This window comes from Panthera leo, chromosome Y (assembly GCF_018350215.1).
Source record: "Panthera leo isolate Ple1 chromosome Y, P.leo_Ple1_pat1.1, whole genome shotgun sequence".
Lineage (NCBI taxonomy): Eukaryota > Metazoa > Chordata > Mammalia > Carnivora > Felidae > Panthera > Panthera leo.
The window spans coordinates 376,683-448,329 of record NC_056697.1 but is presented as its reverse complement, the minus strand read 5'-3'; positions in this window follow the sequence as shown (position 1 = coordinate 448,329).

The window sequence follows — 71,647 nt, the reverse complement described above, 5'->3', positions numbered from 1 at the left end:
ACCTCTGGGAGAAAGGGGTATCGGAATGCAATCCGTTGAGCTGAACTCAAAGGGCTTTGGCTGGAAACTATGCGCCACCACGAACTAGGGCAGGAATGTTCCTCGCGGTTGCCCGAGAAAAGCATCATGGACTCTGGGTGTAAGACCCGCCCTCCGCCAGGCTGGTTTGCAAAACACACAGGGCAACAGTATGTGTCCTCAGGAAGCCCGGCCCTTCCGGAGGGTTCCCAGCCCAGACAGGAGGGCGCTGAGGCCAGAGAGGGGCCGGAAGGACTCCCTCCCGCCCTGGGAGGTGGACACGACCGCCAGTTTGCCACGCGGCGGCTGGGAGCGCCTCATTCTCCTCTGCGAGCTGTGTCCCACCAGTGTGGCGGGAGGGTCTCGTTTCGTGTTTTCCTTTCATATGCTTTTCACGCACACAACCTTGAGGGGAGACGGTTGCCACAAATCAGCAGAGTAATTAGTGCCTCCCTTCCTGGCCACCCGGATTCGTTTTCTTGGCTCTAAGTGTATTAGTCTTAAGGAATTTCCTTTGCCAGGAGATAAATTCAAGAAAAGGGCGGCAGAACCCTAAAGCGAGCTGAGTGTTAGTGGCCCTGGACCTGAGACACACTGTCTTCTCCAGCACCCACGCGTCATAAATACGGAGCCGGCCACACATTGGACCCAGGGACGCTCGCCTCCCGCCCACAAATCCAGAGGGTTCCCCCTCCCATCGCCAGCCCGCCTCCACGTCAGGAGAAGATTTATAATAGCAGCACGCCAAGGTGGGGTCTTGTTACAAAAACGTTCTTCTTTGGGAAACACAGGATGAAATATAATTATAATTTAGCCGTACCATTTAGAAGAAACAAACCTGTGTTCTGCACCGCCGGGGTTTGCTAAATCGAAGACCTTTAAATTGATTCCCTTCTCTCCAGTTTGCCGAGAGGCGGGGCCGGGTGGGCGGGGTGGGTCGGCGGGTCTCCGTGTGGTTCTTTGCCACCCGCTGTGGATTAGAAACTCTCCACTGGCATCTAGGGAGACCCTCACCTTGTCCTCAACTCAGAGACACATCCAGATAGCCGTGTTGGCCTCGACCTACAGACGTGTCCAGGCAGCCATCTTGGCCTCGACTTAGACACGTGTCCAGACAGCCATGTTGGCCTCGACCTACAGACGCGTCCAGATAGCTGTCCTGGCCTCAACCTACAGACGTGTCCAGACAGCTGTCTTGGCCTCGACTTAGACACGTGTCCAGACAGCCATGTTGGCCTCGACCTACAGACGCGTCCAGACGGCCATCTTGGCCTCGACTTAGACACGTGTCCAGACAGCCATGTTGGCCTCGACCTACAGACACGTCCAGACAGCCATCTTGGCCTCGACTTAGACACGTGTCCAGCCATGTGGGCCTCGACCTACAGACGCGTCCAGACAGCCATCTTGGCCTCGACTTAGACACGTGTCCAGACAGCCATGTTGGCCTCGACCTACAGACGCGTCCAGACGGCCATCTTGGCCTCGACTTAGACACGTGTCCAGACAGCCATGTTGGCCTCGACCTACAGACGCGTCCAGACAGCCATCTTGGCCTCGACTTAGACACGTGTCCAGCCATGTGGGCCTCGACCTACAGACGTGTCCAGACAGCCATCTTGGCCTCGACTTAGACACGTGTCCAGACAGCCATGTTGGCCTCGACCTACAGACGCGTCCAGACAGCCATCTTGGCCTCGACTTAGACACGTGTCCAGCCATGTCGGCCTCGACCTACAGACGCATCCAGACGGCCATCTTGGCCTCGACTTAGACACGTGTCCAGACAGCCATGTTGGCCTCGACCTACAGACGCGTCCAGACAGCCATCTTGGCCTCAACTTAGACACGTGTCCAGACAGCCATGTTGGCCTCGACCTACAGATGTGTCCAGACAGCTGTCTTGGCCTCAACCTACAGACGCGTCCAGATAGCCGTCTTGGCCTCAACTTAGACACGTGTCCAGATAGCCTTCCGTGCAGGCATGGATCGCCAGAACAAGCTAGGTCCCAGCGTGCTGTGTGACCTGGGAAACAAGTTGTGGAAAGTTGGTCCTGAATCTGCATACATGCTCTTGCATTTTTGCCAGGAAGCAGTAGACCAGCACCCTCAACAACATTCATGCCCAGAGAATGGGGACCCTGATCGTGGTCCTCCAAGCCCGTGGCTGGGAATGAAGACCCCCAAGACCCAAGAGTCCCACTCAAAGTGTCCTTCTGTTTCATCTTGGCACAGACAATGAATGGTCATGTCTGCTTGGCAAATCAGGTCTTTTCCATGACCCCGGACCGCCAAAAAAAACCCATGGTTTTGCCAAGCTGCCTGAACTTTCCTTTTTTAAAGCATAAAATAGCCCTTTCTTTGAAAAGTTGCTACAAACATAAATTAAACTTAAAAATAAGGAAGGTGCTACATTAAGTGTATGAAGACGTAAGATAAATCGGATTCAACCTCACCGGTGTTCTTGAAAACCACGTCAGTTTTGACTGCGTCCTACACTGTAGCCGAGAAGCCCGTGCCCGTAAGAATTTCCGCCATCAGACGGAACGAGGAAAGCAAATTGCAACCAAAGCACCAGCTTAGATGTTCCTGTGTTGCACTTATCCCCGGCCAGACTCTGAAAACATGAAATTAGGGAATCAAAAAGGGAATCCCCAGAACCTTCGAAAACTCCCCAAAGACTCGAGAAAGATGTTGCTATATGTTGAAACATCTGGTCAAACCGTGTAGGACGGGTTTTAGCACACTGGTCAATAATTCCTTGCTCCCGCTCCATCTTTCTGTGTGTGGGTGCTCACAGCTACCACAGGACCATCCAGGACCGACTCAGCCATATCTACGCGTCCTTTCATCTCTGGTGCTAATCAGTGACCCCTCTCCTTAACGACCTCAGTTGTTTTTCTCCAGGATCTGCCCAGACAGAAAACCATGTGTGCCCGGGGCAGTCCCCGGGGGTCCCGAATCTCTCCAGGATCTCTGCCATGTGGGCTCCCCTTGCAGAACTCTGGGGCACATGTGAGCCCCCCTCCCAAACCAGCCCCCTAAATCTTCCTCAGAGGAACAGCCTCTCCTCTGCCCCATGCACTGTGCCTGTCACGTCACCTCTGTGTAACGAATGCTTGCACCAATATAGGATCCAACACATCCATACATCACCCCGTGCTCATCACGACAGGTGCACTCCCTTAATCCCCATCATGCATTTCCCCCAGCCCCCACCCATCTCCCCTCTGGTGGCCATCAGTCTGTTCTCTGTAGTTGAGTGTTTTTCTCGGTTTGACTCTTTTTTCATTGTTGCTTTGTTTTGTTCCTGAAATGTCACCTAGGAGTGAAATCAGACGGTATTTACCTTTCTCTGACGGATTTATTTCACTTTGCGTAACACCTCCCAGACCCACCCGTCTCAGTGCAAGTGACAAGATCTCATTCGTCTTCTTTTTCCATCCATCTGTCCGTGGTCACTTCTTTTTCTTCTTTCAAAAAATTGTTAATGTCTATTTATTTTTGAGAGAGAGAGAGAGAGCAGGGGAGGGGCAGAGAGAGAGGGAGACACAGAATCCAAAGCCGTTTCCAGGCTCTGAGCTGTCAGCACAGAGCCCTACACGGGGCTCAAACTCACACCCGTGAGATCATGACCTGAGCCAAAATCAAGAGTCGGGAAGGTTACCTGACTGAGCCCCCCAGGTGCACCCCCCCCCCCAACAGAAGCGTTTCAAAGCAAGCAATTCAGGGCTGACGAATATCCCATCACAAGGCTGGGCCATTTTTTGTTTATCCGTTCCCATGTCCATGGACACTTGGGTTCCCCGGCCCTCTGGGCTTTGACGGGTGGCACCACTATGAACTTGTGCGTGGGGTTATTTCTTCCCACGCTCGACTTTGCTTGCCCATCGGTGATGCTCACACGTTCCTGCTTGTGTCCCACAGACAAGCTTCATGAAAGACCTGCTCGTTCCGGATATTTGGGGAGGTGAGGGAGGGCTGTGCAGAATCTTCACGGCATCAGTGGCCGTCAGGAGCTCGGTCCCTCGCGCCCTGTACACGTCTGGGCAACAGCGTCCACACGTCAAGCATTTTCCCACGAAAAGGAACCAGAGCTTCTGGGGAGAAATGAATCATCCCTCCAGGGCCGGATGGAGGGAAAACGGGAAGAGATCGCTGTGGCTGGAAGCAAGGCAGCTGAGATTAACGGAGTCTGGGAACCGGCCTGAAAAGTCGCCCGTGGCCAACCGGGGACACGCGGAGCCTCCAACGGGAGAGGAGCAATGTTTGTAACTGATCACAGCACACGGAAACAATTTGGAGAGACGCTTATCCTCAAATCCGTGGGGGACCCTCGAAGAGAGAGAGGACGTGTGTCACCCCCTCAGACACCTACGGGGCCATCTTCTTCCTCACAAGAACAGCGTGAGGGAAGGACACGTTCATTCTGCCCTCGGAGGACTTCATGCAGCCCCCGTGGACTTGTAGGCCACGGTTTTCCAATCCCAGGTGACGCCACGGGCTCAGGCAGGGACCGTCCGTGGACACCAACCAGCTCTTCTTGCTGGCAGGCATCCCCCAGGACCAAAGCATCCCCATAAGGCTCCTCAGTGGCTGCAAATGGGAAAGACACACACCTGTTCAGCGGGGGGACCCAGCTGTCATTGCCCCGCCACCCAGTGACCCGTGTTCCCACGGCCAGCAACAGGACCGAGCGGGACACGGCCCCCGGCACCCCCTGGACGGAAGTTCCTACCACGTCCTCAGGCTGACGTCCATTGCGAGGAAACCGACAGGTGGACTCGTGGGTCCGACCGCCTCGCCTGGGACCACAGGGCGCTCCAGCATCCCGACTTTTGGTGCCATTTGGAGCAGTCGGTGTGTCTGCACCAAGAAAAGCAAGAAAAGTATTTTAAATAGACACCACGCAGGGGCGCCTGGGGGGCTCGGTCGGTTGAGCATCTGACTTTGGCTCAGGTCATGACCTCACAGTTAGTGGGTTCAACCCCTGCATCAGGCTCTGTGCTGACAGCTCGGAGCCCGGAGCCTGCTTCGGATTCTGTGTCTCCCTCTCTCTCTGCCCCTGCCCCACCCACGCTCTGTCTCTCTGTCTCTCAAAAATAAATAAACATTAAGAAAATTTTTAAAATAACAACACTTCACAAGGGAAACAGGGAAAAGCTAACAGCCAGATTGGCAGAACCTATAAACGTTAAAAAATTTTTAATGAGTAAATACACAGAAATATATGTAAAAAGTAATAAATATAATAAACAGCATGTAATAAATATATAATATATAATACATAATAATATAAACAATAAGATAAATATAATGATCAATACAGAATAAATATAAGTAAATATATAATAAAATATAAATATTGTGTAATTTATTATGTATCTATTATTATATATCTATTATATATCTATTATATATCTAAATAAGCACATTTAACACAATTCAAATAAAGCTACTACTTACATAGTTAACTCATATTTATGCAGCACATGTACAAATATAAAGGTATAAATGTATTTCATAACTTATTATATATTTATTGTTTATGTAAATCAGTATATTTAATATGATTCAAATAAAGTTACTGTGTATATAGTTAACTCATACATAACATATAAAATATAAAAATGTGCATATATGAAAATATATAAATATTATATTGTATAATTTATTATATATTTATTGTTTATATACATATATTAAATGATTAAAACAAAGTTACTATTTATATAGTTAACTCATATCATATATAACTTATATAACTATTATATTGTAAAACTCATATATTTATTAATATATAAATACAGTATATAAATTAGTATATAAATACATGTATTGAATGATCAAAATAAATAAAGTTACTATTTATATAGTTAATTCATATCATATATAACATGAAATATAAGTATATATAGAATATATAAATATATTTTATAATTTATTGTGTATAACTTATATAAATAAGTGTATTTAATATGATTTCAATAAATAAAGTTATACAATTAACTCATGATATATAACTTCTATAAGCTATATAACATATAATATTAAATTTTATAATTCATTGTATAGGCAACTTTATATAAAAAACCTCTGTAGCATAATTTAAATAAATAAAATTACCATTCATGTGTTTAACTCATACGATACCTAACTTCTATATAAAATATAAATATACATAAAACGTATAAATGTTACATTTTATAACTTATTGTGTATTATTTATCGTTTTGGACACGTAAATAGATGTAACATGACTTCAGTAAGTCCGGCTGGGATTTGTACACATAGCAGTCCCGTGTCTCACTCGCGTCACACACACACGTGTGACACACGCACGCACACAGGGCAGAAAGTTGTTATCGGAGGCCCCTGGCAGAGCTCTCAGCCCGTGCGTGCACCTGTGGGTGCCTGTGCTTCTCCCCATAAGAAAGGTTTCCGGCTACAGGGACCACAGGCAGTTGTGATGCCCACACGGGCTGAGGTCACAGGTGCCCCCGGGGCCTTGTCCCCGCCCCCCCCCCCCCCCGCCCGCCCACACACCCCGTTCATCCACACACGCCGTGGGTAGAGGCCGTGGTGGGTGCCCTGGGGGGGGGGGGGCGGTCTCACCTGTGCGGGCCCCGACCTGGGCGCCTGGACCGCTCCCGTCCAGGACCCCGCCTCCTGTGTAGCGACCTGCCCCCCGCTCCACGGTGCGTCCTACTCTTCTCTTAATTTAATTTAATTTTCCTTTCTGCCCCCAGAGGAGCTGCAAACAGCTGGGCCCCCTGAGCTGTGTGTCCCCCAGCCCCGAGGACTCTTATTAACTTTCCCTTCTGCTGGCGCTCTGGGACTTGGGCCACATGCAAATACTCCAATTGGTATGCAAACGCCCTGCGTCCCCCTCCTGGAGGCCTCGCACACCTGGACAGGGGCCTGGGGGCAGAGCCCCAGCCTCCCCCGCCCCCTCCACGCCCGCCGCGTGCAGCCCAGAGACTCAGGGGCGGAAACGAGGGCACTGAGGTCAGTTCCAGTTGAGAAGCAGCCCACGGTGCTGGGGGGGCGGGGGGTGGGGGGCGAGGCTGCACCATCAAACCTGCTGGACAAAAAATCAAAACACGGCCACACAGTCCCAGCTCAGCGGGGGGCTTTCACGGAAACACACTCCCACCAGGGAACCCCTCCCACCTCACAAGGAAAACCTGCCCCGGGAGGGAAAATAAGGCTCCAAGCACGGCTTCAGAAAGAGAGGAAACGGCTTAAAAGGGGGGGGGGGTGGTCTCGGCCAGAAGGCAGAGAGCTTCCGGAAGAGCCCGGGGTGCCAGGGAAACGAAGCAGCACGCGGCCTTCTTCCATCCCGTGTTCTGCCGCGGGTCTGTGGGGAGACCCGACTCGAGTGGACAGGCAGAAGGGCCTGCAGGCTGAAGTCAGGCCGGGAAACCCACACGCAGGCATCCGGGGCCGGCCCAACCGTGGCACTGGGGACGGGAGGGGGCGGACGTGGCCCATCCGTGGGGCAGGCCCAGACCTGACACGCGTCTGTGAAATTCAGTTTCACGGATGGCGCCCCAGCGAGGCCACAGACGGGGACCCCAGCTGCTGGAAAGCGTCATCAAGGGCTTTGAAAAGTCTCCAAACTTCCTAGTGGGGCTTCCTTGGTACAAGTTCCCCCAAAATGGCGGCTTGGCCTTACACCCCAGCATCGGATGCCCTGGGTCGGCCTTGTCAGGACGCGCCCCCCCCCCCCCCCGCTCGCCCCTGGGTCTACGGGCGCCTCGAGTCCCACACCGCTCACCCCAGTGCCCCAGACGTGCCCCCAGGACAAGCCTCCCGGACGAACAGACCCCTCCCCTCGCCTCTCCTCTCCGAGCCCAGCAGCCACAGGCTCTGGGGCCACCTCCTCAGGAGAAACACTATCCCAGCGTCTGCACTTTTCTCTCGGAAAACCAGCTGCACACCCGCCCTGTGGGAGCCCTGCCGGGACGCGTCCTCCCTTCTGAGACTCCACGAGCGCACGGGATGCGTCCGACGCTTAGAAATAAACCACTCTGGGGGGGTGGGGTCATGGGAACCTGTTCACCCCCAACACCGGGGCAAAGAACACAGAAGCACAAAACACCAGCCGTCTTTTTCCTTTCCTTTTTTTTTTTTTTGAGGAATGCTGCCTTTTGACTACTCCTCTGGGCGGATTCAGGCTGTGCGTAAAGCTGTTACCCATCACGGTAATTCGCAGACTCTGGCCCGCGCCAGACGGACAATACCCCATTGTTCCCAGCGAGCTGGTCCCACTGCCCCGTAGATGCTGCCCAAACCTCTGGGCTAGGAGAGCCCGCGTGGACCGAGCCCGGCCGGCTCCGAGGGCCCGGGGTGCACACACGTGCTCCAGGACAGAAGGATGCAGACGGGAGGTCAGGGAGGTGACCCCAGAGCTGGCAGGGGTCTAACACCGAGCGCCCCGCCCCCCCAGAGCCCCGCCGGGCACACAGCCCGCAGCCCAGAGCCAGTGGCAGGGAGCTGTCACCTCCCGGAAAAGACGCCAGGGGCCTCGCCTACCTCGCGAGCCTCGGGCAGCGTGGACCTTGATCTCACGGAATTTGCTACTTGGTGATGAACGGACCCGCCCCTTGAAGAGGTGTTCAAACATGCCCCTCCCGACCTGTCGCGGCCTCCTGAGGCACGAAGGAGAAAGCAAACGGTCCCACCCGGCCACAGACACGTGTCTCTCTCTGCCCTGCAGATGTCGGGGGTCCCTGGGGGGCTTTCCTCCTGCAGAGGCCATGTTTTCCGGAAGCCGGTTGGCCTCTCCCCGCGCGCAGGCCGCAGTCCTGGCCCCCCCGGTGAGGGCGGGACCCCACAGCAAACGGACTCCAGAGGTGACCAGGGACCCCGGCGGGGAGGCCTGGGGGGGGGGGGCGCCCCCCCCCCCCCCCCCCGCCAAACACAACACTCTTATATCAGGGTATCATTCGCACCCCAGACCTGCCTCCCCTCTGTGTGCACGTGACGGGTCCCGAGCACACTCACGGTGCTGTAACCCCCACCAGCATCTGCTTCCAGAACATTCTCACATCCCAATGGAGAGCCCGTCCCCATGGGCAGTCCGTCCCGGCCGCTGCCGAGCCCCTCACCCACCTTCTGTCTCCTTCTTGAACTGCCTGTTCTCAGTCCTCTGGGGTCCACGCCGTGGAGGGAAACCCTGGGGCACACGGTGACCCCCCCAGTCCCATTTCTGGGTTTATTCAATGCCGTCCCCACGTGTCTTTACTGGAGGATGACCTCTGTGGACGTCTGTGGACTTGTCAATGGGTCTCAGTGGTCCTGCCCCTCCTGGGTCTCAGAAGCCCTGGCCTTCCTGGGTCTCAGTGGTTCTGCCCTGCCTGGATCTCAGGGGCCCTGCCTGGGTCTCAGTCATCCTGTGCCTCCTGATTCTCAGTAGCCCTGCCTCTCCTGGATCTCAGTGGCCCTGCCCTGCTTGGATCTCAGCAACCCTGCCCCCCCCCTAGATCTCAGTGGTCCTGCCCCTCCTGGATCCTAACAGCCCTGCCCTGCCTCGATCTCAGTGGCCCGGCCCTGCCTGGATCTCAGTGGCCCTGCCCTGCCTGGACCTCAGGGTCCTGCCCCTCCTGGATCTCAGTGGCCCTCCCCTGCCTGGATCTCAGTGGTCCTGCCCTGCCTGGATCTCACTGGCCCTGCCCTGCCTGGATCTCACTGGCCCTGCCCTGCCTGGATCTCAGTGGCCCTGACCCTCCTGGATCTCAGAAGTCCTTCCCTGCCTGGATCTGACTTCTGGTCTCCAGAGGTGGGAGCAGCTTATCGCCCAGCCTGGAGGGCAGAGCCCAGAACGACAGCAGTTGGAAAGCCAAAGAGCAGAGGAAACTGCAGGTCGCAGACTTGTGTGAACCGTCGTTGCCCTGTGTTCCTGGAAACTGCACGGTTAAGAATTTCCCCACAGACTTCGTGTTCCGGGAACGGGCTTCCCGAAAACATACCCCGTGCCCCCTACCCCCATGTACGACTCAGTCACGACTTACAGGCACCCCCCCGTGTGTCTCTGACAAGCCAGACAGGGACCCTCCAAATCCCGTCCTTTGCCTGCCTGCACCTCTGTCCCCGCGCATGGGTGGGGACAGACGCATGTTGACAGAGCTGAATCGGTTCCTGTCCCCCAGCTGGTGGGGGGTCACCCCACAAGCTCATCCCGCGTGCACCCCCAGTTTCTTTCTGGACTGGGTTTTGCATTTGACGTCCTCAAAGAAGCCAAGAGACAAACAAACAAACAAAAAAACACCGGAAAACCCTGCTTTCTGAGGAAGCCTCTGCCGAATGTGTTCCAGGAAAATAAGACCAGGGAGGACACAGGCGGGGGGTGGGGGTGGGGGAGGCAGCGTGCACACAGGCCGGCGGCCAAGGGAGCCCCCAGACGGGTGCACCCGGGATGCTGTGTGGCTCGACTGTGGAGTGACGGACGGATGTGCACGGGGGATAAAAGCACACACAAGCGTGCAAGCACACGCACACACGTGTGCAAGCAATGCCAGGAGCACCGGACAAGGTCAGGGGCCGCATTCATGCTGGCGCACTGACTGTGACGTGCGTTAAGGATTTCTAAGCACACGGATTCAGGAATTGCCAGTGTTTTATGGGGGTGGGAGGTGTTAGCACCGTCCTTGAAATAACGCCCCGAGGGGAAGACCTGGGACTCCCTACTGGGACACTGGCCTGGGTGCTATCACTCATTCGTTGATTCATTCATTCACGCCACAAGCATTCCTTGAGCACATCCAGGAGCCTGGCTGTGTCGTTCGCATCGGAAAGGCCGCCCTAAGTAACACAGACACAACCCTACCCTCCTAGGGCGTCCGTCTAACGGGACGAGGACACAGCGAGCAGAGTAGGGACACGTATCTCGTGCCACGTGGTCAGGATGCGTGTGGATGTCCTAAAACAGGGTGGGATGGGGTGGGGGGTACGTGGCGCCCCGGTGGGGTGGTCTCCATGTTAAAGAACAGGGACATGTGGGGGTCGTTGAGAAGCTGAGTCTTTGCAACAACCAGACCAAGGGGAAGGAAGCACTATGTGGACATCTGAGAAGCGTTTGAGGCGCACATAAGAGCCCGTGCAAAGGTCCTGGGGCAGAGGGACCACGTCAGCAGCTCTGAAGGAAGGGACCGAGCTGACGTGGTACACGGAGGGAAGGCTGGTCTCCCACATCAGACCCTGTCCCAGGGACTATGGGTGAAAACACGAACGGGGGTTTTCATGCCCCAGACTTGGCATATTTCTGCAACCCCATCCAGTAATATCCCCTAAAATTTATTCACACCTGCACCGGATTCCTGAGGCTGAACAGACCCACGAAACTGAAGTGAAACCCTGCTGCTGCTGGGTCTCAGGAGGGCAGTTACCTCCCTCTGGACACGACCCCTCAGCCATGGATTTCCTGTGTACAGCACCCAGCCATCCACTGGCTTTCAAGCACACACAGGCATTCAGTTATTTCTTTCACTGCTGTTGTCAGTTAACAGATTTAATTTTCTAGGGCTGTCTTAGGGTCAGAGAAAGCAGGGACGTGCCCATATAAGCCCCGCACGCGCACTCCCCGTGCCCCGCAGTTACTAACTTTGCGCTTTGGGTGGAGCGTTCGATCCAGATAAACCCATCCTGCAGCACGGCTGACGGAAGCCCGGGTCACCCCTAGTGCTGCAAATTCCATGGGTTTGGACACACGTTTGATGACAGGGACCCCCGCCCCCACTGCGGTGCCACACTCAGACACCACGGCCCTAACAACCCTGTGCGCCCTGCCGACGCATCGCGGCCCCTCACGCACCTGACTCAATTACACGTCCTGTTCTGGGCCTGATTCCCACGAAGCCTTACGCTCCTGTTCCTTCCTTTAGGGTCTTTTCAAATAAGTACCGTAATCACAGCAACTCAGCAGAGAAGCTGGCACCTTTGTGCGCGGCCGGGGCTCCCACGTGCTGGCCACAAACATCGGGGGCCAAGCCCTGAGCCGGGGGCATTGTGTCTCATCCAGGACCGTGCATGGGGCAGACATCCGTGGGCCCCCAGAGCTGCCGCTGCAAAACCAGGTTGCGCAGGAAGGCGGCCTCCGGTGCTGGATGCTCGCCCCCGAGACGCGCCCCCGGACCATGCGCAGCAACCACACACGCAGTCTGCGCATTCGGTGCACCAACAAGGCCAAGGCTCTGTGCATTGATCCAGCCTGAGGCGCTACACTCTGTCCCGCGCGGTGCCAGACGCACTTTAACTCGTGCGCGTGCGCGGCCACTAGGACGCACCTGCCCAAACCCGTCTGTCGCCAAATAAGACCCCACCGTGGTGCGCGCTGAGTGCACTTTCCGTTAGTTTCGTTTTTTATTCCATTTCTTCACCTCTGGCCACACGTGCCTGGCCTGGCCACGCCGGTGGGAAGGGTCCCTCGGATGCGCTGGGGCAGGGAACTTACTGGTGGCACATTCGTGGCAGAGGACTCTAAAACGTAACCAGAACGAGGCTCCTGGCGGCTGCAGGTCGGAAAACACTGGAGGCTTTTTATAATGAATGCAAGAAAAGAGAAGAGGAAGTGGGGGCTGAAGCTGCGATGTGAGCAAGGTTCATTCACCTCAGGTTAAAGAAAACACGTGGCCGGACCGAAGCGCGAACACCCACCAGGAGTCACGGCCCGTTGTGAGAAGCTCGTTTGCCGGAAAGCCCAGGTCGCTCGACGCGTTTCCCGAGGCGTCGGTTCCCCTCGCCAAGTGCGCGAGGAGCCCCGGACTCATGTCCCCAACGTCACCAAAGCAAGACGCCCATGGGGCGGTGCTGCGTGCATGCGTCTGAGCTCGCTTGTGCATGCGCGCATGTGTACGTGTACGTGCGCGCGTGTGGGTGCGTGCGAGTCCCTGCATGTGTGCGTGTGCGCACATGTGCGTGTATGCATGGGCGCACACGTATCTGCGTGTGCGTGCATGTGTGCACGTGTGCATGTGTATGCGTTCGTGCATATGTGCGTGCGCATATGCGTGCGTGCGTGTGCGATTATGCGTGCGCATATGTGTGCGCGCGCACGCGTGTGTGCGTATATGGTGACGGGGATGAACGTTTGGGCACGTTTTCTGTGATGAAGGGCGTGCGTGCACATGTGTGCATGTATGTGCGTGCGCCCATGCACGTACGCGTGGTGACAGGGATGCACGTTAGGCGTGTTCCCTGTGTCCGTGAGGGACATGAGTGGTTGCGAAACATCAGGTCGGAAGCAGCTGGAGTCATCGCGTGGGGGGGGGGGGGGGGGGGGCGGGGGGAGCAACGGGACAAACGCACGTGACCGGCACCCCTGCCCTGATCGTGTGCAGACAGCACAGGCCATTCTGGGGGCCCCAGGAGCCCTTCCCCCCAGCTTCCTTCCAAGACCCGCCCGCGGTCTCCGCCCCGATTGGCAACCGCCGTCCTCGCGTCTGGGCTCTCCCCGTTTTAAGAAATACTTTAGGGGCACCTACGTGGCTCAGTCCGTGAAGCATCTCACTCTTGATTTTGGCTCAGGTCGTGACCCCAGGGTCGTGGGATCGAGCCCTGAGTCAGGCTCGGTGCTGAGTGTGGAACTTGCTTGAGATGCTTTCGCTCTCCCTCGCCCTCTGCCCCTCCCCTGTGCGCGCTCGCTCTGTCTCTCTCGACATGAACATAAAAAAGAGATACTTTCAGCATCTACACACGCATCCCTAAAACACCAGGCGCCCACGCAGAGTCCCCTCCTTCGGACGAAAGACGTGCCAGGGGCCTTAGGAACCCCGTGTGCTGAAACACACAGCCCGGATGTTAGCAGGAACAAGGGCTGCGTTACGTATACGTATTTCTTACGTCACACCGTGTGCATTTTCACGGCTGCACGCGGTGGCGCTACGAGGACGTGGCAGAGGCCCTTTACACGGGGCGTGTGCAGCCACGTCTCCAGGCATCGCAGACAATACCTAGACACGTCCCTGAACGCGGGTCCTGGTGCACCTGCCACGGGGCCTTCTCCGGGCACGTCTCTGGGCACGTCTCTGGGCCCGTGGCATGTGTGAACAGACACGGACGAACGTCCCAGCGCCCATCGTATTGTGGTGTCTACGCGCCCGTGCGTCTGTCTTGTCTCTGGGCCAGCAGCCCGTTGTCTCGTTATTACCCAGCCCTCTGTCTCCATCAGAGACGTCATTTCTGTCCTTGTTCCTGGTGGGCTGGGTTTTCCCACCGTGAGCCCAGCTTGTGTTGCTGAGAGCAGCCCCACTCGAGCCAGACACACTCTCCTCACGTAATTCTGCCTTTGGTCTGGACGCACCTTGTAAGGACCTTTGCACATGTGCTCCGACGTGAGATCAGCCCCCAATTTCCACCCGTTACGTGGTTCGTTGCAACCAATCCCACGCTGGCCTCACAAAATGAATTCGCAGTTTTGTGGAGGCATTTGCCTCGGATCGGAACTAGTGGGGGGTTTTCTCACGTGTTGGGTACAATCCACTGGGGACCCCGATGGGGCCAGAAGTTTGCTTCCAGAAAACAGTCGTGTCTGAGCCCTGTTCCCACGCTTCCCATGATCAAGACTGATGTGGGCTTTCTGGCTCTTTGTACATCAATTTGGGTAAGATGTATTTTTCTCAGAACATCTGTCTGTCGCCTTTCAGTCTTCAAATGTGTCAGTAGAAACTTGTCCGTAAGAATAACCTTTTACTGGCACCTGGGTGACTCAGTCGGTTCAGCGTCCGACTTTGGTTCTAGTCACCATCTCACGGTTCGTGACTCCAACCCCTGCATCAGGCTCTGCGCTGACAGCTCAGAGCCCAGAGTCTGCTTCGGATTCTGTGTCTCTCTCTCTGTAAAAAAATAAACATTAAAGAAATTCTGCGGCGGGGGGCACCTCGGTGGCTCAGTTAACCTTCCGGCTTTAGCTCAGGAAGGGGTTCAAGCCCCGCGTCGGGCTCTGTGCTGACAGCTCAGAGCCTGGAGCCTGCTTTGGATTCTGTGTCTCCCTCTCTGCCCCTCCCCTGCTCGTGCTTTGTCTCTGTCTCTCTCAAAAACAAATAAACATTAAAAAAGCACTCACTGATCCACACAGCACACACAGCTTAGCGAGGGAGAAAAAGCCTACCATCCACGATGACGCAGGTGCGTCTGGAGGCTGCGTGCACCGGGTGAAGCGAGCCTCCCACAGGCTCCCGGGTTCTTCGTGTACATGTGACTCCGTTTTACCAGAATTCCTGGGCGTTCCTGGGCATCCGATGCCCCAGTGCTGGGTCTCGCTGACCGAGTCCGCTGTCCGTCTTTTGTGTTTTATGCCTCATCTTTCCTGTGTGGTCTTTTCTTCTGTAATTTTTTAATGTTTATTTATTTTTGAGACAGAGTGTGAGCAGGGGAGGGGAAGAGAGAGAGGGAGACACAGAATCGGAAGCAGGCTCCAGGCTCTGAGCTGTCAGCGCAGAGCCTGATGCAGGGGTTCAAGTCACGAACCGTGAGATCGTGACTGGAGCCAAAGCCGGACGCTGAACCTACTGAGCCACCCAGGCGCCCCCTCTGTGTGGTCTTGGTGGCCCTGCTTCTGTGTCCCCGACACGAATGTTCAGACCGTGAGTTCGTGTTGGTTCCTCACAGGCAGTGAACACAGACAGACCTGTAGCTCATACGGGCTCACAGAGAGAAAAGAGACTCCCAGAAGGCAGACACCCCTGGGCTGGTGGCGGTGCTGCTAGGTCAGGGCAATGAGGGTTCGCCCCCCCCTGCCGAAAATCGGGGCCACGTATGGGCCTGAGCAAGAGGCAGCCCCAGCGGGAGCCCTGTGGTGTTTCCTTGGGAAGACTGAGCCCAACCTAAGCTGCTGAGTACGGGGACACCCTTCTCCAGGGACCCGAATCCGTCCTTGGCCCCACTGGACACAGTCAGGGCTCAACAGGGTGGGGTGGGGCCGACACGGGCTGGGCTCACATCCTGGACCCTCGTGTGTGTGCTGTGTGGCCTCCGGGGACTCACCTGACCTCTCTGTGCCTTGGGTTCCTCATGCGGAATGTGAGTACACGTTCTGACCACCTGTCCTGGTCCCTCTGAGCCAGGACCCCACGAGCTGAGTGCACATTCTGACCACCTGTCCTGGTCCCCCCGAGCCAGGACCCCCACTGGCTGAGTACACGTTCTGACCACCTGTCCTGGTCCCCCCAAGTCGAGACCCCCATGAGCTGAGTGCACATTCTGACCACCCGTGGACTCACGTGTGCATGAGGGGGGGTCCCCACGAGCTGAGTAAATGTTCTGACCACCTGTCCTGGTCCCTCCGAGACGGGACCCCTACGAGCTGAGTGCATGTTCTGACCACCTGTCCTGCTCCCTCCGAGCCGGGACCCCCATGTGCTGAGTAAACGTTCTGACCACCCGTCCTGGTCCCTCTGAGCCGGGACCCCACGTGCTGAGTAAACGTTCTGACCACCTGTCCTGGTCCCCCCGAGTTGAGACCCCCATGAGCTGAGTGCACGTTCTGACCATCCGTCCTGGTCCCTCCGAGCCGGGACCCCCACGAGCTGAGTGCACGTTCTGACCACCCATCCTCGTCCTTCCGAGCCGGGACCCCCACGAGCTGAGTAAACGTTCTGACCACCTGTCCTGGTCCCTCCGAGCCAGGACCCCCACGAGCTGAGTGCACGTTCTGACCACCCGTCCTGGTCCCTCTGAGCCGGGACCCCACGGGCTGAGTACACGTTCTGACCACCTGTCCTGGTCCCCCCGAGTCGAGACCCCCATGAGCTGAGTGCACATTCTGACCACCCGTCCTGCTCCCTCCGAGCTGGGACCCCCACGAGCTGAGTTCACGTTCATAAACTCTATCTGTCCTTCCCCTCACAGTCGGTCATCTTTGGGCTCTAACTGGAGAGTCAGCGACACACTCGGGAAGGTATTTTCCCTCCCCAATGCTGTCCTCCCAGCCTGCCCCTTGGGCAGCTCAGCTCGGGATACCAGCACCCTGTGTCCCAGGACCCCCACGCCCAGCGTGCATGCATGCTGGAGACTATTTGCAGCTGTGTTGCAAGAAAGAAAGAAAGAAAGAAAGAAAGAAAGAAAGAAAGAAAGAGAAAGAAGGGAGGAAAGAAAGAAAGAGAAAGAAAGAAAGAGAAAGAAAGAAAGAAAGAGAAAAGAAAGAGAAAGATAAGAAAGAAGGAAAAGAAAGAAGGAAGAAAGAGAAACAAGAGAGGAAAGAAAGAAAAAAAGAAAGAAAGAGAAAGAAAGAAAAAAGAAAAGAAAGATAAGAAAGAAAGAAAGAAAGAAAGAAAAGAAAATCGAGGGAGGAAAGAAGGAAAAAGAAAGAGAAAGAAAGAAAGAAAGAAAGAAAGAAAGAAAAAGAAAGAAAGAGAAAGAAAGAAAGAAAGAAAGAAGGAAAGAAAGAAAGAAAGAAAAAGAAAGAAAGAAAAAGAAAGAAAGAAAGAAAGAAGGAAAGAAAGAAAGAGAAAGAAAGAAAGGAGGAAAGAAAGAAAGAGAAAAGAAAAGAAAGAGAAAGATAAGAAGGAAGAAAGAGAAAGAAGGGAGGAAAGAAAGAAAGAAAGAAAGAGAAAGAAAGAAAAAAGAAAGAGAAAGAAAAGAAAGAAAGAAAGAGAAAGAAAGAAAGAAAGGAGGAAAGAAAAAGAAAAGAAAAGAAAGAGAAAGATAAGAAAGAAAGAAAAGAAAGAAGGAAGAAAGAGAAAGAAGGGAGGAAAGAAAGAAAGAAAGAAAGGAGGGAAGAAAGAAAGAAAGAAAGAAAGAAGGAAAAAGAAAGAAAAAAGAAAAGAAAGAGAAAGATAAGAAAGAAAGAAAGAAGAAAGAAGGAAAGAAAGAAAAGAAAGAAAGAAGGAAGAAAGAGGAAGGTAAGAAAGAGAAATAAAGGGAACAAGAAAGAAAGAAGGAAAGAAAGAAAAGAAAGAAAGATAAGAAAGGGAAAGATAAAGACAAAGAAAGAAAGCAGGAAAGGAAGAAAAAGGGATGGAAAGAGAGGCGATGGAGGAGATAGGAGGTAGATGATTGATAGGTAGGTAGGTAGATAGATACAGGGGTGGATGGGCGGATGGGTGGAGAAGGGTGATGGGTGGATAGGGACATAGATGATCGATACGATGGAGGGACGGATGGGTGGGTAGGTAGGTAAATGACAGATCCATACATAGAAGGTCGGTGGATAGACTGGTGGATAGACGGGTAGGCGGATAGATGACGGAGGTGGATAGATAGCCATTGATGAGAGATAATAGTTGAGACACAAGCAGATAGAAATGGGTATAAAATCGACGTTAACAGGCACGCGAACTCTGACAGCCTCATGGAACTGTCCCCTCGCGGAAGCAGCAGACCCTCCGTGCGCTCCAGACCTTCTGGAAAGCTCGCCACCCTCCAGCGCGGCAGGGAAACCCGCCCCGCGAGCCGCCCGAGAAGTCCGCACCGGCCACGTGGTCGCCACAAGGCACAGGCACCCCCCCCCCCGTTTCACACCTTCTGCACTCACCTTGCGCACAGCGCAGCACACCCCCGCAGCCCAGCGTCCCCTCTGCATTTGCAAAGACACGGTTGACCGTCAGAGCGCCCAGAGCCCTTGGGGGAAGTCGGGTGGGGGGCGCCTCGGGGGTCGTTGTCTGTGTTGGAAAAACAACACGCCCTAGTGCGAGCATATAGACCTCGACAAGCTGTCTGGGAACAAAGCACCCACAGGATTTGCACACGTGCCCTTCGTACGTTTGCTGATCCCAGGTGGGAGGTCCTGTAAACCGTAGGCCACGTCTGGTGCTCACACTTGGCCCTCTTCAATCCGAAGCCACGTCTGGAAGGAAACACGTTTTGTGCAAATAACAGGACACGTGTCCGACCGGCAACTCCCGTAGGAACAGGAAGTGATGTCTCCGCACACGAGCTGGCGGCCTCATCCTGAACAACTCCCCTCCTTTCCTCCCTCCGCCTGCCTACCTCAAGGTGGCAAAGCGGCTGCCACTCCTCCGGGCATCGCAGCCACATTCAAAGGCAGGAATGAGGAGACGCGGAGTGACAAAGGAGGCAGGTCCTTAGGACTGGCGGTGACAGAGGTGACGCGTCACCCACCCACCCCCAAGATGTCTTCACAAGCGGTTCCCGATGCTTCCCCCAAATACGACCCGTGTTCGGAGGCGCCTTCCGGGGACTCTCCGGGGTCTACCCATCCGGGCGCCCCTGACGCTTGACACGGGCACCAACTTCGAGTTTCAGCTGAAAACGCCGCAGTTCAATCAGGATGCTTCACGCATTCCGCTCCCGTGGGGACCCCGTGGTTTTTTTTTTTTTTTTTATTAGTGGGCTGAAAATAAAAATTAAAAAAAGCTGACATGTTTGTTTTTTTAATACAGGGTGTAACTTAATTAATTAACTCTAAAACCCAGAATATAAAACAGATTGGCGGTCGTCGAAAGTACACCAATTGATTTTTTTTCCCCTTTTTACACAAAGCATTGCATAATTTATCCGTATTATTAATTTATGTATTAGCTTCCTTTGGAAAAGCTCATAATACCTCTCCAACTTTGGTGTCTTATTAAACATTCATAATCGCCCTCGGAGGCAGGGAAGAGGCAACTATTATTATATTATCAAACAATTTCTCGGGAAAATCTATAATTGGAATAAAACGCAATTTCAAGCAGCCAAGTCATGCCAGAGAAAAGGTGACACCGGGATAATTTATGATCCGCTTTCCTGCTACTCAGCACAATTTAGCGGTGGAATTAATCCTGTCCAGCCCGCGTATGGAGTTGCTAACTATTGAGTGACCACCGCTGCCGCAGCGAACTCCCTGTCGGCGGGCAGGGGACCGAGGGGTCGTGCCGCGGGAGCACCTGTTCCTAGGGCCTCGAGTAATGGGATGCATGAGCACGGGCCACGACTGTTCTGTCCCCTTGTGGGACCTCGGACCATGCACCTTGTGTGAAATGCAGGGGCTCCAAGAGGTCCCCGTGGGGCTCCCGGAGGCCCCCAGCGTCCTTCGGGGACTCCGCGGTTGTCTGACGTGCACCCACTTCTGAGGTTCTAAGTTAGTTAACGTGGGTTTACTGCTGGTCTCGGGAGAAGACCCAAGCCATTCGTCACTCACATACGACACCCAGGGCTCATCCCAAAAGTGCCCTCCTTAGTACCCATCACCCTTCTACCCACCCGCCGCCACCTTCCCCCCAGCAACCCTCAGTGTGCCCTCTGTGTTTAAGAGCCTCTTATGGTTCGCCTCCCTCTCTGCGTTTATCTCACGTTTCCTTCCCTCCCGTAGTTTTTCTGTGTTTCCTCCAATTCCACATAGGAGTGAAATCATACGACGTCTGTTTTTCTCGGCCCGACTAATCTCGCTTAGCATGACCCCCTCCAGTTCCATTTTCCAGCATCATCACGTGGCTTCTCTCCAGGGGCCGGCGTGGACATTGACCACCTTAGACTTACCTCTGCGGTCGTCACGCCACAGGACCTCGTATCACGACGTGGACGAACCATCCGCAAATCTGTGCGGCGTCCCCCGTGCGGATAATTCCAGGCGGCATCGGGAATATCCAGTCGGATATTCTGCAGTTGGAATTATCCAGCTGTACCGCGTTCCGATGCAAGTTCGCGGACACGGGCATTTGCGTCTCGTGGGATTTTCGCTTGCCGTCCACTCTCGCCCGACCTTGGTGGTCTGAGCACTCAAAAACGGAAACTGTGTTCTCAGGCTGGCCAAGGCCAGCAGCAGCTAGGAGGTCACATCTGGCCCTCGGGCTGTCCTTTGCCGACCCGTGGTCTAAGCCGTCGATGACAGTTTCGTGTGGGAGCTGGATGTCCCTCTGGCAACTGGGGGGACCTGCCTGGAGTTGTGAGGAGAGCCCACCGTCCCAGGAGAGCTGGGACCCCACAGGAGCAAGGAGAGCTGAGACCCCGCAGGAGCAGGGAGAGCTGGGACCCCGCAGGAGCAGGGAGAGCTGCGACCCCGCAGACCCCTTGTGGGAGCCCATGGAGGGCGGCCGCCCGGGAGGCGGGCTGGTCCCCCTGTGCAATTTTCTTGCGATTTCCAGGACCTGTCCTTCCGCAGATGATGCTGTGCTGCTGAAACGTCCAAGCTTCTCCTCGTGGCTCGGGCTTCCCGGCACCCAGCCCCACGCAGGAGCCACCCAGGGTCACCCCATCAGGACAAAAGACGCCGTTGACACCCGTGAAATTGCAAGGAGTGGAGGGGCCCCGTGTCAGACCCAGGGCAGAGACACAACATCCACTTCTCACGATGACGCACAGACCCTCCTGCACAAGCCCCGACCCCCACCGTCACGGGCTCGTCTCTGCCCAGACCTCGTCTTACCCACCCCTGCATGCACCCCGCCCGCCCGCCCGCCTGCCGAGAGCCAGGGGACCTCTGTTAGTGATTCCTTTGCACAGCAGCGCCCCGGGGCCCCCGGCTCTCCAGAGGGGCCGTGCCCTCTTTCATTGTGCACTTGCCGATTCGGCAACTCCCCCAAGGGCATGGCTCACCCCCAACACCAATGCTCGGGGCCCCCCTTGGTGACTTTGCTACAGTAGAATTTCCATCCCCCTTCCCTGCCAAGGACCTTGGGGTTCCATTTAGGGCCCAGGGGCAGCGTCCAGAGGCGCTCGCCCACCCAAGACCCTTAAGGGACCCCATCCGCAACGTCCCTTTGCCGTGGAAGGTAGCGAATCATAGGATGTGGGGATCGGCACATAGACGTGACAGGGGGGCACTATTCTGTCCCCCACATGGGAAGCAGGGCGAGGACGCCTTTGGGGACGTTGTTCTGTGCACCACACGGGCATCGGGATGTGCACATCTCGGGGGACATGATTGTCACCACCACGGGCGGGGCTGGACATGTCACAGAACAACACAGAGCAGCACTGGATGCGAACTCCGTGAGGTGTAGACTGGCCTGCAAAGGAGAGAAAACTCTGGAAAGGCTTCGATCAGGGAGAGGGCGCCTGTCTGGGGACGGGCCACGCTGCCGTGTCATTTTCTCTGTGACCAAGGAGTCCGTGGCACGGGGTCCACCTTGCTCTCCCAGCTCTGGTGTCCGTGGGACTGCGGGTGAGATCTGGGGCCCCACCCGGCACGCCGTGCCCCTGCGAGTAAAGCCTCCTCTTCGGGATGCTGACGTGCCTGGGGTCTGAGCAGGGATGCCCGAGAACATCCTCCCGCCTGCTCCGTCCTCCCTGTTCCCAAGTCCTCCCCATCCTCCTGACCTTCTCCAGCTGCCATCACGCCTGCCATCATGGCCACAGGCCTCCCAGGGCCTAGCCACATGCCAGCTTCCAACTGCAGCCGGGAATCTGCAGATGGGTCCCCTCCTGGAGCCACGCAGACCCTAGAAGGGAGTGTGTCCTGAGTGTGTGTCTGGTGTTGTGTGCTCATGTCCTGTGTGTGCACCGTGTGGTGTGTGGGTGTGTGTCCACACACCGACCCGAGATAACACCCCGAGGCAGGCCCGGGCCTTCTCCACTGCCCTCTGTGACCTAGTGAGGATTTTGCTCCCGAGGAGGCACCTTCCCTGAAGACGCCTCACGGCCCCACCATGACCCCTCATGGCCCCTCATGGCCCCCCACGACCTCTCATGACCTCCCATGACCCGCCACGGCCCTTCAAGGCCCGCCACAACCCCCATGACCCCACAGGGCCCCCCCACGACCCCTCACGGCCCCCCACGACCTCTCATGACCTCCCATGACCCCCCATGACCCCTCATGGCCCCTCATGGCCCCCCACGACCTCTCATGACCTCCCATGACCCGCCACGGCCCTTCACGGCCCGCCACAACCCCCATGACCCCACAGGGCCCCCCCACGACCCCTCACGGCCCCCCACGACCTCTCATGACCTCCCATGACCCCCCATGGCCCTTCATGGCCCCCCACAGCCCCCCCACAACCCCCACGACCCCACACGGCCCCCTCACGACCCCTCATGGCCCCTCATGGCCCCCCCACAACCCCCACGACCCCACACGGCTCCCCCATGACCCCTCATGGCCCCTCACGGCCCCCCACGACTTCTCATGACCTCCCATGACCCTCCACGGCCCTTCACGGCCCCCCACATCTCCCACGACACCACACGGCCCCCCCATGACCCCTCATGGCCCCTCACAACCCCCCATGGCCCCCCATGACCTCCCATGACCCCCCACGGCCCTTCATGGCTCCCCGCGGCCCCCCACAACCTCCACGACCACACACGGCCCTCCACGACCTCCCACAGCCCTTCACGGCCCCCCACAACCCCACACGGCCCCCCAAGACCCCTCATGGCCACTCACGGCCCCCACGACCTCTCATGACCTCCCATGACCCCCCACGACCCCCCACGGCCCCCCACGGCCCCCCACAACTCCCACGACCCCACACGGCCCCCCCACCACCCCTCATGACTCCTCATGGCCCCTCATGACCTCTCATGACCTCCCATGACCCCCCACGGCCCTTCACGGCCCCCCACAATCCCCACGACCCCACACGGCCCCCCATGACCCATCATGGCCCCTCACAACCCCCCATGGCCCCCCATGACCTCCCACGACCCCCCACGGCCCTTCATGGCTCCCCGTGGCCCCCCACAACCCCCACGACCACACACGGCCCTCCACGACCTCCCATGGCCCTTCACGGCCCCCACAACCCCCACAACCCCACAAGGCCCCCCACAACCTCTCATGGCCCCTCACACCCCCCCACGGCCCCCCATGACCTCCCACGAACCCCCACAACCCCACAAGGCCCCCCACAACCCCTCATGGCCCCTCACACCCCCTCACGGCCCCCATGACCTCCCACGAACCCCCATGGCCCCCCACAACCCCCACGACCCCTCATGGCCCCTCACACCCCCTCACGGCCCCCATGACCTCCCACGAACCCCCATGGCCCCCCACAACCCCCACTACCCCACACGGCCCCCAAGACCCCCCACATGTGCTCCTTCAGCACAGACGCACATGGCAGGGCCTGGGGCTCATCTGTGCCCCCCTCTGGGCCCCACCCTGTTCCTGACCGCTCTCCGGTCTCTGCAGTTCTGGGGAGCACACACCCCTGCCCGGGGTCTCCCCGAAACCTGTCCTCTCTGCTACAGGCACCCAGGTTAACACGTGGAACCCCGGCAGGAACCCGGCTGTGCACGAGCCTTGGGAGCCCCACCGGCTTGGTCCCCGTCCCCGCCGCGCACGTGGATGGCGGTCCCAGCGGCCGCGTCCACTGGCCCCCGGTTTTGTGCTGAGTTATCGAATTAGACCGTCGGTGGCGGGTAAGGTGCGCGTGGGGACGGGGACGATCCGGCTTCACAAACGTATAAGGGACTGAGCTGGGAGCCTCACGCACGATGCAGTCAACAGTTCACAAGTCAGCTGCGTCCAGACTCCACGCGGGCGGGGACTTCCTGGGCAGCACGAGGCCGTGGGGCTTGGGGCCGGGGCGGGGGACGCTCGCGGGACCTGAGATTTGCAGTCAATTTGCATCTGACGGTCTACACCGCGTCCCATGGCCCGGGAAGGGCCACGAAAGCCCCCATGGCCCGGGAAGGGCCACGAAAGCCCCCACAGCGCGAGGCTCCCCGGCAGACAGCCCGGCTGCTCTGTTTCTCGCACGCCCCGCTCTGCTCCGGAGGGCTTTGGGGACCAGCCCTGCCCCCGGGCCGGGGATCCTCATTCTTGCCCGGATTAAGAGGATTAAACACCATTAAACGCCCCCGCCCCCGTCCTCCTCCAGCAGAGGCCCAGCCTGGCTCCCCTCCTTCCCCCCCAGGCCGGCTTGGCCCACTGACCCAGCACCAACAAAGGGAACCTTAGCATGACAAAGGCCCCGAATGCTTCCCCACCACACACGGCCCCGACGGGGGACCAAGGCCATTGTTGCAAACTCCACCGCAGGCCGCCCAGACCTTTTTCTGTTGTCGTTTTGTGTCCTTTTTTTCTTTTTTTTTTTTTTAATGTGTCCCACCCGGAGCGCAAGGTGTCATATTAATTATTTAAATCTCGGGTATATTTCGGGAGGCATCCTCCGAGATCCCCGTTTGCTGCCAGAAGGCCTCGAATCTCGCATTCGCCCTTGTTAATTTGATCTCCCTGAAGAGACCAGCCCAACAGGAACGCGGACAAAACTTCCCGACCGTCGCTACCTGTCTCCTGCCCGAACGTGCACCTGGTTCCGCGCAAGGCAGCAGAAAACCCAAACACAGGAGGAGTTTAAACAGCTTCAACGGCCCGGGCGGCACGGAGAGTTCAACGCCCCTCGCCCGGGTTGCCTGCGAGCCACGGGATGCGGCAGGTGGGGGGCTGGGGAGCCTGCTTTATTTATTTATTTATTTTCGGGGGGGAGGCCAGGACGGGGGACGGGGGCTGGGCGGCCACGGATGTCGGCTATCACAGCGCTCCCCGGCAGCATTGATGTCCCCTCATTAAGGACCTTGTTTCCCCGCACGGCGGGCGCTGATGAAACGGAAAGGCCCCGGGTTCCTGTGCGAGACGATCCCCCGCACGGAGGGGCCCCGGCCACGCCTGAGCCTGGAGCTCAGATCCAGGAGGGTCACCGCCGAGGGCCTGCCTTGTTAAAATTCCCTCTCATTTACATTTCCCCGGGCTGCGGAGGCTCCAGCGACAAGAAAAATCGGAAAGTTAAGCGGGCCTCGTGGAAGATGAAATCCATCATTCTTCGCTGACAGCCGGGGTCTCAGAACGCGCCTTCTCCGCTGTGAGTCTGTGCGAAGCGGAAATCAAAGGGACGCCCACATCCCAACTTTGCACGCCCCAGCCCGAGCGCGGCGTCCGCGACTTTCCCCAGCCGGCTGCCCCCGCCACGCGCACAGCCTTCATTAGCCGGCGAGCTCCGGGCCCGGGCACACACCGCGGCCCTTTGAAGGGCTCGATGGCATGTCAACCTCGGGTCAGAAGCGGTTTACGAACTTGCAGAGACGGGGACATGGAAATTTCCGGAGGGGTCTGGATTTGGGGTGTCTAAATAACACACACACCATTGCAGGCTTTCGGGTGTTTTTTTTTTTTCCTTTTCTATATTTTTCAGCATGCATATTTTACGGTGGATTTACCGGCTGTGAAATAATTGGGATTTACAGCTGTTAAGATAATGAGATGCTCTCTCTCTGTCAGGCACTTAGCAGGGGGGAAAAAAAAGGAAAAAAATAACAGAGCTGCTCCCTGCCAGGAGATCCCAGAGGACCAGATCAGGACTCATTTATCCCCGGGTCCCCAGGGTCCAGTTCAACGCCTGGGGTGCAGGGAACCTCGACGGCCGCTTTTGGGGTAGCTTCTGCGGCTCCTGGGTTGACCAGGCTGTGCCGGCCCAGAAGAGCTCACTTTCAGGGCTATGTCCGGCCCAGGACGTTGTAGGAACGCCTCAGGTCTCCGGGAAACCATGCAGACGGGTGGAAATCGAATCCAGTGTCCTGTCCTGCTGATCGGACGGTGCTTACGCGTGTGGACAGGAGCCCTGAGCCGGAAACTCGCGGTAGAAAACACGGGTCGTCAGGTGGGACAGATGGTTACCCCGGCCGACCGCTCAGGTGCTCCTTGCGATGCATGGCTGACGACTGGAAATCAGGTACTGTGGGAGTGTTTACACCACGGCTATTGCCAAAAGCACAAATGAGGGAGTTTTCCCCCAGAGCGCCAGTCGGTGAACCTCGCCCGCCGCCCACAGCCTCCATGTGTGCCCCCAAGGCTGGAAATTCACCGCGGGCAACTGTGGCTTGGGTTGTAATGTCTCAAACCCAGACGCCTGGAGACCCGCCTCCCATGCAGCTTCTGGGTCAGTAGGTCTGGGTGGGGGGTGGGGGCTGTGGGTCCGCCTATCCAGGCAGTTCCCAGGCGATGGGGAGGCTGCTGGCCCGGGATCCCCACTTTGCTATCGAAGGATGCAGATCGGGGTTCCCCGTGGGCCGAATGCGGCCCCCGGCACGATTTTGTGAATAAAGTTTTATTGGAACTCGGCCCCACAGGCACCTCCTCCCCTGCCCGGGCTCCTGTGCTTGCCAGGAGAAAACCCCAGATCACATATTCCGAGCTCCACGCCTGGCCCACGTGGGCAGGAGGACCACGAGGCAAGGCCGGACAACCGCGACTTTTGTCGCAAGGAGGGACGGTGTCCGTGCTGAGCTGGCGTTGAGACCGCGTGGGAACAGACCACGCTCAGCGCTCCCTGCCTGCGTGTGCGCAAACACCACCCTCACGCGGACCTTTCAGGAACATAGCACGTGGCCCCCCCGAGAGCCACGTCGGAGTCTGTGAAGGCACCGTGGACAGAGGCAGGGAAGGCACACCCAGCTGACGGCCAACCCTTGCTGCTAAATGGTTAAAACATATTTTTTAATGTTTGTTTATTTTTTAAATTTTTTTTAACATTTATTTATTTTTGAGACACAGAGAGACAGAGCATGAACGGGGGAGGGTCAGAGAGAGGGAGACACAGAATCGGAAACAGGCTCCAGGCTCCGAGCTGTCGGCACAGAGCCCGACGCGGGGCTCGGATCGTGACCTGAGCCGAAGTCGGACGCTCAACCGACTGAGCCACCCAGGCGCCCCTAATGTTTGTTTATTTTTGAGAGAGAAGAGACAGAGTTCCTTCCCCCATTTCTGTCACAAACAGTCACCGACACTCAGCACACACGTTTCAACCACACTCTAGACGTTTTTACCAAATGCCCTCAAGTGATGTCACTTATCATCAGGTCAGATGTAGATGTGGTCCTTATCGCAGACTCAGATTTGGTCCTTATCATCGAGTCAGATTCCACGGCCCCATCTCAGTGAGGAAGACACAGGACTCAGATGCTCGAGGAGACGTGCATGGCATCCCGGAGGTTGACAACCACCTGGGTTGACCCCCACCGGCTCAGTTACACTGTTCCTCTGCCGGGACCATCCTCGCAGCCCCTAGTGAGGACATAACTCAGCAGGAACCCACCATTCCCCTGTCGTCCGCACGGGGACACCCTAAGTGAGCGTTTTCTGGGAGTGGCCAAGCTCAGGCAGGGTTGCTCCCTGGAGCCCAGCCCGGGGTCACACACCCTTGCTGGCTGACCAGTCCCACACGGCAAGGAAAATGACTGACCTCTGAGGGTCTGTAAAACCTACACGACAGCAGTCGGCTGTGGGCGGGTTGACCAGGCGGCCACTGCCAGGTGCCTGCAAAGCACGTGACCTGTACCTTTTGTACCTGCAAAGGGCAGACCCCCGTGTCTGACCGCTGGAGGCTGATATCTGTGCTCAAGGAAGGGTGCTGAATGGACACAGCCTCCCTGGGCAACGTTAGCCCACTTTTTGCCAGCTTTTTTGAGATCGAAGTGACCTATAAAAATCGCGTGCGATTTTTATACGACGTGATGATGGGATGTGTCCCTCACGTTGTGAAAGGAGCACGACAGAGCCACTTACCGTGCCTGTCAGGTCACAGAGTCCCCGGTGTGTGGGTGGTGACAGCGTTTACTCTCTGCTGTGTTTTTGCAAAGTCCCAGCATACAACGCGGGATTTGCCGTTACAGGCACTGCGCTATGGGTGAGAACCCCCAGAATGGACTCGTCCTGGAGCCCAAAGTCTGTGCCCTTCGGCCAACGTCTCTGCGTCTCCCGACCCCCTCGTCTGCTCTCCGTTTCTGTGAGTCTAAGCATTTTATGTTTGCTGTTTATTTTTGAGACACAGAGAGAAAGAGACAGAGCGTGAGCAGGGGAGGGGCAGAGAGAGAAGGAGACACAGAATCCGAAACAGGCTCCAGGCTTCGAGCCGTCCGCACAGAGCCCCACGCAGGACTCGAACTCACGAACCGTGAGATCACGACCTGAGCCGCGTCGGGCTCTGGGCTGACAGCACGGAGCCTGCTTGGGGTTCTCTGTCTCTCCCTCTCTCTCTGCTCCCCCCCCCCCCACTCACATGCCTCCTCTCTCTCTCGCTCTCTCTCAAGAATAAACAAATTAGTTTTCTAAATATTAAAGTTGAAATCAAAAAATGAAATGCTTTTGACTGAAAGTTTCCCATGACCCGAGAGCCCCCAGTATGGCCAAATCCACAGTTTTGCCGGCCAGAAGATTCGCCCACCCCCCGGAACAGGAAAGTCTTATCTGCCTGCGTGTGGATATTCGAGAAGCCGGTCCTGGGAGCATCAGCGTCTGTAACAGAGGACCTTGGACCTTGATTGGATTCAGATGGATCGAGAAACAGCATAAAGACGCCATAGAAAGACGGCGGGGGCGGGGGGGGGAGCGTCCGCGGACAGAGATAATAAACATCCCCAGGTTGACGTAGCTGGAATTGTGGACACATCACCCAAGGTGACGTGCTGGCTGGGGTTTGTGCGCACTGCCCCGGGAGCCGGGGATCCCGCGTTCCTGCCTCCGGCGGGCCGCCCCCCCCCCCAATGTTTGTCCCCGTCTGCATCACCCACCAGCTGCCGTCACCGCCAGGCTGAGCCACGCAGGCCTGGCCAACAAGGGGAAAGTGTTTTTGCACCCACCGGGAGGCCCAGGGTCCGGAAGGAGTATTTATTATGTCGCTAAGAATAATAATCCGGCCCATCTCTGAGCCAGACGCTCGGTAGAAAACAGCGCCTGTGGTCCCTGTGCGTCGCGAGGCAAGAATGAGGGAACCCCTCACGTATGAAGAAAAACGTGGCGCTTAACCGCACAAGGTGGCCTCTTCTGGACAACCTTCTATGGGGCACAACGGCCCACGTGGAGACGTCCTCACGGCCCAGGGGCAGCCCAAGGGACTTTGTGTGTCTGGCCGACTGGCCGGCCATCGCCAGCACCATATTTCACGGCGGACACGTAGCATCAGCCGGCAAACCATGCAACCAGCCCTGCTCTCCCTCGGAACATGGGTTTTGCTCAGTGCGCGTGCCGGGCTCCGGTGCCCTGCGCCCGTCCCGTGTCTGGGAGGGGGTCTTTTAATGACCCCGTCCGTGCAAACACCTCTCATCCGTCCCTGGAGCTGTGGTTCAGGACATTAGCAAGTGAATGGGCCGCCTTCTTACTGTATATCATTTTAATCTTTCATGTTCAAATAAGCCAGATGGCTTATTATTACAAGCTCTGCCTCAAAAAAGCCCAAACTTTCTATCAGAGGATTTGTAAGATGATGGGGAAGGAAACAAAAAAAGCGGGGGTGGCGTTCCAGAAGGAGTGGGGGCCTCGTGTCCCAGACGACAGCCTGAATCTTAATTGCACGTGTGCCCTGGGCAGTAACTTCTGCTTAATTACGACTCGCGGTAAGGGAACGGGGTGATGAGGTGGGACCGTCACTGGCAGTGAACGTTCCGGACGCCAGATTTGTTTTCAAAATGGCCAAGTCGAGTGGTCAGTGCCCCGTGAGGGCCGTGGGTACTGCTCTGAGCCCACCGTGCTACCCACGGCCCACACAGCCACGGGGAGCCCACCGCCCAGGCCCAAAACGTGGAAGGTTCCCGATGTTTCGCTGCTGTCACATCGCAGCGTATCCATGAGCCCACGAAGCCGTAAAATCCTCACTCACTTGGGTGAACATTACAGGAATTGCTACGGAGTTTCACAGGTGCCCCCTGCCCCCTGGAGTTTTCTGGAAGGGTGCTCTGTCCCCTAAGGGGCGCGGATTTTTCAAGGGCTCAGCGCACCCGGGAAAATGTTGGCCGTGGGAAAGTGCTTCAAGGCTCGCTTCCCCCTGATTGGCCCAAAGCCACCTCCCTGTGGACATCCGTCTTTGCAGATACGTCCGTCTGTCGTTGAAAACCTAGTGGAAATGGACACACAGACTCGGGAGGGTTCCTCTAAGGGGGGTGCTCCAGATTCCCCCGACAGGGTGTTGAGATGGGCCCCCGAATTTCCCTGCGAACAGCACTGCCACTGAACTGCCACGGACCTCCCTTCAGGGTGCGGGGATCGACCCGATGCCTCATTGGCCCATTTTGTAGGACGTGTCCCCAGCATCCATCCGGGAAGGAATCAAGCGGGAGGGGGGGCAGCACACTGTGGGACGGGGTGGCCCCTAAAAAAGAGCTATTTCTGTCTCTGCGTCAGGGGGGTGATATGCCTGCAGGGGAAGGAAACATGGAGGCTTCCAGAAGGAGGAGGGGTCGGGGGGCCCAACAGCACTCAGGACTGAGCGGCCTCTGGAGCAGAAGATTCCAGAAGGATGAAGGATGCGGTCTCAGTAGTCAGAATGGAGATTCCTTCAGGACAGAACTTTCCAGAAAGATGCAATATGGCTACTACGTGTGACCTGGGCATACGTGTGGCAGGGAGGGTGTACCATGTGTGGGTGAGCGTGTGCACGTGCGTGTGTGGTTACTACGTGTGACCTGGGCAAGTGTGCACATGTGTGTGTTTGGGCAAGTGTGCACATGTGTGTGTTTGCACATGTGTGACAGGGAGAGTGTACCGTGTGTGGGTGAGCGTGTGCACGTGTGTGTGTGGTTACTACGCGTGACCTGGGCACGTGTGCACATGTGTGTGTTTGCATACGTGTGACAGGGAGGGTGTACCGTGTGTGGGTGAGCGTGTGCACGTGCGTGTGTGGTTACTACGCGTGACCTGGGCACGTGTGCACATGTGTGTGTTTGCATACGTGTGACAGGGAGAGTGTACCGTGTGTGGGTGAGCGTGTGCACGTGCGTGTGTGGTTACTACGCGTGACCTGGGCACGTGTGCACATGTGTGTGTTTGCATACGTGTGACAGGGAGGGTGTACCGTGTGTGGGTGAGCGTGTGCACGTGCGTGTGTGGTTACTACGTGTGACCTGGGCTAGCGTGCCCCCACGTGCATGTCTGTCTGCAGGCATGCGTATGCACGGGAGCTTGAGTGCACACGTGTGTGCATCCTTGTGCGTGTGTGAACACTCAGATGAGTCCCCCCCAACCTCTGCATTTCTGCTGCACCCCTGCCAATCCCATGTGCTCGCACTCTGCTCCTTGTGCTGACCACCTGGGGGGCCCCAGGGACATTAGACAAAGGGCTCAGCATGGACAGACGGGGACCCCACCGCACCCCTGCTCCCACGGCCATCCCCCTCCACCCCTGTGCTGGGGGCAGCCTCCCCCCCACGTTTTGGATGACAGACCGTCCTCCTGACTTCTCTCGACCCCGCGTCCCGGCAGCAAATGCAGAACCGTGGACACCAAGGGTGCACGCCCAGGGCTGGAGGGCTGGTGAACGCGGACACACCGTCTGACCCAGGGCGCCCAGCGTCTGACCCAGGACAGCTGACACAGCACCTGAAACCACCCCCCTTCGCCTAGCATCCCAGGAACACCGCCTTGACAGAGGGAACCCGACTTTGGGGCCGGCCCCCGAGGGCGCAGCTGGGACACGTCACACGGGATTCACACGCCTTCGGTCTGGCCCCAGAGGACATAGTCCCCTCACGTGGCCACGGACACCCCTCAGCCTCCCCGAGCTCTTTGTGACGATGGTGGAAATAGGGACTCAGATCCCCCGTGAACACGCCTCCAGTTCCCTCACACCAACAGGGAGACTCATTTTCACATTTTGCTTTCTTTCGGTGTTTGCAGTGGAGACCCCTGAAATTTTAACGTGGCTTGTCCCTTGTCACCCCAAATTTAACCCTAGGTGTAAGGGGACTTGGAAGCCTGTCACACTCCCGACAGGGTGTGTGAGCCCGGTAGGGGTTTCCATCTGGGCCCTGGGCATGGCCAGCACATGCTTGTGTGTGAGTGTGTGCGACTTTGTGCACGTGTGTGTGTCCACATGCATGTGTGTACCTGTGTGACTGTTTGGATATATGCACGTGTGCACACATGTTTGTGTGCCTGCGTGTGCCCATGTGTCCATGGTACTGTGTCCGTGCCTGTGTGCATGAATGCACAATGAGGGTATGTGCGAGGGTGTGTAAGTGCATTCTTGGGGGTGTGCACATGTGTACAAGCACGTGGCTCCTGTGTACAAGTGTGTGAGCATATGTGTGCATGTTCACATGTGCCTGTGTGCAAGTGGGAATCCGTGTTGGCAAGTGTATAGGTGTTTGTACATGTATGCATGTGTGTGTGTCCCTGCATCTATGTGTGTGCATATGACCAAGGGTGTGTGCATATGTGTATGTGTGCATATTCCAGCTTCTGCGTGTGTGCGTGCATGTGACAATACTTGTGTGCACGTCCCTGCATCTACGTGTGTGTATATGACCATGGGTATGTCTATGTGCATGCATGCGTGTGTCCCTCCATCTGTATGTGTGTGCATATGACCATGGGTGTGTGCATGTGTGTGTAACCATAGGTGTGTGCATGTGTGTGTAACCATAGGTGTATGCATGCATGTGCAACTGTGTGTGTGTGTGCAACCATGGGTGTGTGCATAACCATGGTTGTGTATGCATGTGTAACTGTGTATGTAAGCATGGGTGTGTATGTGTAACCATATGTGTGCATGTGTGTAACCACGGGTGTGTACATGTGCGTGCAACCATGTGTGTGCATGTGTAAGCATGGGTTGTGCATGCATGTGTGGCCATGTGTGTGCATTTGTGTAACCACAGGTGTGTGCATGGGTGTGCAACCATGTGTGCGTACGTGTGTAAGCAGGGGTGTTGTGTGCGTGTGTGTGACCATGTGTGTGCAGGTGTGTAACCACGTGTGTGCAACCATGGATGTACATGCGTGTGTAACCATGTGTGTAAGCATGGGTGCACGTGTGTGTGTAACCATATGTGTAGATATTGTAACCACGGGTGTGTGCATGTGTATGCATGTGTGTGTAAGCATGGGTGTGTGCATGTGTGTGTGACCATGTGTGTAACCACAGGCGTGTAACCACATGTGCGCAACCATGGGTGTGTGCGTAACCATGGGTGTGCGACCATGTGTGTAAGCATGGGGTTCGTGTGTGTAATCATATGTGTGCATGTTTGTAACCACGGGTGTGTGCATACGTGTGTCAGCATGGGTGTGTACATGTGTGTGTGACCATCTGTGTAACCACAGGTGTGTAGCCATGGGTGTGCATGGGTGTGTCACCATGTGTGTGCAGGTGTGTAACCATGGGTATGTAACCATGGGTGTACATGCATGTGTAACCATGTGTGTAAGCACGGGTGTGTGTGTGTGTGTAACCATATGTGTGGATGTGTGACCACGGGTGTGTGCGTGTGTGTGCGACCATGTGTGTATGCGTGTGTAAGCATGGGTGTGCGACCATGTGTGCAACCACAGGTGTGTGCATGCGCGTAGAGGTAGCACCGGGCTGTCTCCTTCCTTCCGTTTCCTTTTTCTCCCCCCCCACCCCCCGCACCCCCGCTTCCCCGCTGACATTCGGAGCGTCTCCTGCTCCCGATGCTGAGGCCCCGTCGCCCGCCCCCTCCCTGCCCGGGCGCGTCAGGAAGAGGAGACAGCGTGTCGATTATCGCTAATTACATGACACACGAATTGCCAGGGCTCGTCTCCACGTTGTCCTCCTTGGCGACACACATTGTCACTGAAACGCGGGCCCCTCCGCAGGCAACCGCCCAGGGTCCCGTGTCTGCAGGACGGGACGGCGCGCGGACCTGCGTCCTGCCCACGAGGCCCCGGCCACAGGCAGCCGCCCACCGCGCGGGGACCCCGAGCAGGTTGCACGCCCCGACCTTCGGCACCTCGTTAGGCGTCATGCACGGCTGCGCTGTCAGAAAATCTCCTCTCCGCAGACGAACGTCTGTCAAACGCACACAGCGTGTGCGGGACGGGCGGGGGGCAGTAGGGGGAGCAGTCGCGCCCCGATGCTCCCTCCGGGGGCTTCAGGCCTCGCTGGCGGGCGGCTTGGACAGGTGCGCGCACTGCCCTTCCCCGGCCTCCCCTCTCCCGGCCCCGGCTGCTAATGCCCTGGGACCCTGTCTGCCTTCTTTCCATTCGCCCAAATCACGCTTTCCATTTAAAGAAATTTCTGAAGAATGCTTAACAAGCATGCAGGTGACCTGCTCCCCACATGCAGACGGCACGTCTCGGTGGCTGTCCGCACGCAGACCGGCTCGGGCTGGACACCCCGCCTGGCGCTCGAGAACCAGACGCGTCCGAGCAGGGCGCTGGCTGGAACCTGCTTGCCGAGTGCTGGGAGTGGAGTCTTCCCCCGGGAGCGATTTCTCTGCACCCCGAGCGATTTCTCAGACCCGGAGGCCGGCAGAGGAGGCCGGTGGCATCATGAGTGAGGCAGGCTTGACCGGAGAGGGGGCTGCAGGGACGCCAGGGACTAATAAACTAAGACAAAATAAAACCAACCAATTCGAGAGGTCGACGCACAGTCTGGTCCCAACGAGAACCGGGTTACAACATTTGCTCTTTCTCCCTGCGCCCCTCCCGGGAGTTGGGAGGTGTCAGGAGACAAAGAGAAAGGGTGTGGTCTTAGACAAGTTTCATACGTTGCAGGGACTGGGCTGGGGCCGGGGGAGGCCGGGACCTGGAATCAGGTCAGGCTGCATCCAAAGCCAGGGTCACGTCCGCCCACCCTCACAGCCTCACGAAACCGGAGACTTTGATTAGTTTGGCAAGGTTTCGGGCTTAAGGAAGAGAGTGGAGTTGACGTGGATGTCCGGTGGCAAAGGTCCTCCCCAAACACCACGTGAATGGGGCATTCTTGGATTTAAAAGCACAAGGGCCCTCCTGCCTCCCCTCCCCTTCCCTCCCTGCCTCTGTGTTCACTTCTGGGGACCTGCACGTGTTTGCTTCTGACTCGCATGCCCTCTGGCACCACCGGCCGGTGCTCGTTGCAGGCGGCGGGGGCCCAAACCTGCAGCCTGGTGAGTCCCGTGCTAATCAGGGGATCTAGATGCCCAGCGTGTCCCCCATGCAGAATTTGGGGTGTCAAGGTGCAGCCTGGTGGGTCCCGTGCTGATCAGGGGATCTGGATGCCCAGCGTGTCCCCCGTGCAGAAAAGAACCATCTGGCGTTTCCCGCGTGGGGAATCAACGCCCGTGTTGTACCTGCTAATATTTTTTCTGGCGTGCTCTCTCCAGAATTCCCACGGAAAGCTCCAGAATTCACGTGGAAAGCACAGGTGCTGTTTTCTGATGTGCTCGTCAGGGTTTGGTGCCGAGATGAGGCACACACCCGGCCTGAGCCCAGAAATGTGCGTGTGCTCCTGCCGTCGTGGGAGCCTGCCGTTCTCAGAGTCGGGTGCCCGCCTGCGGTGGGGGGAGGGGGGAACAGAGCAGCACAGACCCGAGGATTGCCGCCGATGTTCCCTCCTTGTGGCTCTGGAGGCGGGGCCCTCACACGGTGGATGGGGTGAGGGTGCCTCTGGGGCGACCTTCATGCGGACACGAATCCCAACATGGGGCTCTCCTGTCATGAGCTGCGCCCCTCCCCGGGCCCCACCTCCTAACACTATGCCCCTGGGGGTCAGGATTCCACATGGGAATTTGGGGACCAAAGGCCTTCAGACAGAAGCCTGGGTTCCTCCGCCACCTCTGAGAGCCTCCTCGGCATTACTGCACACTGGGGTCTCCCCGGCAGGAGAAGCCAACAGCTCTGTCCTCAGGACTGCTCAGCGAACCGCCCCAGGCAGGCTTCCTGGAGGAGGGAGCAACTCAGAGCCAGGCAGACAACCCCACCTGGACCCAGACGGGGACAAGCAGGCCAGGGAAACACCTGCAGGGGGGGACAGAGGGGCTGCAGCAGGGACCTGTGGGGGGGGGGGGAGAGGGGTTCCAGGAGGGACCAGTGGGGGAGGGGACAGGGGCTCCAGCAGGGACCTGCGGGGGGGGGGGGGGGTGAGAGGGGCTCCAGCAGGGACCTGCAAGGCAGGGTGGGGGAGAGGGGCTCCAGCAGGGTCGCACGGGGCAACAGGCAGGTCACAGGTTTCCTTAGGGCGCGTGTGCACAAGGGCCGCAAGTGGCGTAGGCGCTGGGCTGGGCCCACCCGGCTCGGCTTCCTGTTCCGGCTCAGTGGCGGGTGAGGACGAGCCGCCTTCCCGAGCGCAACGGGTTTTGCCAGCGCGTGCTCAGCATCTTCTGCGGGACCCACGGTCACCGTCGTCTGCAGGCGCCGCCCGTGGGTCCCCGTGACCGCCAGAGGCCCAGCCACCCTCTCCGCGCCGCTGCTTTCGCAGAAGTGAGCTGCGGCCCAGAGCGCCGGCCGTGGCGGGACGTGGGTGCCACCCTCCCAGCGCTGGCAGGTGTCGATGCAGGCCTCCAGCAACACCTGGATGGCAGCCTCCTGCCACCAGAGCAGGACACTGCCCGTCGCGTTCGCCCTCGTCATTGGTTAGATCCAGCGGTGACGGTCCCATCACCGTGCCCAAGCAGCGTCCTGGCGTAGGCCATCCATGCGACGCGGCAGGAGACAGTGACGGGCTCTAGGAACGCAGCGGAAGGTGAAAACACGTCGCTTCCAGATGGTAACGACGGGCGTCCGACGAAGGCCCTGGAGACTGAGTCATAAAAGTGTCGAGAACCATGAGCGAGTCTGGGAGGAGAATCTGACACAAGATAAATATCCCAGTGTCCGTGGCCTCTTCCGTAGCAACCGGGGCTCGTCAGGAAATGTCAGAGGACACACCCTCGCGCACAACAGCAGCAGAAATATAAAGTGCATATAAAAAATACACTCAACAGCGGCAGTGTGGAGCCCACATGAAGGAAGACAATTATGGTATCCAGAGACCAAAAAAAAAAAAAAAAAAAAAAAAGACAAGAGGAATACACGGACAGACGGACCGTTTTCCCTGAAAACAGACTCAAAATCGTATGAAAACCTCAAGTCCTTAATAATTAGTTGTTTCCGGTCAATGTGGTTGCAATCACATCCAGACGCACTTGCTGTAACTTTGGCAAAATAAATCTAAACTTCATCGGGAGCATAAATTCGCAACAAAGGCTAAGAAGTCGTTTTATTTTTGTCAACTCAGATCCCTGTTGAAAGAGTTCCCCGTGCAAAGAGCGAGGCATATTTTATTTTAAGGCTATCGTAATTAACACGGTATGCCATGACAATAACAATTAGCAGATGTGAGATCCAGAAAGGCCTTTAGAAAATAGACCTAAGCATCTATGAACGCGCTACAGTTGATAGATGCATTATTAAAAACCAACAGAGAAACAGAGGGGGAGAAAAAGATTTTTGGACACGCAGCGTTGGGGAATCATTACTTGGGGAGAAAAGGAGTCAGGACTAAACCTCAGATCAAAAACCACAATGAATCCCAGCCATATTAAACTGTAAAGGATAAAAATTAAGTCACAAACTATAGAACCAAATGTTCATCTCCATGGTCTCCGTGGAGGACCTCACGGAAATTCAAAAACTAGGAAAAAATCATACGGGAGTACCGATGGATTTGGCCACGTACAAATTGAAAAGCTTTCATGCCTAAAAATTACAAACAATGTTAAATAGCATCAGAGAAGCTGGAAAATATTTGTAATGTATATTAACGATTCAGGGGTTGTGTCCTTAATATATAAAAAGCTGTTACAAATCAATAAGAATGACAACTACTATTCAATCGTTTCTGAGCCTTAAAACGTTTTTATGCTGCACGTTTTACATATGATACCTAGTTTAAGTACAACAAAAAGCCTTAGTTGATTTACTGCAGATTGGGAAACAATGAAAGGAATTAAACTGTCAAGAGTCACAAAGCGACTCAGCTGTAGTTTGGGATCGAAACCCAGGCTTGTGAGACTCCAGAGCTCACGGTCCCAAAGACCAACACTCCCCCGCCCCCAAACACACACTAAAACAACAACGAAGCCATCTTCACCCGACCGCGGGGGAAAATTACAGACGACCAGCAAAGCACCGAAAATATAAATGTTCGCCACCAAAAATCAAACCACGCAAAGCGAAACGGCTGATGCCACTTTAGAAGCGTTATGTCTGCAGAGTTAACTGCATTTTCTTTAAAAATACACCTCAGGGGCGCCTGGGTGGCTCTGTCGGTTGAGCGTCCGACTTCGGCTCAGGTCATGATCTCGCGGTTCGTTACTTCGAGGCCCGCGTCGGGCTCTGTGCTGAGAGCTCAGAGCCCAGAACCTGCTTCGGATTCTGTCTCCCTCTCTCTCTGCCTCTCCCCTGCTCACGCTCTGTCTCTCTCTGTCTCAAAAATACCCTCTGGGGTGTGCCCTGAAATGATCTAAATTCCCCCCAGAATAAGAGCCTGGTTGAATAGATGATCACGCATCTGTGTGGAAATGTCAGGCCAACTGCCCCCAATGTGGTGTTTGCAGACGTAAGACGTTGAGACGTGGCTTTGCTTTGTTCGCACCACCAACCGCGTGTCTCACTAGGGAGGCGACGTCACCGCCCCTCCACTAAGCGAGCCGGCGGACGCGGAAAAGCTAAAGGAAATACAGACGCCTGTGTTCTTCTGCAGGCGGACGGGGCGTCCCTGAGGAGACGCAGCCCCAGCCTCCTGCCCGACACCTGCACCCTGAGAACCGGCGTCCCGTCCCTGCGCCCCGGGCAGCCCAGAGACCCGCTGCCGTTCCTCTGGTGACGTGACGGCCTCCTCCCCCGCCAGCCGGAGGGACGTCCACAGGCCCTTCTCAGCCTCATTGTGAGTTTGTCCAAGTTTGAGCGGCCTCCGAGGAGACCCCCTGCCCGGGTCTATAACTCTGAGCGGCCACCAAGGAAGGGCCACCTGACCGGGCAGGAGGAACCCCCGGGGAGGCCCCGTCCCCGGATGGAGGGACGCAGAGTCTGTGAGCTTGTGAAAACCCTCCTCGCACAAGACAGCCAGTGCCCATCGAGCACCAGCCTGCTGGGATCCAGGACCCCAGAGAAGCCCGGATGCCTGTGACTTCACCCAGGACGGATGGGGAGCCCACAGGGGCCGGTGACTCTGGGGGAGTGCCGGTCGCGTGACCCCGGACGCCTGTGCCACAGAAAAGTGAATCTTGCTTGGAAAACCCGCCAAAGTGAACACGTCTAGGAATCACACTCCCACGTGTCCAGAGAGATGCGCCCCGATTCACGTGCAGGCGTGAGACTCCACACCCTGTGTTCCGTGCCTGTTTGCCCACAGACAGAACACCTCGCATGGGGCCCCTCTGCCTGCACGTGCACCCACGCGTGTGCCCGCCTCCACACGCAGGGCCAGTCCTGCAGCTCGATGGTCATATGTGCAAAGAGCACAGACAAGGAGGACGGGCAGACTCAGGACCCGGTTCGGTGTGAAATGCCCGCCGTCTGGCCGCTGTGCACACATTCAGACCTCAAGCAGCACGCGTCAGACTCTCTTGCCCGCATTTGCAGCCAGACGCTCTCCCGCACCGGCCTCGGGGCCTCTGTGAGCCATGGACCCCTCCCCCCACCCCGCCCACCCCTGCAGGGGTTACCAGCCCGGAAATAAAATGCACCACGTCAACAGATGTCCCCGAACTGCGTCTTCTTTGAGCCTTGTGGTGTCTGAAGTTTCGTCCCCAAATCACTTACGATGGAAAAAGTGGGGGGAGGAAAAAAAAAGGAAGGAAGCTTGGTTGTCTGCTCGTATCCTCGTCGTACTTTGTCTGCCTGACTGTTTTGCATTTCGAGACATTTCCACTCACCTTGAGTTCCTGGTTCAAAAAGAAACAATAAGCTTAATCTTCTCTGTTGACAATGATGTATGATTCTGGAGGAAAACACTTTTCAGGTATTTTCATTAAAAAGCCATTCCCCCCCCTCCGGGCCCCCCCCCCCCCCACGTACATGGAGGAAGGCACCTGGCGGGCGTTCTCCGGGGGCCTCGACGCCCCGGCCGCGTCACTCGATGAAGCGCGGTAGCGAAACACGCCCCCTCGGCCTGGACGACGGCCTCCTCGCTGGCCCAGCGCTGAGTCTGAGGCGACCGGTTTGAACTGTGTTTCTGCGTTGTCGTGTCTCATTCGCAAACAGCATCTGTGCAGATGGCCCGGAAAGGGCAGGGTTGGGGTGCTCGGCATAGTCCCAAGCGGCGTGCCCGACCACGGGGGCCCTGGACGAGAGGGGCCCCCCGTCCACGGCCGGGCAGCTCGCCACGCGCAGGAGAGGACGGGGCCTCCCGTCACCTCCCAGAAGTGCAGCCACCCGCATGGGCTGAGCAGAAGCCACCGGCCGCTCAAAGCAACCCAGGGCAGGGAAACTTTGGTCTCGTGTGCTGACTTCACCGGCTGGGGCCGTGGCAGCGTGGCCGACCGACTGACCCACGAGCGAGAAGGGAACAGGCACACGGGGATGCGGCCTGCGTCCTGCACCCACACGGAGATCGTGACCTGAGCCGAAGTCAGACGCTTCACCGACTGAGCCCCCCCAGGCGCCCCGAGCACGCAATTTATTTGGAAGCAGTTTTAGATTTGCAGAAAAGTTGCAAAGACGGACTTTCACCAGCGCTGGCCTCCTTGAGCCTAGAGGAGGAAGAGGGAAACACACACAGGGGATCCGGCCTGCGTCCTGCACCCACAGGGGGAGCCCGGGTCTCATCTCAAAAAAGTCGTGGTTGCCACGTGGGTGTGACGCGTCTGGACAGACCAGGGCAGGTGCGCAGAGATGCACAGGGCGGAGGACAGGGTTGCGGCTTCCGAGGTCGGCCAAGGGTCGTGGGAGAAGCCAGTGGAGTAGGTGCGCCCCCTGGCAGGTGCCTCTGGGCGCCGGCTGTGTGCCCGCTCTGTGCCCATCAGACTCTCCCCGCGAGAGGGCCTCACGGCCGTGATCGCTTCGCAGGACTTTCTGCTGGGGCTCAGCTAAGGCCCCGCTTGGTCCCGGACGCCCCCTTCTGCCCCCGTCTCTGCTGACTGGAGTGCACATTCTGTCCCTGTGGCACACACACCGATTTCCCCAAGAAACTAAGCACGGCCCACACTGTGCAGAACCGTCAGCGGCTCTCCTTAGAGGATTGTGATGGCTTCCTGCTCTCATTCCGGCTTCCGGCAAGGGATTTGTCGAAGACGGAGAAAACTCGCAGACGCACGTGAACGAGCATCACCAAAAGGAGGAAGCAAGCCGAGTGTCCGTAGATGGACAGATGGAACCACACCCACGCAGGGGAATATTACTCTGACATGAAAAAGGGCGGGGCTGTGACACTTGTGGCCACATGGACGGACCTTGAGGGCACGATGTTCAGTGAGAGGAGCAGACACAGGAGACCACATCACGTGGGATCTCACAGACGACAGGAAAATGTGCACAGAAAGACACTCCATTTGTGGTTCCCGGGGGCTCGGAAGGGGGACGGGGAGGGGAGTGACTGCTAAATGGACAGGCGTTTAGAAATAAAGTTTCAGGGGCGCCTGGGCAGCTCAGTCGGTTGAGCGTCTGACTTTGGCTCAGGTCGTGATCTCACGGTTCGTGGGTTCAAGCCCCGCGTGGGGCTCTGTGCTGACGGCTTGGAGCCTGGAGCCTGCTTCGGATTCTGTCTCCGTCTCTCTCTGCCCTTCCCCTGCTCATGCTCTGTCCCTCTCTGTCTCAAAACTAAATAAAAACATTAAAACATTTAAAAAAAAAATAACAATAAAGTTTAAAATAAGGTAATATGTTAATGTTTGGACTTTATTAGCACTGATTAAATATTAATAGTATTTAAACACAAGCATAAAATTTGGACACGAGGCGTAGTGAGCATGTGCGGACTCAGAACCCCCAAACCACATACTTAGGGTTCATTTCACGGCACCTGAATGTCATCTCCAACGTCCTAGGAAAAACGTAGTGATCCAGCCGCGTTACCACAACAGCCCCGCTCTGAGCCTCAGGCCCCCGTGGCCAGTGAGCCAGGACGTGAGAGCATTGGGGTGGCCTGTGGTGTGGACGTGGGCAGAGAAAGCCGTCAACGCCGGCCGGCTCGGGGCTCACACCGGACGTAGCCCGTGGGGTTTGCAGACTGGCCCTGTCTGCCCCCCTCCCCGAGTTCTGTCCCACTGGAGGACCGTGGGGACGCCACAGTCACCCTCCCTGCTGTGTCCACCTATGTCTCCCAGGACGTCCTGGCCACGGACAGCAAGGACCACTGCACCGTGTGCTGGTTAGTGAAACCGGCTGTCGGACTCCTCTCTGAGGAAAATGAAAACATACTTCGTGTTTATTCATGTATTTGCTTATTATATTTACATGTCCTACGTTACTCATTTATGGTGTATTAACATATTTACTTAAACACAAATTTTGTATATGTTACCAATTTTTATTAGCTGGCATATCATGTAATTATTATTAATAATACCTATAAATATGTATCGCATAATTATTCATAATAATTGCAGGATTAACTATGTTAATTGCATCATTTGATAATTTTATATAATTATGTAGTTCTTTATAACTATACATAAGTATATATAGGCATATAATTTCAATTATATGGCTGTTATGTATAATCATATATATAAACATGTAGTTTCAATTATATGGTCGTTATAATACATAATTATATATAAACACAATTTTAATTATATAGTTGTTATAGATAACACATTATATATTATATGTCTTATAATATATAATTATATTACAATATAAACATATATATTTATGTATCACTATATGTTATTATATATTATATATATTTATATATTACTATATGTTATTGTATATTATATATATTTTTATATATCATTATATGTTATGTTATATATAACATATTTATAAAATATAATTATGTTATATATAGTATAATATTTATATTTATATATTCATATTATGTTATATATAATATACATAAGCTATATAATATAAATGTTACATATATTTATATGATACATTAAATGTATAAGTTATATTTATTTATATTATATAAATGATTATAATTATTAACCTATTTAATATTAATATCATAGAATTGATATATCATTGATATATTATTATATAATTGGTATACTAATTAATATATTAAATATATCTGTTCATATATATAACCTACTATATATTACTATATATAAATTACTGTATACTTACGTACAATTCATTATATAACTTACACATATTTCCAAATGCAGATTTAAATGACTATAATTGTGTGTCTAGAATACACATAAAAATGGATATAACTGTGCGTCTAGAACGCAGGTGTAAACAGGTATAACTATACCTAGAACACAGACACAAAGGGATGTGACTGTATGTAGAACACAGTTTACAGATAGACACATCCATCCACAATGGATAGAACTGTATCTAGAACACAGATGTAGACCGATGTGACTGTATCTAGAACACAGGTATCAACGGATGGGACATCTAGAACACACATTTCCACGAACATCACAATTCCTTGGGCTTCGCGGTGGAGCACTTGTGGTGATGCAGGCAAGGAGCACCGTGTGTTCAGAAGCCTCCCGAGCCCAGCACATCACTGCCTCCCTCCGGGCATGTCTGGGGTCCGGGAATAATCATAAAACCCAGGTGAGGCCGGCCAAACAGAGGCACCCTGTGACATCACTCCCCCCTGTGTCCTCGACCGACCCTGGAGACAGAATGTCTCCTGCCGACCGCTGTGTCTCATCCTGAGGGAAAGCGGGACGTGTTCCCACACACTCCGTTCTGCCGTCTGAACACCTGGATGGATTCCTCTCCAAGACAAAGGTTGAATGGATCCAAGCGTTTGGGGCTGGGCCGTCCACACCACAGAAAGCAGACACTGGCTTTGATTTAGCAGAGATTCCCCACCGTTGGCACAGGCACCCCTTTGGGCAGGTGCCGGGCAGATTGGAGAACCTTTCCGTGCTTCTCCCCAAGAAATTTCAGCATCACAAATACACAGAAGACGTATCAACACTGTTTATGTACCTGGATTTTTGGGAAAACACTCAAATGTTCTCAACACCCATAAACAAAAATCCTCCAGAGAGAGGCCCTATGACTCCTGCTGAGAATGAATGTTCTAGGAGATGTGAAGATTTCATTATAAAAAAGAAGAAAACAAGAAATGTACAGAGGCAATGCAACAGAGTCCTTAGGGACCACGGAAAAGGCCTTTAAAAAATCAGTCATTCATAGGCTCACTTCCGCCAAAAGAAGGGAAAACACGAAAAGGAAATTGCAGCGAGGACAGATTACTGGTGGATAAAACCCTGAGGTCAGTGGCAAAGGGTCCGGGAACACTTGTATAAACCGGGAGCCAGAGAGCACAGGCTGAGACCCCCCGACGCTCGGCTGTGCCTTGGGCGGGGCGGACGTCCCCAAACACGGAGGGAGAACGCAGCCTGTGGGAGCAGGAGAACAGACGTCCTGCCTCCTGTTCCCATAGAACTTTTTCCCCTGTCCTTTCCAGACGCAGGCAAATCTTCTCGATGGCTACGTAAGCCCGTGGCCAGGAACTGAATCCAGAAGGTTCTGTCCCGGACCTGGGGGCGTCTCTGGAACTCCATATCCAGGAAGGTGGATCCCGTCCCCAGGATCAGTGGGTCTCCCATCAGATGGATTCAAACCACAGACCCACCAGCAGGTGCTAGTTCCGGAAAGCAGCGTTGGTCATGAGGACACGGTGGGGGGGGGGGGGGTCTCTTTCCGCGGTCTCTGCAATGTCCGAGCACCGCATCTGCAGGGCGTTGCCTGTGCCCCCGTTTTATTGAGATACTATCGCCCTGAAGGTTCGCATGCACAAAGGCGCCGTGCGTGATGACATTCACACACCGCGAAGCCAGCGCCCCACAGTCGACAGACTAACCATCGTCTGGTCTGCGTCCGCATGAAACGGGGGAGAGTGTCTGCTCCCTCGAAACGGGTGCCCGTAGCACCTACCGCTCGCCAACGCACGAGACAGCCGCGTGAACTCTGCTCTCCACCCTGTCCCTGGTCGCCGCGAATCCGGTCTGTTCCCATCCGTGCCGCGTGTCCTTAGAGCTCACGTATCAGCGAGACCATCCACCCCGGTTTACGCGGACAGCACGGAGCTCGCTGGGATTCTCTGTGTGTTCCTCTCTCTCTGCCTCTCCCCTTTCCCCCGCCTCTCTCTCTCTCAAAATAAATACATAAGCTTATAAAATGTTTTAAGATGAACGGCTGAGTGCCTGTGGTCTCGGAGTCGGGCGCACGGCTGGGTGGCTTCTGGTCCAGGCGGGTCTGCACGGGGCGTCCGGACGGGAGACTGCACACAGCTGTGAGCCCGTCGCTGAAGGTTTTGCTTCCACGAGGACTGGACCTTTTCTCCGAGCGACTGCACCCTCGCTGTCCTCAGACGGCAGGAAGGTCCTGCTTGAGCAGACGTCCAGGGTTGAAAGCGACGATGAACAATGAACCGGGAATCAGGACGTGTGACCGTTCCCCTCCAGTCAGACCCAGGAAACGGGCCATCCGTCACCATTAGCGGATTATTAGCAGGCATTAAGGCCCCCGTGTAATCAGAGAGCGCTCCGTGACTTGGTCCAGGTGAAAAATGAGTCTGGGGAGACCGTCCCCGGTCCCCTCCCTTCCTCCGGGGAGGCCGGGAGGGGAGGGAGCCTTCCGCCCCACGCATTTGGGCCGAGGATACAATTTCAGCAAAGACAGGCACACGGCAAACTGAAAGATCAGCAGGAAACTAATTGGAAACAGCATCGGGGGCGGAGGGCTGGCCTCCAAGCAGACACACAAGCATCCGTTAAAGTCAAAACCCTCAGCAGGAGGGGCCGGTGGGGCAATGCAGACGCCGAACGAACGGGGCCACCGCAGCGAAGGCTCCAACCGGGGACCCAAGTGACGTCAGCTGGGACAGCACACCTGGTTCTCCAAAAGCATCGACGCACCTGCTCATTTTAAGACAAGACGGGTTTGGGACACCGGGGGGCTCAGTCCGTTAAGCGTCCGACTTCAGCTCAGGTCATGAGGTCGCGGTCTGTGAGTTCGAGCCCCGTGTCGGGTTCCGGGTTGCGAGCTCCGAGCCTGGAACCTGCTTCGGATCCTGTGTCTCCCTCTCTCTCTCTCTGCCCCTCCCCTCTTCGTGCTCTCCCTCTGTCTCTCTGTCTCAAAATAAATAAACTTTAAACGAAAAATTCAAAGAGCAAAATTAAAATTACAAAGCAAGGAGAAGGACAGGGTGGCGGGGCCTGGCCAGGCACGGCTAAGCGCTGAATTACGCGCACTCGAGAGATGAATGGGGAAAGGAGCTGTGCTCCAGGGCACCCGGAATACGGCTCAGCCCCAAACTAACACACAAATCCTGCAAGGTCGCCGACCGACCTTGAGGGCCTCGTGCTCGGGGACGTACGTTCGAGCAGACAGACAAATCTGTGTGATTCTGCAGGAGCCAGGCCCCGGAGCCCCAAATCCGTGGACACGCACACAAGGCTGGTGCTCACCAGGGGCCTGGGCGGGAGGGCAGCGGCTGGTGTTCTCGGCGAGCAAAGCCTCCATCAGGCCACGCACAGGCGTTCTGGAGAGGTGCGGCCTGCGGGCCGAGAGACGGTTCCGGGCACTTGTGTCTCAGGTACGTCTCACGTGAAGTGTTCTTACCGCAATAGAACAAAGTACAAGAAACTCGAAAAAAAGCCAAGCAGAAGAAGCTGATGGTCAGGAGCCCAGGTGAGGCCGTCGTGAGCCCCCCTTAGGCCCGCTTATTCTAAGCAGTCGTCAGGGAGCGGCCGTGAGCTGGCCAGGCACACCTGTGTCCCTGTGGGGTCGTCTGCAGAAGGGAAAACGGGACCAGAAACATGGACAGTAAATCCCCTGAGCAAAGCCCCCGCATCCCGGGTCATGAGGCTCCAACATCCTGCTGGGAGCAGGTAAGGTCTTCTCAGCTTTGCAGCTTTAGGGGAGATCGATGCACAGATGCCTGGCTGCCGAGAGAACTTTCCGTGGGGTGAGTGCGGTCCCCAAAAGATACTTCTGTCACAAACCTGTGAGTGGGAGCCTATTTGGAAACAGGGCGTTTGCAGATGTGGGTAAGTGAAGGATGTGGGATGAGCCCCTCCGGGAACACGGGGGCCCTGACTCCAATGGCAGGTGCCTTAAGAGACAGAAGGGGAGAGACAGAGACAGAGGAGAAGCCCCGTGAAGCCAGAGGCAGAGACGGGAGGGATGAGGCCACAAGTCCAGGGACGCCTGGAGCCCCAGAAGCTGGGAGAGGCAGGAAGGACCGTCCTCTGGAGCCTCTGGAGGGAGCACAGCTGTGCCTGCCTGGATCTCAGTGGTCCCGACCCTCCTGGATCTCAGTGGTCCTTCCCTTCCTGAATCTCAGTGGTCCTGCCCCTCCTGGGTCTCAGTGGTCCTGCCCTGCCTGGATCTCAGGGGTCCTGCCCTGCCTGGATCTCAGCAGCCCTGCCCTGTCTGGATCTCAGTGGTCCTGACCCTCCTGGGTCTCAGTGGTCGTGCCCCTCCTGGATCTCAGTGGTCCTGCCCCCCGCCCCCTGTATCTCAGTGGTCCCGCCCCTCCTGGATCTCAGTGGTCCTGCCCCTCCTGGATCTCAGTGGTCCTGCCCCTCCTGGATCTCAGTGGTCCTGCCCTGCCTGGATCTCAGCCACCCTGCCCTGCCTGGATCTCAGTGGTCCTGCCCTTCCTGGATCTCAGTGGCCCTGCCCCTCCCAGATCTCAGGGGTCTTGCCCTGCCTGGATCTCAATGGTCCTACCCCTCTTGGAACTCAGTTGCCCTGCCCTGCCTGGATCTCAGCAGCCCTGCCCTGCCTGGATCTCAGTAGTCCTGCTCTGCCTGGATCTCAGGGGTCCTGCCCTGCCTGGATCTCAGGGGTCCTGCCCTGCCTGGATCTCAGCAGCCCTGCCCTGTCTGGATCTCAGTGGTCCTGACCCTCCTGGGTCTCAGTGGTCCTGCCCCTCCTGGATCTCAGGGGCCCTGCCCCTCCTGGATCTCAGGGGTCTTGCCCTGCCTGGATCTCAATGGTCCTACTCCTCTTGGAACTCAGTTGCCCTGCCCTGCCTGGATCTCAGGGGCCCTGCCCTGCTTGGATCTCAGTGGTCCTGCCCCTCCTGGATCTCAGTGGTCCTGCCCTGCCTGGATCTCAGGGGTCTTGCCCTGCCTGGATCTCAGCAGCCTTGCCCTGCCTGGATCTCAGCAGCCCTGCCCTGTCTGGATCTCAGTGGTCCTGACCCTTCTGGGTCTCAGTGGTCCTGCCCCTCCTGGATCTCAGGGGTCTTGCCCTGCCTGGATCTCAATGGTCCTACCCCTCTTGGAACTCAGTTGCCCTGCCCTGCCTGGATCTCAGGGGCCCTGCCCTGCTTGGATCTCAGTGGTCCTGCCCCTCCTGGATCTCAGTGGTCCTGCCCCACCTGGATCTCAGCGGCCCTGCCCCTCCTGGATCTCAGGGGCCCTGCCCTGCCTGGATCTCAGTGGTCCTGCCCTGCCTGGATCTCAGTGGTCCTGCCCTGCCTGGATCTCAGTGGTCCTGCCCCTCCTGGATCTCAGTGGTCCTGCCCCTCCTGGATCTCAGTGGCCCTGCCCCTCCTGGATCTCAGTGGTCCTGCCCTGCCTGGATCTCAGCGGCCCTGCCCTGCCTGGATCTCAGTGGTCCTGACCCTCCTGGATCTCAGTGGCACTGCCCCTCCTGGATCTCAGTGGTCCTGCCCTGCCTGGATCTCAGTGGTCCTGCCCTGCCTGGACCTCAGCAGCCCCGCCCCACCTGGATCTCAGATTCTGTTCTCCGGAGCTGGGGGAGGATGAATGTTTGTTGTTTTACCTCATGGTGTCGCCCACATCACCTGATGGGGAGAGAGAGCCCCAGACCCAAGCAATGAACACACACCATCAAAAAGGATGAGAATCAGGGGTTCAAGGGCATCGAGCGACCCTGGGAGGTCTGAATCCTGTCTGTTTCTCAGTTTTGCTTTAAAAGTTCCTTGAAGACAGCAGCCAAAATAAACCGCAGAGACAGGGTGAGGGTTTTTCTCAACTTAAAGCCATCTGGCCTCGGAGGCAATGATCTGAGTTTGTCTCGTATGTGGCGTCCAGATTAGTCCCCAGACCCGGGTCCCTGGGAAAGGCTCATGCTCCACTCTCGAGAGTCGTCAGAAGGGACAAAAGTCCGGGGCGGCCTTGGCCCCACTGCTCAGGACACCATCAATCAGGAGAACGGGGTCCCTGGGGATGGGGGGCATCCCTGCAAACCACCCGCCCTCCGCAGACCGGAGCCTGGAGTAATTCCTGCAGGGACCTGAGGCAGGACAGTCCCCTCGTCCCTGCTGGCACGATGGGCCCACAGACCACTGGCCTCCTGGCCCCCATTGAATGCCCAAGGGCCCAGCGCCAGGATTTAGCCTTGGTAATCTCGTCCATCATTAACCAAGTTCATCATCAACACGACCCATCATTAACCTAGCACGTCACTAACCTGGCCTATCGTTAACCCAACCCATGTTTGACCTAGTTTGTCCCTGACGTGGCCCACCATGAACCCGCCCATCTGCCTATGCCACTGGGAAGGCACAGGTGGGGAAACCGAGGCAGGAGTGTCAGTCCCACGTCCCCCGTAAGCAGCAGGGCTGGGATTCAAACTCAGCGTCCTGAACCCCACCCGTCCTGCTGCCCATTGACTGCCGTCCCAGCCAGGAAACCCCACAAGTGCAAGCCTGAGCCCCCCCAGCCACGGGGCCCCCCTGGTCTACGTTCTCACCCCCTTCCCTGCAGCCAGTGTCCAGGCTCAGGGCAAACAGCAAGGGCAGCCTCATGGTCCCTGTGGCCCCTCGGAGGTCCGTGGCTGCACAGCAGAGGGGACCACGTGTGTGCGAGGCCTTGTAGGGCGGCGGTGTCCCCTGTTTCCCCACAGCAGGCCTAGGCAAGGACGTGAGCAGAAGGGTGCCCCTCCCGGTGGCATTCAATGACCACCCGGTCACCTCCCTCAGCTCTGCCAGGAAGACGGAGCCCGTGGGGTTCCTGGGGGCCCAGCCCTGCTGACCAGCAACTGTGAAATCAAAGCACACGTCAAACACCACTGAGCCCTGACTCGTGATGGGCTCACCCCCCCCCCCCCCCCGCCTACCACAGGCACCCCAATGGCCAATGGGACACAACCTGTGCCTCTCGCTTCGGACCCAGACCCAGAACCCCGGCTGGCTCCCCCTTTAGCCCACAGCGAGCGAGGACACCTCCAGGGAGACGACGGCACCAGCTGCTCAGCCCTACCCACGTCAGCACGATAAGTCCACTCCGACCCCTACCCAGCACCCAAAGCGATCAGCACAGCTCACACGTCAATCACCAGACACCCTTCTTCTTCTTCAGAGTCAAGGTTAATTTTAAATCATAACAAGCCGGAGGGGAGTTTCATCACTGGGAAGCACGCAGGGGGTGGGCGGGGGGGCCCTCCAGGACCACCAGCACCTCAGGAGGGGGTGCCCGAGCCTCACGGGCATCCCAGCAGGTGGAAATGAAATACGATAGCGCGATGCATCTATAATGATGAGCAAATCAAACCCTGCGTTTGCTCACCTGTGACATCACAGGTCACTGCCGGGCTGGTGGGCAGGCGGGGGCGGGGGCGGGGGGGGGGGAAGAGGGGGGGCACAGGGGCCTCTGCCCCGTTCCAGGCATCCTGCCTTCCAGCAGCCTCCTCCTTTGTTCCCGCCCGGAAATTACCAGAAAAGCCGGGAGTGCGCTAAGTAAACAAAAACACTTTGGTGTGGGCCCTGCAGTGAGACCGCTGTGATTTACGACCTCTAAACCGGGATCTACAGCGAATGCTAATCCTTCCTTATTCCGCATGCTCTGGCCTTTCTGTCTTTCTGTCTCTTTTCCTTTTTCTCCCCTTCCTCCCGCCTTCCCGTACTGAAATGACAGTCGGGCTGTTAAGCATAGTAATTGTTCCTGAGTGGGTCTGGCTTATTGTCCCTCTTAATTTTGCCTGGAAGGCAGGCTCCTTACTCCGGGGAGGTCAGGGGTCGCCTGCTAAATCATGCATACCCACAATCCCTTGTGAATTATGCAGTTGACAAGCTGCTCGGGATTAAACCAACCTGCATTAAACCCCGGCCCTAAATTGTCATTACTCGAGTGATGGATGATACGTGTAATGACCAGCTGATTGCCACAAGTGACCTTGTGGGCTCAGAGTGCTCCAGTGTAAGCGGCACCTCTCACGCGGTCCGTGTGCCTGCAGCACTGACGTGCTCACGGGTGTGTGCACGTGTGCTTGTGTGTGCATGTGCACGAGCTGTGTGCACGTGTGTGTGCTTGTGTGTATATGCACGAGCTGTGTGTGCACGTGTGCGCGCTTGTGTGTATATGCACGAGCTGTGTGTGCACGTGTGTGTGCTTGTGTGTATATGCACGAGCTGTGTGTGCACATGTGCTTGTGTGTGCATGTGCATGAGCTGAGTGCACATGTGTGCACATGTGTGTGCATGTGCATATGCAAAGCTGTGTGCACGTGTGTGCTTGTGTGTGCATATGCATGAGTTCTGCGTGCACTGTGTGTGCACGTGTGCTTGTGTGTGCACATGCATGAGCTGTGTGCACACGTGTGCACATGTGTGTGCAAGTGCATATGCAAAGCTGTGTGCACATGTGTGCTTGTGTGTGCATATGCATGAGCTGTGTGTGCATGTGTGTGCACGTGTGCTTGTATGTACACATGTGAAGTGTGTGCATGGGTGCGTGTGTGTGTGTGTCTGTGCGCACATGTGTGCACACATGTGTGTGTGCACATGTTCTGTTTTCCTCAAACCTGTTCCTCACCGTTTCCACTGCTCACTGGAGCAGCCAGGTGAGGGGTCTGTGATTCAGGAGTTTTAATTCATCAGAGATAAAAATGCCCGATGAGTGACACAAGCCCAGAGTGAGCTGGCGGGGGCGGGGGCGGGGGGGGGGGGCGTGTGCGTCCTCACTCTCCCCGCAGGGTGAGAAAACGGACATGGGCAGGTGTGGGCTTCTCCAGGGGGCCTCTGCAGTCCTGCAGAGGACTCTGAACCTCGGCTCAGCCGGAAGGGCCCGTCTGGGCACCAGGTGGGGTGACTGAAGGGTTCAGGGCCCAAGCAGCGGGAGCAAAGAGAGCAGAGGGACGCGGGTCGTGCAGACAGAAGCAGGTGCATTTGGGGAGGGACGGGCGGTCCCCACGGGGCTTCTAGGCGCTTTGAGGAGGGCAGAGCCCGTGTGAACGCCTGAAGCTGTCCAGGGCTGCACATCGCTCTGGATCCAGGGTGACCCCAGTGGGGCCCCCTTGGTCTCTGGCTATGCTGGGCCCGTGCGTGCCCTCCGTGCGTGCTCTCCCTGCTCACCAGGGAGGACTGACGGGTGCACCGGGGAGCAGGAAGCACGGAGCCACGTGTGCGGCGGGCTGATGACCCAGCGCAACCGAGAGCCACGTTGGGTCCACGCGGGAGAAGCCGGTGCTCCTGGGAGACAGGCAGAAGTGCTGATGGTGCCATCTTGGACCGTCGTGTGCCTCCTCCCCGTGTCCAGACTCCAAGCCCCCCGTGGGAGGTGGAGGGGACGGGAGCCTCTGAGGGGCGGGGCTGCATTTGGTCTGCCATTGTGGAATTCACCACGCAGCCGAGGGCCCAGTTTCCCGTTTTCAGGAACGTTCATACTGGTTTCCAAGGGCAGCCAGGAGGCCCAGGAGGACCCACAGCTCCCGCTACCCCATCATCTCCTTCAGCCGTCCTGCAGGCCAGCAAGGCGGGGGCCACATCCCGGGGCACGTCCACGTGGCTGTTCTGGATGCAAACAAGCAGGCAGGCCGGGCAGGCTGGGGAGACAGAGCTGGGGAGCTCGGTGCCCTTGGGGCTCGGGCGGCCGCACCTGAGCAGGCCGGAGGCTGGGACTGCCCCGGCACCAGAAGCTCCCACAACGTCCTGTGGGCCACCCAGCAAGGGGGGTGGGGTGCAGGGTCTCACCCTAGAGATGCACAAGGGGCCTGTGGTCGCCAGGGCCAAGCTCAGTGCTGTTTCTTGCTGCAAACCCCCAGCGTGGTCGTCACCCAGAGAACGGCCTGCCCCCTCCGTGTGCTGCAGGGGGGACTCCCCATCCCGGGCACTGCAACGGGCTGAGGTGCGGGTGGGGGGGGCCCAGGGAGGCACGCCCGCCTGGAACTTGAGAGTGGGACCTTCTGTGGGCTTTCCACGTGTGCAACTGGGGACTCCCATGAGGCCCTCCGGCATCAGGCTGGTCCCCAATCCGATGCCCAACGTCCCCACGAGAAAGGAGAAACTTGGCCACACAGAGGACAAAGCACATGACGATTCAGGCAGAGGCTGGGGTGATGTGGCTCTGTGCGGACAGCTCGGAGCCTGGAACCTGCCTCTGATTCTGTCTCTCTCTCTCTCTCTCTCTCTCTCTCTCTCTGCCCCTTCCCCTCTCACACTCTGTCTCTCTCTCAAAATAAATGAACATTAAAAACAGTTTTTAAAAACAAAGAAAATCGTAAGGAAAGGAGAGTACATGTACAGGACTGTCCCATATTTGTCAAAAACAAAACAAAAAACCCGTGTCTAAATGGACGGGGCAGTTCAGGACTCAGCTGTCATTGGGGTCACATGACGCCACGGAGGTGGGTCCTGGGACGGGATTAGTGTCCCTCTAAGAAGACACTGAACAACCATAGTCCTCTCTGGCGCTCTGTCCTCATGGCCAGGGAAACCGCGATGTCTACGGTCACCTTCACGTCCAGACACGGAGAAGCGACACTCCCCCGAGAGGCGAGAACGGCATGTTGCACTTTCCTGCTGGTGACTGCACTCGCCGTGTCCCCAGGAGCTCATGCTTTTCTCCCCAAGAATCCCGGGGCCGGATCCCACGTAGGACCCACAGGCTCACCCCGCTCAGGGCCTCCTAGAGAGGCATAAAGTGAATGGCAGGACTTTGTTTATTTTGGAAAGAGACAGAGAGAGAGAGAGAGAGAGAGAGAGAGCAAGCAGGGGAAGGGCAGAGAGAGGGAGACCCAGAATCCCAAGCAAGCTCCAGGCTGCGAGCTGTCGGCACAGAGCCCGACGCGGGGCTCGAACTCACAGACCGCGAGATCATGACCTGAGCCGAAGTGGACGCTTAACCGACTGAGCCCCCCAGGCGCCCCTCGAATGGCATGACTTTGATCGTGTGCAGAAACCCACACACCTCACGTGCACACGACAAACGGGAAAGCCAAGGGGGGGCCTGGGGGCCTTGTAGCGGCTGCTACGTTTCACCGCAGGCCGGGAAGTCGCCGGAGCAGCCAGCACAAGGCGACGGCGTCGGGAGGGTGTTTTCGCGGCTCTCCCGGAAGCCGTTTGGAGCACACGCACCTGCCCGAGCCCCGTGCGCCCCTCGTCATACGGGGATAAACAGCTTCTGACACGTTTTCAATATGATTACATTACAACAAGTGGGTCGTGATTGATAACCTAATATCCGGGCCACACGAGCCATCCATCATCGCAACTATATTAATTATTCAACGTAGCCCCGTAACGCAAGAATCAATGTTGGCAATGAAGAGACGGGACCGGGAACTCCCGGCAGACCCCCGACGACATAATAACACAGCCATACTAAGTAATGGCGGCCGGTAATCAGCGGCTTAATAAAATCCATTTATTTGGGTGTCAGACGCATGGCACGGGGTCATTTTAAAAAACAGTAATTGAATACATTTTTAAGTTCTTTTATTTATTTCACTGACGGTTGGGACGGAAGGAGTCGCGTGCGTTGAAGGACTCCTCGCCGACGTGGACGAGCGGGGTTTTCTGTGTCCCGCAGGCGCCCGGCGTGGGGACGAGGTACAGGGGGGCCCAGGCAAGGCGTCCGGGCGATGCTGGGCCTGGGGTCTCGGAGCCCCCGTGACCTCAGAGACCTGGGGGTGCCTGGCTGCACCTGGGTTGGGATGTCCCCACTTGGTCCTCTGCTGCTGTCGTTCGTGGGACCTTGTGACCCCACACCAGCAGGCCCCACGTCCGGATGGCCCTCCGTGCCGGATTTTTAGATGCTGCCCTTCCCCGTGATGCTTTCCCTTTCCAGGCCAGTCGGTGGAAATGTGCCTCCCACACTTCCCTCCGCTGTGCTGTTTGCACAGAACACGCCCAGCTCAGGGCGGGGACGTGCACGTGGCCCGGACCCAGGGCTGGCCACCTGCCACAGGGACCCTCACACGGAGCCCACATAGCATGTGCCAGGCCACCGTTGTGCAGAGAGAGCAGCAGACATTAGCTCCACCGACATGATGCCTCCAACCTGGGGACCCCGTTCAGCGTCGGTCCATCCAGGTCTGTGTAGGAGTCTGAGTTAGACCGTGAGCAGTTAAGCTCTGTGAGCCCCCCGGGCCCTGTCTTATGGGAACTCTGCTAACAGTGTGCATGTCAATGTGCCACACATGAAAGGAAACACTTGGGGAATCGTAACGCTGCCCATCAATGTCTCAAAACTTTATGCTCACATGAGGACGGAAGGAGCTGCGTGTCGAACGCGCTTTCCAAGTGCTGCCTGTGCCCTGTGAGGGCGGCATGCTGCATGTCGAGAGGAAGACTGAACAAAGGCCGTCATGCATGGTTGCTCAGGTTGTGCACTGCACACTCCAGGGGCTGTCATTGACGTGGCCGCAAAGGCACCCTCGCAGGTGCACCGTTCACTCGGCTCACCGCACGGAAAGTTTCCAAGCGGAGCCCGTGCTGAATGCCATTTGTTCGTGGACAACAGAGAACGTGTCCCTCTCCCCGCCCACACGACGAGGGGAACTTGGTAGATGGAACCTTCCATTTTGGGTGTGGTTCCCCTCCGCTCAGGCAGTCTGAGCCCACACGCTGGCCGCAGAGCGGCCCCAATAACCAGCCCCAGGTGGAGCCCACCATGCACACCCGTACCTCCCTTGCAGCTCTGGTGGGTCGTGTGGACCCCTGCAGACGTCCCGAGAGTGTGCTCTGTGCCCCAAGAAACGGCCCCTTCGCCAGGCAGCACACGGCACCTCAAGACCCGGGACCACACCGCCAGCCCCGTTCCTGGCTCACCACCTACAGCTGAACTGGTTAATACCGACTGGTTTCATCCAGTTAAGCTTTAATTTTTGTTAATGCTTATTTTTGAGAGAGAGAGAGAGAGAGAGACAGAGCACGAGCCGGGGAGGGGCAGAAAGAGAGGGAGACGCAGAATCCGAAGCAGGCTCCAGGCTCTGAGCCATCAGTACAGAGCCCGATGCAGGGCTCAGACCCACGAACCGTGAGATCATGACCTGAGCCGAAGTCAGACGCTCACCGCCTGCTGCTTCCACAAAATAGTCTCAGGAAACTCCCCAAGGGATGGGAGCGGGTGCCAAGTGAGGGACGGGGGACAGTAGGAATCCGCTGGCCGTCCAGACCGTGCTGACTACTATCCGCCCGGTGGGCTCCACACGGGCCGTCCAGCCGGCAACTTTTCCAGAACCCTCTCATCCCCCGAAAGGAGAGCCCGTCCTGTCTGCTCACCGGCCCCTGCCGACCGCACGACATCGTCCTGTGTCTACACAGGTCTGCTCCAGGCGCGTCCTGTGAGGCTGTGCTCCTCGTGTCTGCTTCTGTCACTGAACTCTGTCCAGGTGCATCCGCGGGTCAGCGGGTGCCCACCTCTGGCTCCTTTTCGTGGCTAACACTGCCCTGTGTGCGTGGGCCCCTCTGTGTTTCTGCAGCCGCGGGTGGATGGCCGGCTAGACCGTTTGGAGGACCATCTCTGAGATAGAGAATGCACACGTCCATCATCCCGTCCAAGGAGCCCTGAGCCCCCGCTTACCCTGGGGGGTACACGGCGAGGGCGCTTGAGAAGGGGGTTCATAGCAGCCCAGCCGGGGGCCGTGGTTCCTCAAAGGAAATCCAGGGTTTGGGAAAAGGGTACGAGACCACCACCTGCATCGGAGCGTCCCCGCCCACGTAACTCAAGCTCCCGGGGCCGGGCGGGCAGACAGACTTGGGGCAGACCCACCAGGGATTTCCTGATGCTTCTAGAAGGATTGCCCGACGCACCCCAGGGTGGGTCCCTGATGGACGCCGGGGAGAGGCAGGGAGCCTGCGGGCAGGCGGCTGGTGCTTCTCATCCCCAGGAGACGACACAGAGCCACGGGGCACGGACGCAGCCGATGTGGGCCACGCCTTCGAGCCCAGAAAGACCCGCCTCCGTTATTTTTCAGGTGATGCAAAAAAAAGTAATAATAGTAAAAAACAAAACAAAACCAAAAAAGCCAGAAGGGCCGGGCTTTATAGGGCAGACCTGTTTGGGGTTTTGTGTGCGGGCGTGTGTGTTCCTGTGTTGTTTTCTTCCATTTATTCTCTCTTAGGATAAACTAACTGTTGCATAGAGTTCACACAAGTCGCCAAGAGTAACAGAGACTTCCCCCGGGTCCTCCCCCCGTGGGACAAGACGTGTCTGTGGGACGTCCCGCGGGCCGCGAGGTCTGGGGGCCTCACCGTGGGTGCCAGGGTCGCCTGCCCACGGAGGCTAGTGTGGGGGACGGAGGTGGGGACAGAGCCAGGGTGCAAGGGACTCAGTACGTCCCCGAGGGGCTGAGCTCTGGGCCTTGTCTCCCGGGACCACGTGACTGCGTTCCCCTGGCCCCCGCCCCCTGGAAAGTCCGCGGTAGATATTCTGAGACTCGCCTGCCAAAATTAAAGCTATTAATCACCCCCCCCCCCCAAACTGGAAAAGGCCTCCTTCACTGCCCTTCAGTGTGTGTGCAGCGAGAAAAACGCGGAAACGGGTCACCGCAGACAGGTGACCGTTTCTGCCTCATGTTCCTGCCAGAAGCAGCCTGCGTGTGGAGACCTGGTCGCAGAGGCCAGCCGTGCCCAGAGGTCACAGCGAGCCCTGGGCTCGGCGTTTCCCCGGAAGGTCAGGGCCACCGCCACCGCCGTGTGACGGGTCCTGGCCGGGAAGGCCGCGGCAGCCCGTCTCGGAGCCCTGCCGTCCATCAAGGCTGCAGACGAGGCCCCAGCTCCCTGATGGGGTCCCGAGCCCATGGCAAGGGCCCGCTGCCGAGCCTGTCCAGCACACGGGCTCGAATTTCAGCACATTCTCGCTGGCGGTGAGTTCCCAAGGCCGGGGGCCAACGGCGAGGGCCGCCGCTTCCTGCCAAGTTTCACAAGGAGCAAAACATACGCGGTCCGGGGCGAATGCCCCGTCTTGAATTTCCGGCCCAGGAAAGGGGCCCGGACCACCCTCGGAGGGCACCGCCGGCCTCCACAGGAGCCACCCCGTCCCCGGGGCCCCCCCGTCCCGGTTCCGAGGACGGTCCGCCCGGCTCAGGCTCCCGCCCCACACGCCCTCCGGGGCCCAAACAACCACCTGCGGGGACGCAGGCCCAGTCTACCCCCCGCACACACGCTCTGTGGTGCTTCTGTCAATCTCGCGGCGCCCCGACGAGACCGTGAGAGAGTGAACAGTTACGTGATGGTATCTGACAGCTCTTGGCAGCTGGGCCGCTGGGCCCTGGATAGGATCTCTCTCTCCCGATCCAAGATTGAATTTGGGCTGAAACACGGGGCTCATTTAAACAGCAATTAAAGTGCCTTATAGACTGGAGGAGAATGGAATGATTAACGCAAAGAGTCTCGTTTAATGGGGATATTAAGTAAACTGCTGGTAAAAATGCCCATATATCATCCGCGGGGCCCTAATTGGCTTCCTGTTCCGCCCGCATGTGGCATTTTCAGGACGAATTACGTCCCTTTAGCGGGACCGTTGCTAATGCAATAAATCACGCCCGTGGATTTTAGCTAATTTCGATGGAGACAGAAATTGCAGCCACAACATCCAAAGGGCTCGCAATTAAAGTTCGTTACGACTTCCAAGATGCGGAAAACAGGACACGCAAAGCAACACCACCCCCTGGCCGGCTGCCCGCGGAACCAGGGGGCGGAGCCCCAGCCCGACGCGCCTGCCCCCAGACGCTGCCCCCTCCCGCGCCGGCAGTCTCCTGACGCCTGGGTTCGGGCGACCCTCAGCTCACCCCCGGGGGTAAACGCAGCATCGCCTGGCGCAGAGCGGATCTCACCTCCACACGCAGGCGGGAAGAGGTGCGCGCCCTTGTGGGCCCAACGGTGTCCGCGCAAAGGGCGAGTTCACACCCTGCCTCCCAGGACCTCAGCACGGGGCGGGGACTGGAACCGGGTCTCTTAAGGGGCAGCTGAGTCAAAGGGAGGTCGCAAAGGGTGGGCTCTGATCCCGTGGGATGGGGGTCCTTGTAAGAAGAGAGAGGGGGCGCCTGGGAGGCTCAGTCGGTCGAGCATCCGACTTCATGTCAGGTCACGATGGCACAATTTGTGGGTTCGGACCCGCGTCGGGCTCTGTGCTGACAGCTCGGAGCCTGGAGCTGCTTCGGAGTCTGTGTCTCCCTCTCTCTCTGCCCCCCCCCTTAAAAATACGTTAAAAAGTAAAAATTTAAAAACAAAACAACACTGACAACACAGACATGCACAGAGGGATGCCCACGTGAGGACATGGGGAGAACATGGGGTCTACGTGCAGAAGAAGAAAGCCTCAGGAGGGACCAGCTCCGGCCCTGCCTGGACCTGTCTCCCAGCTTCGGCCCTGCCTGGACCTCAGACCCCCAGACTCAGCCCCACGTGGACCTCAGACTCCCAGCCTTGGCCCTGCTTAGAGCTCAGACTCCCAGCCTCGGCCCTGCCTGGATCTCAGACTCCCAGCCTCAGCCCTGCCTGGATCTCAGACCCCCAGCCTCAGCCCTGCCTGGACCTCAGGCTCCCAGCCTCGGCCCTGCCTGGATCTCAGGCTCCCAGCCTCAGCCCTGCCTGGATCTCAGACCCCCAGCCTCAGCCCTGCCTGGACCTCAGGCTCCCAAGCTCAGCCCTGCCTGGACCTCAGACTCCCAGCCTCGGCCCTGCCTGGATCTCAGGCTCCCAGCCTCAGCCCTGCCTGGATCTCAGACCCCCAGCCTCAGCCCTGCCTGGACCTCAGGCTCCCAGCCTCAGCCCTGCCTGGATCTCAGGCTCCCAGCCTCAGCCCTGCCTGGATCTCAGACCCCCAGCCTCAGCCCTGCCTGGACCTCAGGCTCCCAGCCTCGGCCCTGCCTGGATCTCAGGCTCCCAGCTTCAGCCCTGCCTGGACCTCAGACCCCCAGACTCAGCCCCACGTGGACCTCAGACTCCCAGCCTCGGCCCTGCCTGGATCTCAGACTCCCAGCCTCGGCCCTGCCTGGATCTCAGACTCCCAGCCTCAGCCCTGCCTGGACCTCAGGCTCCCAAGCTTAGCCCTGCCTGGATCTCAGACCCCCAGCCTCAGCCCTGCCTGGATCTCAGACCCCCAGCCTCAGCCCTGCCTGGACCTCAGACTCCCAGCCTCAGCCCTGCCTGGATCTCAGACCCCCAGCCTCAGCCCTGCCTGGACCTCAGGCTCCCAAGCTCAGCCCTGCCTGGACCTCAGACTCCCAGCCTCCAGGACTGGGAGAGAACAGATGTGTGTTGTTTGAGCCGCCAGGTGTGTGCTATTTGTCACAGAGCCCGTGCTGACTCACACACATCCCTACGCGTTTTCACTCCCCTTGAAGACCCACAGACACTTTACCAGCCCTGATTCACGGTCCGCATGCTGCTCTATGGTAATTTTTGTTGCAGATGTCCTGAGCGCATAGCAGACCCTCTCTGGATTTGAACTACACATATTGAAACATTTTAAATCGACTTTAATTCTGTAGCTCAGACGTTTTGAACATCTCCCCTGAACCCACGGCTTGTGCTGAGGTCCTTGCTGGTGCGTCTACGAGTCAAAGTTCAGGCGGAGGGTGACAGGAGACGAACAGCCAAAGGAAGGCAAGGAGGTCGTGGCACTTTTCTCTTCTGGGGCCGCTGTGCAGAAGGCAGGTGGGAAAGATTTCAGGTCCATGCAGCTCCCACCACAGCCTCCTGTGCATTTAGTAAACACCATACGGAACGTGGGTTCCTGCCAGGACCAGGCACCGTGGCCGACTCAGGGGCTGGACGCCCTCTACCTTTGTCCCTGACGACCCACAATCCACACAAGACCCAGGCAGGCAGCTCGAGCGTCCGAAGGGACCATCGTGTGTTCCCTTGGCCTCCTGCTCCCTGGGTGAAATCAGCATCACCAAGCAGAACAGGATTCCAGCTCCTTCCGTGACTGGACCCCGCAGAGGACCTGAGGGTTTACATCACGCAGGTGGGGGGGGGGGGTCCTCGTAGGGTGGTCCTGGGTCACAGGGGGAGATGCCCAGGGTTCATCACACAGCAGCTGACAGCAAGAGTTTGGGAAGAATGCAGAGGCTGGTCTAGGACCTCAGATGCAGGGAGAACAGCCGGGCTGCATGCAGGGGTCATAGGGAGCCACTGAGGGTTCTTGAGCAGTGAAAGTTCTAGAACATGGCAGGGTAGAGGATGCTCCTCTGTGAGGAGGAAGGTGGGGAGAGATTCCTGCATTATTTATTCCCAAGTATTCATCGGGGCCACGTACAAATGCCTGCACACACAAAACGAACCCAACATTTGGGAGTCAGGCAAGCACAACCCGTGCACGTGGGTTGGGAACTCCCAGGGGAGTGTGGTTTCCTCACTGTGCAACACAGCAAGGGCAGGGCTCAGGCCCCCGGAAATGCTGAAATGTGGATGTGTTTCGATGGGGTGTGTGTGTGTCTGCATTTGTGTGTGGGGGGGGGGTGAGCGAGGTGCATGTGTGCACACGTGTGTCCATTTCTGTACGTGTGTGTTGTGAGTGCACTGGGCTGTGTCTTGAGCGTGTATGAGTGTGGCGTGCACGTGTCCAGGATGATGGGGACAACACAGGCGCCTGAGGACGTTCATGTTTCGTTAATGGTTTCTGCCTCTTAACTCTGGATGTTTGACCTCGACATGTTTTGAGCTCAAAATCCAGAATAAATATTTTAAAATTAACTTTAAAACATAAAGTACTGAAATGTATGTCTAAAAGCACATTTATTTTTTTTAACTAATTTTATTTATCTGACATATATGTTTTAAGTCCATCAGAATGCACGTCAGCACCCCGTGTGGGTTTTTGCCAGCCGGATGTTCATCCGTAAGGTAAATGAATTTCGAGCACCTACTGGGTGCCGTCTGGAGGTCCTAGAGGCTGGAAATGCCAGGACTGAAGGTCCCCGAAGGCAGGGTTCCAGGCTGGCAGGGAGGGGATTTTCATGTGAAATGCTGACAGGATGTATTTGGAAAACGAGCGAAGCTTCATGCAGATGTGGGTCTTGAGGGATGCATAGGAGTTCACTGCACTGACAAATGAGGAGCGTTGTACGAGGCAAAGCAAACCACACAAAGGGGTTCATTGGCATTGGAACACGGTGTCATCCTGACCTCTAACAATCTGAGTGACCTTGGCCGCAAACCCGGGGCTCCCGGTGAGAACTGCAGATGTTTGACAGTGAATCTGTGTAACGTTAAAATATCCGACACATTAGTACCGAGAAACAGTGGTGAGTTACCAAATAACCAGATGTGGGATGTGGTAAAAATGAACACAGAAAATCAGGACGAAGACAGAAAACGGTGGGGGGCGGGGGGGGGGGTGGCAAGAACAGGTGGGCAGAGAGGAAACAGAGTAAGAAAACAGCATCCGATAATCAATAATAATGGATCGACGGAATGTACCAGGGCTGTTGTTCAAGTACACAGATTGTCCGACCGGATTTGTAAGATGTAGCTTGCTCACGTGAGGCACAGCTTGAGAGCAGGACACAGACACGGGCGCCTGGGTAGCTCAGTCGATTGAGCATCTAACTTCGGCTCAGGTCATGATCTCACGTTCCGTGGGCTCGGGCCCCACGTCGGGCTCTGTGCTGACAGCTCAGAGCCTGGAACCTGCTTCGGATTCTGTGTGGGTATGTCTCTGCCCCTCCCCCGCTCACGCTCTGTCTCTGTCTCTGAAAAATAAATAAAAAATATATAAAAATTATACAAGGACAGTGGGGCGCCTGGGTGGCTCAGTCGGTTAAGCATCCGACTTCAGCTCGGGTCATGATCTCACGGTCTGTGAGTTCGAGCCCCGTGTCAGGGTCTGGGCGGACAGCTCAGAGCCTGGAGCCTGCTTCCGATTCCGTGTCTCCCTCTCTCTCTGCTCCTCCGCTGCTGACGTGCTCTCTCTCTGTCTCTCAAAAATAAACATTTGAAGAAAAAACAAAAGGACACACACAAAGTAACGGCTGGAAGAAGAGAAACAATGTGGATCCCCGGCACACGCGAACGGGAAACACAGCGGGCTAGCGATACTGACGCGGGACTGAAAGTAACACAGATCTGGAGCCACCAGGAAAATACAAGCTAAACGTTTGTCCTCAGGGTGAAAAATCCTCAAAACACATAAAGCAAAACCTGAGAGAAACACACGAGTCCGTAATACTTATGGGACATCTCAACAGTCCGCGCTCGCTGACCGAGAAGGAAAGAGGGTGCAAATTCAGTGCGGATGTGCACGTTTGAGCAGGACGATAGACCAAATGCCGGAATTGTGCCCCGTCGGGTGCAGCAAACGCACGGTGTGGTGCTTCGAGGGGACACGTTCCCAAAGACGCTCACATTCTGGGTCATCCTGTGAGGCTCCTTACGTATCAAAGGATGGACAGTATATGATCGACCGTCGCAGAATTAAACTAGAAAACGTGTTTTTTTTTTTAAAGTTTTTATTTATTTATTTTGAGAGGAGGCGGGCAGACACAGAAGGAGAGACAGAGAGAATCCCACGCAGGCTCTGAGCCATCAGCACAGACCCCGACGCAGGACTCGAATTCATGAACCGCGAGACCGTGATCTGAGCCGAAATCAAGAGTTGGACGCTTAACCGACTGAGCCACCCGGGCACCCCAAGAAAGCAGTTTTTTAAATGATGTTTAGACCGCTCCCCAAACGCTTGGAAACTCAGTGACAGGCTCCCAAGGCACCAGCACATCAAAAACGAGCCCACAACACAAATCGGAAGATAATTTGCATGAAAGTCTTGTCCTAACAGAACAGGTCTCTGGTTTTGTTTGTTTGTTTGTTTCCTTTCTGGCCCTAAATGTGTATTTTACAAAGGAAGGAAAGCTGAAACCCGGTGTCCAAAAACTCTTCTGAATTAGTCAAGAAGAAAGCGAAACAAATTAAACCCAAAGAAAGCAGAGGACCGGGAATAATCAAGGGCAGAAATTAATGAAATAGGAAACAACGATGTAACCGAATCCATAAAACCAAAAGTTGTTTACATAAAAAGACCAATAAAACGGATAAACCCGGGGTGCCTGGGTGGCTTGGTCGGTTAAGCGTCCGACTTCGGCTCAGGTCATGATCTCACGGTCTGTGGGTTCGAGCCCCGCGTCAGGCTCTGTGCTGACAGCTCAGAGCCTGGAGCCTGTTTCAGATTCTGTGTCTTCCTCTCTCTCTGCTCCTCCCCTATTCATGCTCTGTCTCTCTCTGTCTCAAAAATGAATAAACGTTAAAAAAAAAATTTAAAAAAATGGATAAACCCTGAGAAAGACTAATAAAAAAGAGAGAGAAAGAGAGAGAGAGAGAGAACACACAAATCAGCAGAATGAGGAATTTTTTTAACGGAAGGGGACATTGTTATAAATATTTAAAACAAGCGTATGAAAGAGAAAGAGAAAATCTGATTCGTTCTGTATCGATCATGCAGATTGAATCCATATTTTTTAAAGTCACCACAGCAAACTCTCCAGACCCTGATGTCACTGCCCAGGGAAAGCCCCCAAACATTGGAGGCAGGAAAAAAGAACACACTGATCTTACACAAACTCTTGCAGAAAATAGAAAGAGAGAGAAGATTCCCCACTCGTTGGTGAGGACAGCACAGCCTTTGTACCAGAATCTTCTGAGACCATTTTAAGGCCACGGAGCAACCACATGAGGACAGGAGACAAGAGTCAGAAGGCGGAGGGCAGAAACCTAGGACGTGGCACCCCAGTGGCCTCACGGACCCACCGTCCAAACCCAGAAATCCTTACGCGGAGACCAGAAGCGGAGACAAGGGTCATCTGCGCCTTCCTGGGGGCTCAGGGCGACTGTGCGGTCCAGCTGCACGACGTGGACACATTTGTGGGTCTGTCTGTTCCCACGGGGCACACACCTTCCGCGTGGTGTTCCAGACATCATGATGCCCCCCCAGTTCCCCCTCCAAGGAGGGCCTCACCACGCAGCAGCACGGAGGGCCGTCACCAGGCACCCTCCTGCTCCCTGGTCTCCAGACGCGCCCTCGATGCAGACGGCTGCCCGCCCAGAATCACAGCCTCCCGAGAGTGAGCCAGGCGGGTGCAGAAGACTGGCCGTTATGGGCCCAACATGGGACAACTGCCAAGGGCGTGCCTCCAGAACTGCTCCCACCACAGCCTGCAGGACCCCCAAGATTTCTTGCACTCGGGCTTGCTCCCCGCCCTTTGGGGATCTTGGCCCCTGATGAGTCCCCTGCTCTCTAAGCTCCCAAATGTCTTCTCTGCCCCTGCCGCCGGAGACCCCAGCCCACAGCAGCTGCACCCGTCAGCTTAAGCTTCCCCTCGTCTTTCCTGGCCTGCGTTTCCCTTGGCCCCGATTTTCTCACCTTTTTTTATCGGTATCAGTGTTATCACCACCGTCCCGTCGTATTTTATGCCCTGCATATAGGTCAATGTGAACTGTTTTTCAAACAACGGGGCTGTAAATTTTCAAGGGTGAATCCCTTGCCGCCTCAAAGGAGCTTGCGATTTATCTTTCCGGGCTGGGAATGCGCGGTCCCTGATTCATTTGCGTGGAAAAATCTGGGAGTTCACAGCCAAGGCGTTCTTGTGATCAGACATACCTGGAGCCCGAACAGGGAGAGCGTTCTTATGATCAGACTTCGGTTTCTCCCCAAAGCCATCCCGAAAAGACGCAGAGCCGATCCCACCACGATGCGGTGACGCTCGCGTTCCGCTCATCGGGGGCCGCGTGACAAAGCCCGGCCCCGCCAGGGGCCCTCAGTCGTTGCGCCGGGAGGCGGGTTGGGGGCTCCTGGAAAATCGCCCGACACAGAGCCTGGAACACAGCCTCACCTCCCACCATGGCCGGACCCCGTCTTTCCAGAATGTTACACCTGCAGGGCAGCTTCTAAAACCCCAGTCCCGGGGCGCCTGGGTGGCTCAGTCGGTTAAGCGTCCGACTTCAGCTCAGGTCACAATCTCGCAGTCCATGAGTTCGAGCCCCACGTCGGGCTCTGTGCTGACGGCTCGGAGCCTGGAGCCTGCTTTGGATTCTGTGTCTCCCTCTCTCCCTGCCCCTCCCTGACTCATGCTCTGTCTCTCTCTGTCTCAAAAATAAATAAACGTTAAACAATAAATAAATAAATAAAACCCCAGTCCCGTGTAGCAAGACTACACGGGTTGTGACTATAGTCACGAGGGGAAACTCCTGTGACGGGCAGTGGTCACGGGCGAGGAGACCCTCCCCCAGGAAGCCTGATCGTCCTAATTGATACTGACGGATGGAATGACAGACAGCAAGCGATTAGCACTGTAATACACACGGCACGGTCGGTGGCACGGGCGTCTGTACACACAGCCGAGCTGCACACGCGTGAGGGTCCCCGGTGTGCGAGGAGGACGCTGTCCTTGTGCTGTCGTGATGACGACTGCCTCTGCGGCCGGCGGGCTTGTTCTTACTGCTACGAGCGAGAACAGCCCCCCGGAGATGCAGGGTCGCTTCCCGTGGGAGCAGGCATCTCACCGGTCCTGCCAGGTGCGGGGTCTGCAAGGGAGAAACCGACCTTCTCCGAGATGACAGACGGGTCCCCAAAAAGGGATGTCCACATCCTGTAACCAGGAACTGTAGCAGGACGTTATTTGGAAACAAAGGCTTTTGAGTTTCTAATTAACTGAAGGGTTTGAGACAAACTCATCCGGGATGACGGTGGCCCTGAATCCAATGGCAGGTGTCCTTGTAAGAGACAGAACAGGACACACATTCACAGAGGAGGAGCCCCGTGAAGCCGGAGGCAGAGACAGGAGGGACGTGGCCATGAGCCCAGGGGCGCCTGAAGTCCCAGAAGCTGGAAGAGGCAGGAAGGACCCTCCCCTGGAGCCCCTGGAGGGAGCACAGCCCTGCCTGGATCTCAGAGGCCCTGCCCTGCCTTGCTCTCAGTGGTCCTGCCCTGCCTGGGCTCAGCAGCCCTGTCCCTCCTGGATCTCAGGGTTGCTGCCCTGCCTGGATCTCAGTGGTCCTGCCCTGCCTGGATCTCAGTGGCCCTTCCCTGCCTGGATCTCAGTGGTCCTGCCCTGCCTGCACCTCAGTGGTCCTGCCCTGCCTGGATCTCAGCGGCCCTTCCCTGCCTGGATCTCAGCGGCCCTGCCCTGCCTGCACCTCAGTGGTCCTGCCCCACCTGAATCTCAGTGGTCCTGCCCCTCCTGGATCTCAGTGGTCCTTGCCCTCCTGGATCTCAGTGGCCCTGCCCTGCCTGGATCTCAGTGGCCCTTCCCTGCCTGGATCTCAGTGGTCCTGCCCTGCTTGAATCTCAGCGGCCCTGCCCTGCCTGCACCTCAGTGGTCCTGCCCCACCTGAATCTCAGTGGTCCTGCCCCTCCTGGATCTCAGCGGCCCTGCCCTGCCTGGATCTCCGTGGCCCTGCCCTGCCTGGATCTCAGTGGCCCTGCCCTGCCTGGATCTCAGTGGTCCTGCCCCTCCTGGATCTCAGTGGCCCTGCCCTGCCTGGATCTCAGTGGCCCTTCCCTGCCTGGATCTCAGTGGTCCTGCCCTGCTTGAATCTCAGCGGCCCTGCCCTGCCTGCACCTCAGTGGTCCTGCCCCACCTGAATCTCAGTGGTCCTGCCCCTCCTGGATCTCAGTGGTCCTGGCCCGCCTGGATCTCAGTGGTCCTGCCCCTCCTGGATCTCAGTGGCCTTGCCCTGCTTGGACCTCAGTGGTCCTGCCCTGCCTGGATCTCAGCGGCCCTTCCCTGCCTGGACCTCAGGGTCCTGCCCCTCCTGGATCTCAGCGACCCTGCCCTTCCTGGACCTCAGGGTCCTGCCCCTCCTGGATCTCAGCAGCCCTGCCCTGCCTGGGCCTCAGTGGTCCTGCCCTGCCTGGATCTCAGCAGCCCTGCCCTGCCTGGATCTCAGTGGTCCTGCCCCTCCTGGATCTCAGTGGTCCTGGCCCTCCTGGATCTCAGTGGTCCTGCCCCTTGTGGATCTCAGTGGTCCTGCTCTGCCTGGATCTCAGTGTCCGTGCCCCTCCTGGGTCTCAGACTCTGTCTCCGGAGCTGTGGGAGGAAGTGTGTCTGTTGTCACCTCCTGGTTTCGGGTTATTTGCAGTCCCACACACTCCTGCAGATGGGCACACACGCTCTCCCTGGGTGAGCCGTGTCAGGGAAGTCTGTCTGGTCTGTAAACTGTGGCCCCAGGGGTCCCAGGATCAGGGAGGAAGGCCTCGGCCCCTGTAGGCAGCCTGCGGTGTGTGCTCTCCAGGCCCCAGAATCAAGCAGTGCTGAGGCTCTGGGCCTGACAGCTTCCCAGAGACCCCCCCCCCCCCCGCAGGCCCTCAGCAACACCCCCAGCTGGCAGCCTGACATTGTCACGGGGCCCTTGTGGCCTGGAAGTGAGAGAACAGGGACCCCGAGAGCTTGTAAGGCTCTGTGTGATGTTGAGTGTCGAGCCAAGGGCAGCAAGCCCAGCAGAGTGGGGACAGCCCGCCCTTTCGAGCCCGCATTGGGCCGTCTGGCCAGCACGGTGGTGATTCCGAGGTCGGCAGCCAGGACAGTGGCCCCTCCCCTTCCTGTGATCGGACTCTGGTGCACGCCCCCTGCATAAGACCGGACACACAGTTTTGTCCTCGTGGGCAGAGTCTGCTCTGTGTGACATCACTAAGCACCACAGGCTAGAGGGCAGGAGCCACAGACATGTGCTTCTCACAGAGGCTGGACGTGTGAGATCCAGGAGGCCAGAGGTCTGAGATCCAGGAGGCTGGAGGTCTCAAATCCAGGAGGCCGGAGGTCTGAGATCCAGGAGGCTGGAAGTGTGAGATCCAGGAGGCTGAAGGTCTGAGATCCAGGAGGCCGAAGGTCTGAGATCCAGGAAGCTGGAGGTCTCAAATCCAGGAGGCCGGAGGTCTGAGATCCAGGAGGCTGGAGGTCTGACATCCAGGAGGCCGGAGGTCTGAGATCCAGGAGGCCGAAGGTCTGAGATCCAGGAGGCTGGAGGTCTGAGATCCAGGAAGCTGGAGGTCTCAAATCCAGGAGGCCGGAGGTCTGAGATCCAGGAGGCTGGAGGTCTGACATCCAGGAGGCCGGAGGTCTGAGATCCAGGAGGCCGAAGGTCTGAGATCCAGGAGGCTGGAGGTCTGAGATCCAGGAAGCTGGAGGTCTCAAATACAGGAGGCCGGAGGTCTGAGATCCAGGAGGCTGGAGGTCTGACATCCAGGAGGCCGAAGGTCTGAGATCCAGGAGGCTGGAGGTCTGAGATCCAGGAGGCTGGAGGTCTCAAATCCAGGAGGCTGGAGGTGTGAGATCCAGGAGGCCGGAGGTCTGAGATCTAGGAGGCTGGAAGTGTGAGATCCAGGAGGCTGGAGGTCTGACATCCAGGAGGCTGGAGGTCTGACATCCAGGAGGCCGGAGGTCTGAGATCCAGGAGGCTGGAGGTCTGAGATCCAGGAAGCTGGAGGTCTCAAATACAGGAGGCCGGAGGTCTGAGATCCAGGAGGCTGGAGGTCTGACATCCAGGAGGCCGAAGGTCTGAGATCCAGGAGGCTGGAGGTCTGAGATCCAGGAGGCTGGAGGTCTCAAATCCAGGAGGCTGGAGGTGTGAGATCCAGGAGGCCGGAGGTCTGAGATCTAGGAGGCTGGAAGTGTGAGATCCAGGAGGCTGGAGGTCTGACATCCAGGAGGCTGGAGGTCTGACATCCAGGAGGCCGGAGATCTGAGATCCAGGAGGCCGGAGGTCTGAGATCCAGGAGGCACAGATCTTGTCCCTGGTGAGGGCTCCTCCCGGCTGGCAGACGGGTGCCTTCTCAGAGTGCCTTTACATGACAGCGAAAGACCCGGGCTATCTCTTCTTATAAAGGCACTAATCTTACTGGATCAGGGCTCCACCCTCATGACCCCTTTTGACCTGAATCACTCCCTTCCTCCAAATACCGTTGCGCACGGGGGGCAGAGTTCAACATACGCATTTGGGGGAACACACTTTAGCCCACCACAGTGACATCCCATGGTCTCCGCTGTAGTAACTCGGCTTGGTCACCGTCCCACCAAAGCCAGCACGTCAGTGGAGGGGCTCGGCTGTGTTCTAATGGACGGTTACACCGAAATCTGAATTTTGTATTTTCTTCATGTGTTATGAAATATTCATCTCGTCACTTTCAGGCATTTAAAGATGTAAAACCAACACCGCATTGATTTCAGGTCTATGAAATGTCTGGGACAGGCAATTCAATGAAGATAAGCAGTATATTATACTGGTAGCTTAGGGCTGGGGGGGCGGGGCGGGCGAATGTGAGGAGTGATAGAAAAAGGCTGCAAGGTTTCATTCTGAGGTTCCAATGTCGTGGACAGTGATGGTGGCACAAGTCTGTGAATTATATGTCAGTAAAGTTGTTTAACGTTGCAAAAATCATTGTTAGCCTGTGGGTGGGCCACACCAAAGCTGGTGGCGGGGCAGTTTGCCCACACTCGCCCGAAGACATAGTAGGTGTTCTGTGACTGTCCAAATCCAGCACAGACACGAACACAGACACGGGCACCTGGGTGGCTCAGTCGATTGAGAACCCGACTTCGGCTCAGGTCATGATCTCGCGGTCTGTGAGTTCGAGCCCCGCGTCGGGGTCTGTGCTGACAGCTCGGAGCCTGGAGCCTGCTTGGGATTCTGCGTCTCCCTCTCTCTCTGCCCCTATTCTGTCTCTCTGTGTCTCTCAGAAATGAATAAATGTTAAAAAAAAATGCAAATCACCAGCTCTGAAAGTGCCTTTCCTTGGGGTGTGGAATTGTCTGTCCTGGTGTTTGCGTCCTAGC